This window comes from Triticum aestivum, chromosome 1D, assembly GCF_018294505.1.
Source record: "Triticum aestivum cultivar Chinese Spring chromosome 1D, IWGSC CS RefSeq v2.1, whole genome shotgun sequence".
Lineage (NCBI taxonomy): Eukaryota > Viridiplantae > Streptophyta > Magnoliopsida > Poales > Poaceae > Triticum > Triticum aestivum.
Genome location: NC_057796.1, coordinates 403,823,976 through 403,896,064, shown reverse-complemented (window position 1 = coordinate 403,896,064; position 72,089 = coordinate 403,823,976). Strand labels below are relative to the sequence as shown.

Sequence of the window (72,089 nt, the reverse complement as noted above, 5' to 3'; positions counted from 1 at the left end):
AGCATCAAGATCTATAGAGATAGATCAAGACGCTTGATAATTTTTTTCAATGAGTACATACCTTGACAAGATTTTGAAGTAGTTCAAAACTGAACAGTCAAAGAAAGAGTTTCTTGCCTGTGTTACAAGGTGTGAAATTGAGTAAGACTCAAAGCCCGACCACGATAGAAGATAGAAAGAGAATGAAAGTCATTCCCTATTCCTCGGCCATAGGTTCTATAGAGTATGCCATGCTATGTACCAGACCTATTGTGTACCTCACCAGGAGTTTGGCAAGAGGATACAATAGTGATCTAGGAGTAGATCACTGGACAGCGGTCAAAATTATCCTTAGTGGAATAAGGAAATATTTCTCGGTTATGGAGGTGATAAAGAGTTCATCGTAAAGAGTTACGTTGATGCAAGCTTTAACACCGATCTGGATGACTCTAAGTCAAAATCTAGATACATATTGAAAGTGGGAGCTATTAGCTAGAGTAGCTCCATACAGAGCATTGTAGACATAGAAATTTGCAAAATACTTACGGATCTGAATGTGACAGACCCGTTGACTAAATTATCTCACAAGTAAAACATGATCACACCTTACTACTCTTTGGGTGTTAATCACATAGCGATGTGAAATAGATTACTGAATCTAGTAAACCCTTTGGGTGCTGGTCACATGTCGATGTGAACTATGGGTGATTAACCACATAAAGATGTGAACTATTGATGTTAAATCACATGGCGATGTGAACTAGACTATTGACTCTAGTGCAAGTGGGAGACTGGAGGAAATATGCCCTAGAGGCAATAATAAAGTTATTATTTATTTCCTTATATCATGATAAATGTTTATTATTAATGCTAGAATTGTATTAACCGGAAACATGATACATGTGTGAATACATAGACAAACAGAGTGTCACTAGTATGCCTCTACTTGACTAGCTCGTTGATCAAAGATGGTTATGTTTCCTAGCCATAGACATGAGTTGTCATTTGATTAACGGGATCACATCATTAGGAGAATGATGTGATTGACTTGACCCATTCCGTTAGCTTAGCACTTGACCGTTTAGTATGTTGCTACTGCTTTCTTCATGACTTATACATGTTCCTATGACTATGAGATTATGCAACTCCCGTTTACCGGAGGAACACTTTGTGTGCTACCAAACGTCACAACGTAACTGGGTGATTATAAAGGTGCTCTACACGTGTCTCCGAGGGTACTTGTTGGGTTGGCGTATTTCGAGATTAGGATTTGTCACTCCGATTGTCGGAGAGGTATCTCTGGGCCCTCTCAGTAATGCACATCACTTAAGCCTTGCAAGCATTGCAACTAATGAGTTTGTTGCGAGATGATGTATTACGGAACGAGTAAAGAGACTTGCCGGTAACGAGATTGAACTAGGTATTAACATACCGACGATCGAATCTCGGGCAAGTAACATACCGATGACAAAGGGAACAACGTATGTTGTTATGCGGTTTGACCGATAAAGATCTTCGTAGAATATGTGGGAGCCAATATGAGCATCCAGGTTCCGCTATTGGTTATTGACCGGAGACGTGTCTCGGTCATGTCTACATAGTTCTCGAACCCGTAGGGTCCGCACGCTTAATGTTTCGATGACAGTTATATTATGAGTTTATATGTTTTGATGTACCAAAGATAGTTCGGAGTCCCGGATGAGATCGGGGACATGACGAGGAGTCTCGAAATGGCTGAGACGTAAAGATCGATATATTGGACGACTATATTCGGACTTCGGAAAGGCTCCGAGTGATTCGGGTATTTATCGGAGTATCGGAGAGTTACGGGAATTCGCCGGGGAGAAGTATTGGCCTTATTGGGCCATACGGGAATAGAGGAGAGAGGCCAAAAGGAAGGAGGCGCGCACCCCCCCTCTGGTCCGAATTGGACAAGGGGTGCAACCCCCTTTTCCTTCTCCCTCTCCCCCTCTTTCCTTCTCTCCTACTCCAACAGGGAAAGGAGGAGTCCTACTCCACCGGGAGTAGGACTCCCCCCTTGGCGCGCCCTCCTCCTTGGCTGGCCGCCTCCCCCGTTGCTCCTTTATATACGGGGGTAGGGGGCACCCCATAGACACAACAATTGATCATTGATCTCTTAGCCGTGTGCGGTGCCCCCCTCCACCATATTCCACCTCGATAATATCGTAGCGGTGCTTAGGTGAAGCCCTGCGTCGGTAGAACATCATCAACGTCACCACGCCGTCGTGCTGACGTAACTCTCCCTCAACAGTCGGCTGGATTGGAGTTCGAGGGACGTCATCGGGCTGAACGTGTGCTGAACTCGGAGGTGCCGTGCGTTCGGTACTTGATCGGTCGGACCATGAAGACGTACGACTACATCAATTGCGTTGTGCTAACGCTTCCGCTTTCGGTCTACGAGGGTACGTAGACAACACTCTCCCCTCTCGTTGCTATGCATCACCATGATCTTGCATGTGCGTAGGAATTTTTTTGAAATTAGTACGTTCCCCAACACCTTGAGATTTGGGTCTTTTCAGCCAGCTTCTGCTCCTTCCCGACTCTGGACTGAGAGCGTGGAGTCCGATGATGTGTGGGAGCGCGTGCTGCCTGTACTGGATTTTGATGTTGCTGAGAGTCCCGCGCATGGGGAACCGGAGGGGATTAGGCTGCTGACGACAGCCGTGTTGACGGCTGCGCCTAGAGGAGGGGGCTCGGGCTAGGTGGCTTGGGCCCCTTCTTCTCCTCGAGCGGCGATGGCGGTGCTGAGGGGAGGGAGCTTGGGGCAGGCGGCCTCGGGTTCTTTTTCTCCACTTGCGGCGCCGGAGGCACCTAGGGGGTGGGGCCCAGGGCAGGTGGCCTCGGCTCCCACTTCTCCTCTTGCGGCGACGATGCCGCACCAGGCGACAAGGCTTAGGGTAAGGAGTCCGGACCAGGTGGTGTCCGCTCCCTCCTCTCCTCTCGCGGCGACGGCGGTGCTGAGTGGAGGGAGCCTGGGGCAGGCGGCCTCGGCTTCCTCTGCTCCTCTCGCGGCGACGGCGGCGCTGAGTGGAGGGAGTATGGGGCAGGTGGCCTCGGCTTCCTCTTCTCCTAGCGTGGCGACGGCGGTGCCGCGGGGAGGGGGCCCGGGGCAGGTGGCCTCGCCCCCTTCTTCTCCTCTTGCGGCAACGGAGCCGCTGCCGATGTCCAGGCCTAGGGGAGGGAGTTCGGGGCGGATAGCCTCGACCCCCCTCTCTTCTCCGGCGGCTAAGGTGGCCGGCCAGAGGGCCGGGACGGCAGGGCCATCCACCGCCCTTGAGTCCACGGACCATGGTTCGAGGGCACCCGTTTCTCGGGAGGAGGTCATTGCTTTTGGTGGGATTCCGGACCCGGTTTCTGCAGGGAGACGGATGAGCTGTCGTCTCCAGGAGCATCCGGAGGTTGACGACATACAGCAGCGGTGCGCCATGAGGGCGGCCAAGCTTTGTGGTATTGAGGCCACTACTGGTATGTCGGTCAACATATCTAATTCCATTTTGCACTATACTAATAATGAGATTATTAATAATGCAAGTCAATTAGGAGTTTCATTAGGCAGAAATGATAGTGAAATTTCTAGTTCCGTCAATCATATGCTTGATTTGGAGGCTGAACGCGCTTTAGAGATGATTCGTAATTTAGCTGCGGTCAGGCCTATGAATGATTCCGAGATAGATGCATTGGGGGTCAGGGTGCACGATAATTTTGTTGGAAATATGCCCTAGAGGCAATAATAAAATGGTTATTATTATATTTCCTTGTTCATGATAATTGTGTGTTGTTCATGCTATAATTGTGTTATCCGGAAATCGTAATACATGTGTGAATACATAGACCACAACATGTCCCTAGTGAGCCTCTAGTTGACTAGCTCGTTGATCAACAGATAGTCATGGTTTCCTGACTATGGACATTGGATGTCATTGATAACGGGATCACATCATTAGGAGAATGATGTGATGGACAAGACCCAATCCTAAGCATAGCACAAGATCGTGTAGTTCGTTTGCTAGAGCTTTTCCAAATGTCAAGTATCATTTCATTAGACCATGAGATTGTGCAACTCCCGGATACCATAGGAGTGCTTTGGGCGTGCCAAACGTCACAACGTAACTGGGTGGCTATAAAGGTGCACTACGGGTATCTCCGAAAGTGTCTGTTGGGTTGGCACGAATCAAGACTGGGATTTGTCACTCTGTATGACGGAGAGGTATCTCTGGGCCCACTCGGTAATGCATCATCATAATGAGCTCAATGTGACCAAGTGTTTGTTCACGGGATCATGCATTACGGTACGAGTAAAGTGACTTGCTGGTAACGAGATTGAACAAGGTATTGGGATACCGACGATCGAATCTCGGGCAAGTAACGTACCGATTGACAAAGGGAATTGTATACAGGATTGATTGAATCCTCGACATCGTGGTTCATCCGATGAGATCATCGTGGAACATGTGGGAGCCAACATGGGTATCCAGATCCCGCTGTTGGTTATTGACCGGAGAGTCGTCTCGGTCATGTCTGCATGTCTCCCGAACCCTAGGGTCTACACACTTAAGGTTTGGTGACGCTAGGGTTGTAGATATACTAGTATGCGGTAACCCGAAAGTTGTTCGGAGTCCCGGATGAGATCCCGGACGTCACGAGGAGTTCCGGAATGGTCCGGAGGTGAAGAATTATATATAGGAAGTCCAGTTTCGGCCACCGGGAAAGTTTCGGGGGTCACCGGTATTGTACCGGGACCACCGGAAGGGTCCCAGGGGTCCACCGGGTAGGGCCACCTATCCCGGAGGGCCCCATGGGCTGAAGTGGGGAAGGGAACCAGCCCCTGGTGGGCTGGTGCGCCCCCGTTGGGCCTCCCCTGCGCCTAGGGTTGGAAACCCTACGGGTGTGGGGCGCCCCACTTGACTTGGGGAGCAAGTCCCCCCCCCTGGCCGCCGCCCCCCCTTGAGATGGGATCTCAGGGGGCCGGCGCCCCCCTGGATCCCTATATAAAGAGGGGGGAAGGGAGGGCAGCCGCACCCAAGCCCTGGCGCCTCCTCTCCCTCCCGTGACACATCTCCCTCCTCCCGCAGCGCTTGGCGAAGCCCTGTTGGAATCCCGCTACTTCCACCACCACGCCGTCGTCCTGCTGGATCTCCATCAACCTCTCCTTCCCCCTTGCTGGATCAAGAAGGAGGAGACGTCGCTGCTCCGTACGTGTGTTGAACGCGGAGGTGCCGTCCGTTCGGCGTTCGGCGCTCGGTCATCGGTGATTTGGATCACGACGAGTACGACTCCATCAACCCCGTTCACTTGAATGCTTCCGCTCGCAATCTACAAGGGTATGTTGATGCACTCCTCTCTCTCGTTGCTAGATGACTCCATAGATTGATCTTGGTAATGCATAGAAAATTTTTAATTTCTGCTACGATCCCCAACAGTGGCATCATGAGCTAGGTCTATGCGTAGTTTCTGTGCACTAGTAGAACACAAACTTGTTGTGGGCGTAGATGTTGTCAATTTTCTTGCCACTACTAGTCTTATCTTGTTTCGGCGGCATCGTGGGATGAAGCGGCCCGGACCGACCTTACACGTACGCTTACGTGAGACAGGTTCCACCGACTGACATGCACTAGTTGCATAAGGTGGCTAGCGGGTGTCTGTCTCTCCCACTTTAGTCGAATCGGATTCGATGAAAAGGGTCCTTATGAAGGGTAAATAGAAATTGGCATATCACGTTGTGGTTTTGGCGTAGGTAAGAAACGTTCTTGCTAAGAAACCTATAGCAGCCACGTAAAAACTTGCAACAACAATTAGAGGACGTCTAAGTTGTTTTTGCAACATATGCCGTGTGATGTGATATGGCCAAAAGGATGTGATGAATGATGTATGTGATGTATGAGATTGATCATGTTCTTGTAATAGGAATCACGACTTGCATGTCGATGAGTATGACAACCGGCAGGAGCCATAGGAGTTGTCTTTATTTTTTTGTATGACCTGCGTGTCATTGAATAACGCCATGTAAATTACTTTACTTTATTGCTAAACACGTTAGCCATAGAAGTAGAAGTAATCGTTGGCGTGACAACTTCATGAAGACACGATGATGGAGATCATGATGATGGAGATCATGGTGTCATGCTGGTGATGAAGATGATCATGGTGCCCCGAAGATGGAGATCAAAGGAGCAAAATGATATTGGCCATATCATGTCACTATTTGATTGCATGTGATGTTTATCATGTTTTACATCTTATCTGCTTAGAACGACGGTAGCTTAAATAAGATGATCCCTCGCAATAATTTCAAGAAAGTGTTCCCCCTAACTGTGCACCGTTGCGAAGGTTCGTTGTTTCGAAGCACCACGTGATGATCGGGTGTGATAGATTCTAACGTTCGAATACAACATGTGTAAGCCAGATTTACACACGCAATACACTTAGGTTGACTTGATGAGCCTAGCATGTACAGACATGGCCTCGGAACACGGAACACCGAAAGGTCGAGCATGAGTCGTATAGAAGATACGATCAACATGAAGATGTTCACCGATGTTGACTAGTCCGTCTCACGTGATGATCGGACACGGCCTAGTTGACTCGGATCATGTTTCACTTAGATGACTAGAGGGATGTCTATCTGAGTGGGAGTTCATTGAATAATTTGATTAGATGAACTTAATTATCATGAACTTAGTCTAAAATCTTTACAATATGTCTTGTAGATCAAATGGCCCACGTTGCCCTCAACTTCAACGCGTTCCTAGAGAAAACCAAGCTGAAAGATGATGGCAGCAACTATACGGACTGGGTCCGGAACCTGAGGATCATCCTCATAGCTGCCAAGAAAGATTATGTCCTAGAAGCACCGCTAGGTGACGCACCCATCCCAGAGAACCAAGACGTTATGAACGCTTGGCAGCAGCGTTCTGATGATTACTCCCTCGTTCAGTGCGGCATGCTTTACAGCTTAGAACCGGGGCTCCAAAAGCGTTTTGAGCAACACGGAGCATATGAGATGTTCGAAGAGCTGAAAATGGTTTTCCAAGCTCATGCCCGGGTCGAGAGATATGAGGTCTCTGACAAGTTCTTCAGTTGTAAGATGGAGGAAAATAGTTCTGTCAGTGAGCACATACTCAAAATGTCTGGGTTACACAACCGCTTGTCTCAGCTGGGAGTTAATCTCCCGGATGACGCAGTCATTGACAGAATCCTTCAGTCGCTTCCACCGAGCTACAAGAGCTTTGTGATGAACTTCAATATGCAGGGGATGGAACAGACCATTCCTGAGGTATATTCAATGCTGAAATCAGCGGAGGTGGAGATCAAAAAGGAACATCAAGTGTTGATGGTGAATAAAACCACTAAGTTCAAGAAAGGCAAGGGTAAGAAGAACTTCAAGAAGGACGGCAAGGGAGTTGCCGCGCCCGGTAAGCCAGTTGCCGGGAAGAAGCCAAAGAATGGACCCATGCCTGAGACTGAGTGCTTTTATTGCAAGGGAAGTGGTCACTGGAAGCGGAACTGCCCCAAGTACTTAGCGGACAAGAAGGCCGGCAACACCAAAGGTATATGTGATATACATGTTATTGATGTGTATCTTACCAGCACTCGTAGTAGCTCCTGGTTATTTGATACCGGTGCGGTTGCTCATATTTGTAACTCAAAGCAGGAGCTGCGGAATAAACGGAGACTGCTGGCAAAGGACGAGGTGACGATGCGCGTCGGGAATGGTTCCAAGGTCGATGTGATCGCCGTCGGCACGCTACCTCTACATTTACCTACGGGATTAGTTTTAAACCTCAATAATTGTTATTTAGTGCCAGCTTTGAGCATGAACATTGTATCAGGATCTCGTTTAATTCGAGATGGCTACTCATTTAAATCCGAGAATAATGGTTGTTCTATTTATATGAGAGATATGTTTTATGGTCATGCCCCGCTGGTTAATGGTTTATTCTTAATGAATCTCGAACGTAGTGTTACACATATTCATAGTGTGAGTACCAAAAGATGTAAGGTTGATAATGATAGTTCCACATACTTGTGGCACTGCCATCTTGGTCACATTGGTGTGAAGCGCATGAAGAAGCTCCATGCTGATGGACTTTTAGAGTCTCTTGATTACGAATCATTTGACACGTGCGAACCATGCCTCATGGGTAAGATGACCAAGACTCCGTTCTCCGGAACAATGGAGCGAGCAACCAACTTATTAGAAATCATACATACTGATGTGTGCGGTCCAATGAGTGTTGAGGCTCGCGGAGGCTATCGTTATGTTCTCACTCTCACTGATGACTTGAGTAGATATGGGTATGTCTACCTAATGAAACACAAGTCTGAGACCTTTGAAAAGTTCAAGGAATTTCAGAGTGAGGTTGAGAATCAACGTGACAGGAAAATAAAGTTCTTACGATCAGATCATGGAGGGGAATATTTGAGTCACGAATTTGGCACACACTTAAGGAAATGTGGAATAGTTTCACAACTCATGCCGCCTGGAACACCTCAGCAAAATGGTGTGTCCGAACATCGTAATCGCACTCTATTGGATATGGTGCGATCTATTATGTCTCTTACCGATCTACCGCTCTCATTTTGGGGCTATGCTTTACAGACTGCCGCATTCACTTTAAATAGGGCTCCGTCGAAATCCGTTGAGACGACACCGTATGAATTATGGTTTGGAAAGAAACCTAAGCTGTCGTTTCTTAAAGTTTGGGGATGCGATGCTTATGTCAAGAAACTTCAACCTGAAAAGCTCGAACCCAAGTTGGAAAAATGCGTCTTCATAGGATACCCTAAGGAAACCATTGGGTATACCTTCTACCTCAGATCCGAAGGCAAGATCTTCGTTGCCAAGAACGGGTCCTTTCTGGAGAAAGAGTTTCTCTCAAAAGAAGTAAGTGGGAGGAAAGTGGAACTTGATGAGATGACCCCTCTCGAACCGGAAAGTAGCGCAGCACAAGAAAATGTTTCTGTGGTGCCTGCACCGACTAGAGAGGAAGTTAATGATGATGATCATGATCAAGTTACCACTGAACTTCGTAGGTCCACAAGGACACGTTCCGCACTAGAGTGGTATGGCAACCCTGTCTTGGAAATCATGTTGTTGGACAACGGTGAACCTTCGAACTATGAAGAAGCAATGGCGGGTCCAGATTCCAACAAATGGCTTGAAGCCATGCAATCCGAGATAGGATCCATGTATGAAAACAAAGTGTGGACTTTGACAGACTTGCCCGATGATCGGCGAGCGATAGAAAATAAATGGATCTTTAAGAAGAAGACGGACGCGGATGGAAATGTTACCATCTATAAAGCTCGACTTTTCGCTAAGGGTTATCGACAAGTTCAAGGAGTTGACTACGATGAGACCTTCTCACACGTAGCGAAGCTGAAGTCCGTCCGAATCATGTTAGCAATTGCCGCATTCTACGATTATGAAATATGGCAAATGGACGTCAAAACGGCATTCCTTAACGGCTTCCTTAGGGAAGAATTGTATATGATGCAGCCGGAAGGTTTTGTCGATCCTAAGAATGCTGACAAAGTATGCAAGCTCCAACGCTCAATCTATGGGTTGGTGCAGGCATCTCGGAGTTGGAACATTCGCTTTGATGAGATGATCAAAGCGTTTGGGTTTACACAGACTTATGGAGAAGCCTGTGTTTACAAGAAAGTGAGTGGGAGCTCTGTAGCATTTCTCATATTATATGTGGATGACATACTATTGATGGGAAATGATATAGAATTCTTGGAAAGTGTTTTTCAATGAAGGACCTTGGAGAAGCTGCTTACATATTAGGCATCAAGATCTATAGAGATAGATCGAGACGCCTCATAGGTCTTTCACAAAGCACATACCTTGACAAGATATTGAAGAAGTTCAATATGGATCAGTCCAAGAAGGGGTTCTTGCCTGTATTGCAAGGTGTGAGATTGAGCACGGCTCAATGCCCGACCACGGCAGAAGATAGAGAAAAGATGAGTGTTGTCCCCTATGCCTCGGCCATAGGGTCTATTATGTATGCCATGCTGTGTACCAGACCTGATGTAAACCTTGCCGTGAGTTTGGTAGGAAGGTACCAAAGTAATCCCGGCATGGAACACTGGACAGCGGTCAAGAACATCCTGAAGTACCTGAAAAGGACTAAGGATATGTTTCTCGTTTATGGAGGTGACGAAGAGCTCGTCGTAAAGGGTTACGTTGATGCTAGCTTCGACACAGATCTGGATGACTCTAAGTCACAAACCGCATACGTGTATATATTGAATGGTGGGGCAGTAAGCTGGTGCAGTTGCAAGCAAAGCGTTGTGGCGGGATCTACATGTGAAGCGGAATACATGGCGGCCTCAGAGGCAGCACAAGAAGCAATCTGGGTGAAGGAGTTCATTACCGACCTAGGAGTTATTCCTAATGCGTCGGGCCCGATGACTCTCTTCTGTGACAACACTGGAGCTATTGCCCTTGACAAGGAGCCCAGGTTTCACAGGAAGACCAGGCATATCAAGCGTCGCTTCAACTCCATTCGTGAAAGTGTTCAAAATGGAGACATAGATATTTGTAAAGTACATACGGACCTGAATGTAGCAGATCCGTTGACTAAACCTCTCCCTAGAGCAAAACATGATCAACACCAGAACTCTATGGGTGTTCGATTCATCACAACGTAACTAGATTATTGAATCTAGTGCAAGTGGGAGACTGTTGGAAATATGCCCTAGAGGCAATAATAAAATGGTTATTATTATATTTCCTTGTTCATGATAATTGTCTATTGTTCATGCTATAATTGTGTTATCCGGAAATCGTAATACATGTGCGAATACATAGACCACAACATGTCCCTAGTGAGCCTCAAGTTGACTAGCTCGTTGATCAACAGATAGTCATGGTTTCCTAACTATGGACATTGGATGTCATTGATAACGGGATCACATCATTACGAGAATGATGTGATGGACAAGACCCAATCCTAAGCATAGCACAAGATCGTGTAGTTCATTTGCTAGAGCTTTTCCAAATGTCAAGTATCATTTCCTTAGACCATGAGATTGTGCAACTCCCGGATACCATAGGAGTGCTTTGGGTGTGCCAAACGTCACAACGTAACTGGGTGGCTATAAAGGTGCACTACGGGTATCTCCGAAAGTGTCTGTTGGGTTGGCACGGATCGAGACTGGGATTTGTCACTCCGTATGACGGAGAGGTATCTCTGGGCCCACTCGGTAATGCATCATCATAATGAGCTCAATGTGACCAAGTGTTTGGTCACGGGATCATGCATTACAGTACGAGTAAAGTGACTTGCCCGTAACGAGATTGAACAAGGTATTGGGATACCGACGATCGAATCTCGGGCAAGTAACGTACCGATTGACAAAGGGAATTGTATACAGGATTGATTGAATCCTCGACATCGTGGTTCATCCGATGAGATCATCGTGGAACATGTGGGAGCCAACATGGGTATCCAGATCCCGCTGTTGGTTATTGACCGGAGAGTCGTCTCGGTCATGTCTACATGTCTCCTGAACCCGTAGGGTCTACACACTTAAGGTTCGGTGACGCTAGGGTTGTAGAGATACTAGTATGCGGTAACCCAAAAGTTGTTTGGAGTCCCGGATGAGATCCCGGACTTCACGAGGAGTTCCGGAATGCTCCGGAGGTGAACAATTATATATAGGAAGTCCAGTTTCGGCCACCGGGAAAGTTTCGGGGGTCACCGGTATTGTACCGGGACCACCGGGAAAGTTTCGGGGGTCACCGGTATTGTACCGGGACCACCGGAAGGGTCCCGGGGGTCCACCGGGTAGGGCCACCTATCCCGAATGGCCCCATGGGCTGAAGTGGGGAAGGGAACCAGCCCCTGGTGGGCTGGTGGGCCTCCCCTGCGCCTAGGGTTGGAAACCCTAGGGGTGGGGGGCGCCCCACTTGACTTGGGGAGCAAGTCCCCCCCCTTCGCCGCCGCCCCCCCCCCTTGAGATGGGATCTCAGGGGGCCGGCGCCCCCCCTGCACCCCTATATAAAGAGGGGGGAAGGGAGGGCAGCCGCACCCAAGCCCTGGCGCCTCCCTCTCCCTCCCGTGACACATCTCCCTCCTCCCGCAGCGCTTGGCGAAGCCCTGTTGGAATCCCGCTACTTCCACCACCACGCCGTTGTGCTGCTGGATCTCCATCAACCTCTCCTGCCCCCTTGCTGGATCAAGAAGTGAAGGAAATATGCCCTAGAGGAAATCATAAAGTTATTATTTATTTCCTTATATCATGATAAATGTTTATTATTCATGCTAGAATTGTATTAACCGGAAACATAATACATGTGTGAATACATAGACAAACAGAGTGTCACTAGTATGCCCCTACTTCACTAGCTCGTTGATCAAAGATGGTTATGTTTCCTAGCCATAGACATGAGTTGTTATTTGATTAACGGGATCACATCATTAGGAGAATGATGTGATTGACTTGACCCATTCCGTTAGCTTAGCACTCGATCGTTTAGTATGTTGCTATTGCTTTCTTCATGACTTATACATGTTCCTATGACTATGAGATTATGCAACTCCCGTTTACCGGAGGAACACTTTGTGTGCTACCAAACGTCACAACATAACTGGGTGATTATAAAGGTGCTCTACAGGTGTCTCCAAAGGTACTTGTTGGGTTGGCGTATTTCGAGATTAGGATTTGTCACTCCGATTGTCGGAGAGGTATCTCTGGGCCCACTCAGTAATACACATCACTATAAGCCTTGCAAGCATTGTGACTAATGAGTTAGTTGCGGGATGATGTATTACGGAACGAGTAAAGAGACTTGCCGGTAACGAGATTGAACTAGGTATCGAGATACCGACGATCGAATCGCGGGCAAGTAACATACCGATGACAAAGGGAACAACGTATGTTGTTATGCGGTCTGACCGATAAAGATCTTCGTAGAATATGTGGGAACCAATATGAGCATCCAGGTTCCACTATTGGTTATTGACCGGAGAGGCGTCTCAGTCATGTATACATAGTTCTCGAACCCGTAGGGTCCGCACGCTTAACGTTACGATGACAGTTATATTATGAGTTTATATGTTTTGATGTACCGAAGGTTGTTCGGAGTCCCGGATGTGATCACCGACATGACGAGGAGTATCGAAATGGTCGAGACATAAAGATTGATATATTGGAAGCCTATGTTTGGACATCGGAAGTGTTCCGGGTGAAATCGGGATTTTTCCGGAGTACCGGGAGGTTACCGGAACCCCCCGGTAACTTAATGGGCCTTAGTGGGCCTAGGCGGAAGAGAGGAGAGGAGGCCAGGGCAGGGCCGCGCGCCCCCCCCCCCCCCCCCCAGTCTGAATAGGACAAGGAGAGGGGGGCGGCGCCCCCCCTTCCTTCCTCCCCTCCACCTCTTCCCCCTTTCTCTCCTAGTCCAACATGGAAAAGGGGGGAGTCCTACTCCCGGTAGGAGTAGGACTCCTCCTGGCGCGCCTCTCCTCTAGGCCGGCCGAACCCCCCTTGCTCCTTTATATACGGGGGCAGGGGGCACCTCTAAACACACAATTGATCAACGATCTTTTAGCCGTGTGCGGTGCCCCCCTCCACCATATTACACCTCGATAATATCGTAGCGGTGCTTAGGCGAAGCCCTACGTCGGTAGAACATCATCATCGTCACCATGTCGTCGTGCTGACGAAACTCTCCCTCAAGACTCGGCTAGATCGAAGTTCGAGGGACATCATCGAGCTGAACGTGTGCTGAACTCGGAGGTGCCGTGCGTTCAGTACTTGATCGGTCGGATCGTGAAGACGTACGACTACATCAACTGCGTTGTGTTAACGCTTACGCTTTCGGTCTACGAGGGTACGTGGACAACACTCTCCCCTCTCGTTGCTATGCATCACCATGATCTTGCGTGTGCATAGGAAACTTTTTGAAATTACTATGTTCCCCAACAGTTGTATGAGAGCCTGGTTTTATGCGTTGATGTTATATGCACGAGTAGAACACAAGTGAGTTGTGGGCGATATAAGTCATACTGCTTACCAGCATGTCATATTTTGGTTCAGCGGTATTGTGAGATGAAGCGGCCCGGACCGACATTACGCGTACGCTTACGCGAGACTGGTTTCACCGTTGCGAGCACTCGTTGCTTAACGGTGACTGGCGGGTGTCTGTCTCTCTCACTTTAGTTGAACCGAGTGTGGCTACGCCCGGTCCTTGCGAAGGTTAAAACAGCACCAACTTGACAAACTATCGTTGTGGTTTTGATGCGTAGGTAAGAACGGTTCTTGCTAAGCCCGTAGCAGCCACGTAAAACTTGCAACAACAAAGTAGAGGACGTCTAACTTGTTTTTGCAAGGCATGTTGTGATGTGATATGGTCAAGACATGATGCTATATTTTATTGTATGAGATGATCATGTTTTTTAACCAAGTTATCGGCAACTGGCAGGAGCCATATGGTTGTCGCTTTATTGTATGCAATGCAATCGCCATGTAATTGTTTTACTTTATCACTAAGCGGTAGCGATAGTCGTAAAAGCAATAGTTGGCGAGACGACAACGATGCTACGATGGAGATCAAGGTGTCGCGCCGGTGACGATGGTGATCATGACGGTGCTTCGGAGATGGAGATCACAAGCACAAGATAATGATGGCCATATCATATCAGTTATATTGATTGCATGTGATGTTTATCTTTTATGCATCTTATCTTGCTTTGATTGATGGTAGTATTATAAGATGATCTCTCACTAAAATTTCAAGATAAAAGTGTTCTCCCTGAGTATGCACCGTTGCGAAAGTTCTTCGTGCTGAGACACCACGTGATGATCGGGTGTGATAGGCTCTACGTTCAAATACAACGGGTGCAAAACAGTTGCACATGTGGAATACTCTGGTTAAACTTGACGAGCCTAGCATATGCAGATATGGCCTCGGAACACTGAGACCGAAAGGTCGAGCGTGAATCATATAGTAGATATGATCAACATAGTGATGTTCACCATTGAAAACTACTCCATTTCACGTGATGATCGGTTATGGTTTAGTTGATTTGGATCACGTAATCACTTAGATGATTAGAGAGATGTCTATCTAAGTGGGAGTTCTTAAGTAATATGATTAATAGAACTTAAATTTATCATGAACTTAGTACCTGATAGTATCTTGCTTGTCTATGTTAATTGTAGATAGATGGCCCGTGCTGTTGTTCCGTTGAATTTTAATGCGTTCCTTGAGAAAGCAAAGTTGAAAGATGATGGTAGCAATTACACGGACTAGGTCCGTAACTTGAGGATTATCCTCATTGCCGCACAGAAGAATTACGTCCTGGAAGCACCGCTGGGTGCCAGGCCTGCTGCAAGAGCAACACCAGAAATTATGAACGTCTGGCAGAGCAAAGCTGATGACTACTCGATAGTTCAGTGTGCCATGCTTTACGGCTTAGAACCGGGTCTTCAACGACGTTTTGAATGTCATGGAGCATATGAGATGTTCCAGGAGTTGAAGTTAATATTTCAAGCAAATGCCCGGATTGAGAGATATGAAGTCTCCAATAAGTTCTACAGCTGCAAGATGGAAGAGAATAGTTCTGTCAGTGAGCATACACTCAAAATGTCTGGGTATAATAATCACTTGATTCAACTGGGAGTTAATCTTCCGGATGATAGCGTCATTGACAGAATTCTTCAATCACTGCCACCAAGCTACAAGAGCTTCGTGATGAACTATAACATGCAAGGGATGAATAAGACAATTCCCGAGCTCTTCGTGAAGGAAATATGCCCTAGAGGCAAAAATAAAGTTATTATTTATTTCCTTATATCATGATAAATGTTTATTATTCATGCTAGAATTGTATTAACCGGAAACTTGATACATGTGCGAATACATAGAAAACAGAGTGTCACTAGTATGCCTCTACTTGACTAGCTCATTGATCAAAGATGGTTATGTTTCCTAGCCATAGACATGAGTTTTCATTTGATTAACGGGATCACATCATTAGGAGAATGATGTGATTGACCTGACCCATTCCGTTAGCTTAGAACTCGATCGTTTAGTATGTTGCTATTGCTTTCTTCATGACTTATACATGTTCCTATGACTATGAGATTATGCAACTCCCGTTTACCGGAGGAACACTTTGTGTGCTACCAAACGTCACAACGTAACTGGGTGATTATAAAGGTGCTCTACAGGTGTCTCCGAAGGTACTTGTTGGGTTGGCGTATTTCGAGATTAGGATATGTCACTCCGATTGTCGAAGAGGTATCTCTGGGCCCTCTCGGTAATGCACATCACTTAAGCCTTCCAAGCATTGCAACTAATGAGTTTGTTGCGAGATGATGTATTACGGAACGAGTAAAGAGACTTGCCGGTAACGAGATTGAACTAGGTATTAAGATACCGACGATCGAATCTCGGGCAAGTAACATACCCATGACAAAGGGAACAACGTATGTTGTTATGCGGTTTGACCGATAAAGATCTTCGTAGAATATGTGGGAGCCAATATGGGCATCCAGGTCCCGCTATTGGTTATTGATCGGAGACGTGTCTCGGTCATGTCTACATAGTTCTCGAACCCGTAGGGTCCGCACGCTTAACGTTACGATGACAGTTTTATTATGAGTTTATGAGTTTTGATGTACCGAAGGAGTTCGGAGTCCCGGATGAGATCGGGGACATGACGAGGAGTCTTGAAATGGTCGAGATGGAAAGATCGATATATTGGACGACTATATTCGGACATCGGAAAGGTTCCGAGTGATTCGGGTATTTTTCGGAGTACCGGAGAGTTATGGGAATTCGTATTGGGCCTTAATGGGCCATACGGGAAAGGAGAGAAAGGCCTCAAAAGGTGGCCGCGCCCCTCCCCATGGTCTGGTCCGAATTGGACTAGGGAAGGGGGGCGCCCCCTTCCTTTCTGCTCCTTTTCCCTTCCCTTTTTCCTACTCCATGTGGGAGGAGGAATCCTACTAGGACTAGGGAGTCCTAGTAGGACTCCACCCTTCTGGCGTGCCCCAGGGGCTAGCCGGCCTCCCCTCCTCCATCCTTTATATACGGGGGCAGGGGGCACCCCATAGACACAACAATTGATCTATTGATCTCTTAGCCGTGTGCGGTGCCCCCCTCCACCATATTACACCTCAATAATATCGTAGCGGTGCTTAGGCGAAGCCCTGCGTCGGTAGAACATCATCATCGTCACCACGCCATCGTGCTGACGAAACTCTCCCTCAACACTCGGCTGGATCGGAGTTCGAGGGACGTCATCGAGCTGAACGGGTGCTGAACTCGGAGGTGCCGTACGTTCGGTACTTGATCGGTCGGATCGTGAAGACGTACGACTACATCAACCGCGTTGTATTAACGCTTCCGCTTTCGGTCTACGAGGGTACGTGGAAAACACTCTCCCCTCTCGTTGCTATGCATCACCATGATCTTGCGTGTGCGTAGGAAATTTTTGAAATTACTACGTTCCCCAACAGTGGCATCCGAGCCTGGTTTTATGCGTAGATGTCATATGCATGAGTAGAACACAAGTGAGTTGTGGGCGATATAAGTCATACTGCTTACCAGCATGTCATACTTTGGTTCAGCGGTATTGTGAGATGAAGCGGCCCGGACCGACATTACGCGTACGCTTACGCGAGACTGGTTTCACCGTTACGAGCACTCATTGCTTAAAGGTGACCGGCGGGTGTCTGCCTCTCTCACTTTAGTTGAATCGAGTGTGGCTACGCCTGGTCCTTGCGAAGGTTAAAACAGCACCAACTTGACAAACTATCGTTGTGGTTTTGATGCGTAGTTAAGAACGGTTCTTGCTCAGCCCGTAGCAGCCACGTAAAACTTGCAACAACAAAGTAGAGGACGTCTAACTTGTTTTTGCAGGGCATGTTGTGATGTGATATGGTCAAGGCATGATGCTATATTTTATTGTATGAGATGATCATGTTTTGTAACCGAGTTATCGGCAACTGGTAGGAGCCATATGGTTGTCGCATTATTGTATGCAATGCAATCGCCATGTAATTGCTTTACTTTATCACTAAGCTGTAGCGATAGTCGTAGAAGCAATAGTTCGCGAGACGACAACGATGCTACGATGAAGATCAAGGTGTCGCGCCGGTGACGATGGGGATCATGACGGTGCTTCGGAGATGGAGATCACAAGCACAAGATGATGATGGCCATATCATATCACTTATATTGATTGCATGTGATGTTTATCTTTTATACATCTTATCTTGCTTTGATTGACGGTAGCATTATAAGATGATCCCTCACTAAATTATCAAAGTATAAGTGTTCTCCCTGAGTATGCACCGTTGCGAAAGTTCTTCGTGCTGAGACACCACGTGATGATCGGGTGTGATAGGCTCTACGTTCAAATACAACGGGTGCAAAACAGTTGCACCCGCGGAATACTCAGGTTAAACTTGACGAGCCTAGCATATAACAGATATGGCCTCGGAACATGGAGACCGAAAGGTCGAGCGTGAATCATATAGTAGATATGATCAACATAATGATGTTCACCGTTGAAACTACTCCAACTCACGTGATGATCGGACATGGTTTAGTTGATATGGATCACGTGATCACTTAGAGGATTAGAGGGATGTCTATCTAAGTGGGATTCTTAAGTAATATGATTAATTGAACTTAAATTTATCATGAACTTAGTCCTGATAGTATTTTGCAAATTATGTTGTAGATCAATAGCTCGCGTTGTTGCTTCCCTGTGTTTATTTTTTATATGTTCCTAGAGAAAAATTATGTTGAAAGATGTTAGTAGAAAAGATGCGGATTGGATCCGTGATCTGAGGATTATCCTCATTGCTGCACAGAAGAAGTATGTCCTTGATGCACCGCTAGGTGACAGACCTATTGCAGGAGCAGATGCAGACGTTATGAACGTTTAGACAAAAGCTCGGTATGATGACTACTTGATATTTTAGTGCACCATGCTTTACGGCTTAGAACTGGGACTTCAAAAATGTTTTGAACACCACAGAGCATATAAGATGTTCTAAGAGTTGAAATTGGTATTTCATACTCATGCCCGTGTCGAGACGTATGAGACCTCTGACAGTACTTTGCCTACAAAATGGAGGAGAATTGCTCAGCTAGTGAGCATGTGCTCAGAATGTCTGAGTACTACAATCACTTGAATCAAGTGGGAGTTAATCTTCCAGATAAGATAGTGATTGACAGAGTTCTCTAGTCACTATCATCAAGTTACTAGAACTTTGTGATGAACTATAATATGCAAGGGATAACGGAAATGATTCCCAAGCTCTTCGCGATGCTGAAATCGACGAAGGTAGAAATCAAGAAAAACATCAAGTGTTGATGGTTGACAAGACCACTAGTTTCAAGAAAAGGGCAAAGGGAAGAAGGGGAACTTCAAGAAGAACGGCAAGCGAGTTGCTGCTCAAGTGAAGAAGCCCAAGTCTGGATCTAAGCCTGAGACTGAGTGCTTCTACTGCAAAGGAACTGGTCACTGGAAGCGGAACTGCCCCTCGGTATAAGAAGAATGGCAAAGTGAACAAAGGTATATTTGATATACAGATTATTGATGTGTATTTTACTAGTGTTCGTAGCAACCCCTCGGTATTTGATACTGGTTCAGTTGCTAAAGAGTAGTAACTCAAAACGGGAGTTGCATAATGAACAGAAACTAGTTAAGGATGAAGTGACGATGTGTATTGGAAGTGGTTCCAAGATTGATATGATCATCATCGCACACTCCCTATACTTTCGGGATTAGTGTTGAACCTAAATAAGTGTTATTTGGTGTTTGCGTTGAGCATGAATATGATTTGATCATGTTTATTGCAATACGGTTATTCATTTAAGTTAGAGAATAATTGTTGTTCTGTTTACATGAATAAAACCTTATATGGTTACACACCCAATGAAAATGGTTCGTTGGATCTCGATCATAGTGATACACATATTCATAATATTGAAGCCAAAAGATGCAAAGTTAATAATGATAGTGCAACTTATCTGTGGCACTGCCGTTTAGGTCATATTGGTGTAAAGCGCATGAAGAAACTCCATGCTGATGGGCTTTTGGAATCACTTGATTATGAATCACTTGATGCTTGCGAACCTTGCCTTATGGGCAAGATGACTAAGACTCCGTTCTCCGGAACAATGGAGCGAGCTACTGACTTATTCAGAAATAATACATACTGATGTGTGCGATCCGATGAGTATTGAGGCTCGCGGCGGGTATCGTTATTTTCTGACCTTCACGGATGATTTGAGCAGATATGGGTATATCTACTTAATGAAACAGAAGTCTGAAACATTTGAAAAGTTCATATAATTTCAAAGTGAAGTGGAAAATCATTGTAACAAGAAAATAAAGTTTCTACGATCTGATCGTGGAGAAGAGTATTTGAGTTACGAGTTTGGCCTTCAGTTAAAACAATGTGAAATAGTTTCACTACTCACGCCACCTGGAACACCATAGTGTAATGGTGTGTCCGAACATCGTAACCATACTTTATTAGATATGGTGCGATATATGATGTCTCTTACCGATCTACCACTATCATTTTGGGGTTATGCATTAGAGACAGCTGCATTCACGTTAAATAGAGTACCATCTAAATCCGTTGAGACGACATCTTATGAACTGTGGTTTGGCAAGAAACCAAAGTTGTCGTTTCTTCAAGTTTGGGGTTGCGATGCTTATGTGAAAAATTTCATCCTGATAAGCTCAAACCCAAATCGGAGAAATGTGTCTTCATAGGATACCCAAAGGAGACAGTTGGGTACACCTTCTATCACAGATCCGAAGGCAAGACATTCTTTGCTAAGAATGGATCCTTTCTAGAGAAGGAGTTTCTCTCGAAAGAAGTGAGTGGGAGGAAAGTAGAATTTGATGAGGTAATTGTACCTGCTCCCTTATTGGAAAGTAGTTCATCGCAGAAACCAGTTTCCGTGACGCCTATACCAATTAGTGAGGAAGTTAATAATGATGATCATGGAACTTTAGATCAAGTTATTACTGAACCTCGTAGGTCAACCAGAGTAAGATCCGCACCAGAGTGGTACGGTAATCCTGTTCTGGAGGTTATGTTACTAGACCATGACGAACCTACGAACTATGAAGAAGCGATGGTGAGCCCAGATTCCGCAAAATGGCTTGAGGCCATGAAATCTGAGATGAAATCCATGTATGAGAACAAAGTATGGACTTTGATTGACTTGCCCAATGATCGGCGAGCCATTGAGATTAAATGGATCTTCAAGAGGAAGACGGACGCTGATAGTAGTGTTACTATCTACAAAGCTAGAATTGTCGCAAAAGGTTTTCGACAAGTTTAAGGTGTTGACTACGATGAGAGTTTCTCACTCGTATCTATGCTTAAGTCTGTCCGAATCATGTTAGCAATTGCCGCATTTTATGAAAGCTGGCAAATGGATAAACAAAACTGCATTCCTTAATGGATTTATTAAAGAAGAGTTGTATATGATGCAACCAGAAGGTTTTGTCAATCCTAAAGGTGCTAACAAAATATGCAAGCTCCAGCGATCCATCTATGGACTGGTGCAAGCATCTCCGAGTTGGAATATACACTTTGATAAGTTGATCAAAGGATATAGTTTTATACAGACTTGCGGTGAAGCCTGTATTTACAAGAAAGTGAGTGGGAGCACTACAACATTTCCGATAAGTATATGTGAATGACATATTGTTGATTGGTAATAATATAGAATTATTCTGCAAAGCATAAAGGAGTGTTTGAAAGGAGTTTTTCAAAGAAAGACCTCGGTGAAGCTGCTTACATATTGAGCATCAAGATCTATAGAGATAGATCAAGACGCTTGATAAGTTTTTTCAATGAGTACATACCTTAACAAGATTTTGAAGTGGTTCAAAATGGAACAGTCAAAGAAAGAGTTTCTTGCCTGTGTTACAAGTGAAATTGAGTAAGACTCAAAGCCCGACCACGGCAGAAGATAGAAAAAGAATGAAAATCATTCCCTATGCCTCGGCCATAGGTTCTATAAAGTATGCCATGCTGTGTACCAGATCTATTGTATACCCTACACTGATTTTAGCAAGGGAGTACAATAGTGATCTAGGAGTAGATCACTGGACAGTGGTCAAAATTATCCTTAGTGGAATAAGGATATGTTTCTCGATTATGGAAGTGACAAAAGGTTCGTCGTAAAGGGTTACATCGATGCAAGTTTTGACACTAATCTAGATGAATCTAAGTCTCGGTCTAGATACATATTGAAAGTGGGAGCAATTAGCTAGAGTAGCTCCGTGCAGAGCATTGTAGACATAGAAATTTGCAAAATACTTACGGATCTGAATGTGACAGACCCGTTGACTAAAATTATCTCACAAGCAAAACATGATCACACCTTAGTACTCTTTGGGTGTTAATCACATAGCGATGTGAACTAGATTACTGACTCTAGTAACCCTTTGGGTGTTGGTCACATGACGATGTGAACTATGGGTGTTAATCACATGGTGATGTGAACTATTGATGTTAAATCACATGGCGATGTGAACTAGATTATTGACTCTAGTGCAAGTGGGAGACTGAAGGAATTATGCTCTAGAGGCAATAATAAAGTTATTATTTATTTCCTTATATCATGATAAATGTTTATTATTCATGCTAGAATTATATTAACCAGAAACTTGATACATGTGTGAATACATAGACAAACAGAGTGTAACTAGTATGCCTCTACTTGACTAGCTCGTTGATCAAAGATGGTTATGTTTCCTAGCCATAGACATGAGAGTTGTCATTTGATTAACGGGATCACATCATTAGGAGAATGATGTGATTGACTTGACCCATTCCGTTAGCTTAGCACTCGATCGTTTAGTATGTTGCTATTGCTTTCTTCATGACTTATACATGTTCCTATGACTATGAGATTATGCAACTCTCGTTTACCGGAGGAACACTTTGTGTGCTACCAAACGTCACAACGTAACTGGGTGATTATAAAGGTGCTCTACACGTGTCTCCGAGGGTACTTGTTGGGTTGGCGTATTTCGAGATTAGGATTTGTCACTCCGATTGTCGGAGAGGTATCTCTGGGCCCTCTCAGTAATGCACATCACTTAAGCCTTGCAAGCATTGCAACTAATGAGTTTGTTGCGAGATGATGTATTACGGAACGAGTAAAGAGACTTGCCGGTAACGAGATTGAACTAGGTATTAACATACCGACGATCGAATCTCGGGCAAGTAACATACCGATGACAAAGGGAACAACGTATGTTGTTATGCGGTTTGACCGATAAAGATCTTCGTAGAATATGTGGGAGCCAATATGAGCATCCAGGTTCCGCTATTGGTTATTGACCGGAGACGTGTCTCGGTCATGTCTACATAGTTCTCGAACCCGTAGGGTCCGCACGCTTAACGTTACGATGATGACAGTTTTATTATGAGTTTATGAGTTTTGATGTACCGAAGGAGTTCGGAGTCCCGGATGAGATCGGGGACATGACGAGGAGTCTCGAAATGGTCGAGACGTAAAGATCGATATATTGGACGACTATATTCGGACATCGGAAAGGTTCCGAGTGATTCGGGTACTTTTCGGAGTACCGGAGAGTTACGGGAATTCGTATTGGGCCTTAATGGGCCATACGGGAAAGGAGAGAAAGGCCTCAAAAGGTGGCCGCGCCCCTCCCCATGGTCTGGTCCGAATTGGACTAGGGAAGGGGGGCGCCCCCTTCCTTTCTTCTCCTTTTCCCTTCCCTTTTTCCTATTCCATGTGGGAGGAGGAATCCTACTAGGACTAGGGAGTCCTAGTAGGACTCCACCCTTCTGGCGCGCCCCAGGGGCTAGTTGGCCTCCCCTCCTCCATCCTTTATATACGGGGGCAGGGGGGCACCCCATAGACACAACAATTGATCTATTGATCTCTTAGCCGTGTGCGGTGCCCCTCTCCATCATATGACACCTCAATAATATCGTAGCGGTGCTTAGGCGAAGCCCTGCGTCGGTAGAACATCATCATCGTCACCACGCCGTCGTGCTGACGAAACTCTCCCTCAACACTCGGCTGGATCGGAGTTCTAGGGACGTCATCGAGCTAAACGTGTGCTGAACTCGGAGGTGCCGTACGTTCGGTACTTGATCGGTCGGATCATGAAGACGTTCGACTACATCAACCACGTTGTGTTAACGCTTCCGCTTTCGGTCTACGAGGGTACGTGGACAACACTCTCCCCTCTCGTTGCTATGCATCACCATGATCTTGCGTGTGCGTAGGAAATTTTTGAAATTACTACGTTCCCCAACACTTCGCAATGCTAAAGGCCGCGGAGGTAGAAATCAAAAAGACCACTAGTTTCAAGAAAAGGGCAAAGGGAAGAAGAAGGGGAACTTCAAGAAGAACAGCAAGCAAGTTGCTGTTCAGGAGAAGAAACCCAAGTCTGGACCTAAGCCTAAGACTGAGTGCTTCTACTGCAAGCAGACTGGTCACTGGAAGTGGAACTGCCCCAAATATTTGGCGGATAAGAAGGATGGCAAGGTGAACAAAGGTATATGTGATATACATGTTATTGATGTGTACCTTACTAATGCTCGCAGTAGCACCTGGGTATTTGATACTGGTTCTGTTGCTAATATTTGCAACTCGAAACAGGGGCTACGGATTAAGCGAAGATTGGTTAAGGACGAGGTGACGATGCGCGTGGGAAATGGTTCCAAAGTTGATGTGATCGCCGTCGGCACGCTACCTCTACATCTACCTTCGGGATTAGTATTAGACCTAAATAATTTTTATTTGGTGCCAGCGTTGAGCATGAACATTATATCTGGATCTTGTTTGATGCGAGACGGTTATTCATTTAAATCAGAGAATAATGGTTGTTATATTTATATGAGTAATATCTTTTATGGTCATGCACTCTTGAAGAGTGGTCTATTTTTAATGAATCTCGGTAGTAGTGGCACACATATTCATAATGTAGAAGCCAAAAGATGCAGAGTTGATAATGATAGTGCAACTTATTTGTGGCACTGCCGTTTAGGTCATATCAGTGTAAAGCGCATGAAGAAACTCCATAATGATGGACTTTTGGAATCACTTGATTATGAATCACTTGGTACTTGCGAACCGTGTCTCATGGGTAAGATGACTAAAACACCGTTCTCCGGTACTATGGAGAGAGCAACTAATTTGTTGGAAATCATACATACAGATGTATGTGGTCCGATGAATATTGAGGCTCGTGGCGGATATCGTTATTTTCTCACCTTCATAGATGATTTGAGCAGATATGGGTATATCTACTTAATGAAACATAAGTCTGAAACATTTGAAAAGTTCAAAGAATTTCAGAGCGAAGTTGAAAATCATCGTAACAAGAAAATAAAGTTTCTACGATCAGATCGTGGAGGAGAATATTTGAGTTATGAGTTTGGCCTACATTTGAAACAATGTGGAATAGTTTCGCAACTCACACCACCCGGAACACCACAACGTAATGGTGTGTCCGAACGTCGTAATCGTACTCTACTAGATATGGTGCGATCTATGATGTCTCTTACTGATTTACCGCTATCGTTTTGGGGTTATGCTTTAGAGACGGCTGCATTCACTCTAAATAGGGCACCATCAAAATCCGTTGAAACGACACCTTATGAACTATGGTTTGGCAAGAAACCAAAGTTGTCGTATCTTAAAGTTTGGGGTTGCGATGCTTATGTGAAGAAACTTCAACCTGATAAGCTCGAACCTAAATCGGAGAAATGTGTCTTCATAGGATACCCAAAGGAGACTGTTGGGTACACCTTCTATCACAGATCCGAAGGCAAGACATTCGTTGCTAAGAATGGATCCTTTCTAGAGAAGGAGTTTCTCTCGAAATAAGTGAGTGGGAGGAAAGTAGAACTTGATGAGGTAACTGTACCTGCTCCCTTATTGGAAAGTAGATCATCACAGAAATCAGTTTCTGCGACACCTACACCAATTAGTGAGGAAGTTAATGATAATGATCATGAAACTTCAGATCTATTACTGAACCTCGTAGGTCAACCAGATTAAGATCCACAACAGAGTGGTACGGTAATCCTGTTCTGGAGGTTATGTTACTAGACCATGACGAACCTACGAACTACGAAGAAGCGATGGTGAGCCCAGATTCCGCAAAATGGCTTGAGGCCATGAAATCCGAGATGGGATCCATGTATGAGAACAAAGTATGGACTTTGGTTGACTTGCCCGATGATCGGCAAGCCATTGAAAACAAATGGATCTTCAAGAAGACTGACGCTGACGGTAATGTTACTGTCTATAAAGCTCGACTTGTTGCGAAAGGTTTTCGACAAGTTCAAGGGATTGACTACGATGAGACCTTCTCACCCGTAGCGATGCTTAAGTCTGTCCGAATCATGTTAGCGATTGCCGCATTTTATGATTATGAAATTTGGCAAATGGATGTCAAAACTGCATTCCTGAATGGATTTCTGGAAGAAGAGTTGTATATGATGCAACCGGAAGGTTTTGTCGATCCAAAGGGAGCTAACAAAGTGTGCAAGCTCCAGCGATCCATTTATGGACTGGTGCAAGCCTCTCGGAGTTGGAATAAACGCTTTGATAGTGTGATCAAAGCATTTGGTTTTATACAAACTTTTGGAGAAGCCTGTATTTACAAGAAAGTGAGTGGGAGCTCAGTAGCATTTCTGATATTATATGTGGATGACATATTGCTAATTGGAAATGATATAGAATTTCTGGATAGCATAAAGGGATACTTGAATAAGAGTTTTCAATGAAAGACCTCGGTGAAGCTGCATATATATTAGGCATCAAGATCTATAGAGATAGATCAAGACGCTTAATTGGACTTTCACAAAGCACATACCTTGACAAAGTTTTGAAGAAGTTCAAAATGGATCAAGCAAAGAAAGGGTTCTTGCCTGTACTACAAGGTGTGAGATTGAGTAAGACTCAATGCCCGACCACTGCAGAAGATAGAGAGAAGATGAAAGATGTTCCCTATGCTTCAGCCATAGGCTCTATCATGTATGCAATGTTGTGTACCAGACCTGATGTGTGCCTTGCTATAAGTTTAGCAGGGAGGTACCAAAGTAATCCAGGAGTGGATCACTGGACAGCGGTCAAGAACATCCTGAAATACCTGAAAAGGACTAAGGATATGTTTCTCGTTTATGGAGGTGACAAAGAGCTCATCGTAAATGGTTACGTTGATGCAAGCTTTGACACTGATCCGGACGATTCTAAATCGCAAACCGGATACGTGTTCACATTGAACGGTGGAGCTGTCAGTTGGTGCAGTTCTAAGCAAAGTGTCGTGGCGGGATCTACGTGTGAAGCAGAGTACATAGCTGCTTCGGAAGCAGCAAATGAAGGAGTCTAGATGAAGGAGTTCATATCCGATCTAGGTGTCATACCTAGTGCATCGGGACCAATGAAAATCTTTTGTGACAATACTGGTGCAATTGCCTTAGCAAAGGAATCCAGATTTCAGAAGAGAACCAAGCACATCAAAAGACGCTTCAATTCCATCCGGGATTTAGTCCAGGTGGGAGACATAGAAATTTGCAAAATACATACGGATCTGAATGTTGCAGACCCGTTGACTAAGCCTCTTCCACGAGCAAAACATGATCAGCACCAAGACTCCATGGGTGTAAGAATCATTACTGTGTAATCTAGATTATTGACTCTAGTGCAAGTGGGAGACTGAAGGAAATATGCCCTAGAGGCAATAATAAAGTTATTATTTATTTCCTTATATCATGATAAATGTTTATTATTCATGCTAGAATTGTATTAACCGGAAACATAATACATGTGTGAATACATAGACAAACAGAGTGTCACTAGTATGCCTCTACTTGACTAGCTCGTTGATCAAAGATGGTTATGTTTCCTAGCCATAGACATGAGTTGTTATTTGATTAATGGGATCACATCATTAGGAGAATGATGTGATTGACTTGACCCATTCCGTTAGCTTAGCACTCGATCGTTTAGTATGTTGCTATTGCTTTCTTCATGACTTATACATATTCCTATGACTATGAGATTATGCAACTCCCGTTTACCGGAGGAACACTTTGTGTGCTACCAAACGTCACAACGTAACTGGGTGATTATAAAGGTGCTCTATAGGTGTCTCCAAAGGTACTTGTTGGGTTGGCGTATTTCGAGATTAGGATTTGTCCCTCCGATTGTCAGAGAGGTATCTCTGCGCCCACTCAGTAATACACATCACTATAAGCCTTGCAAGCATTGTGACTAATGAGTTAGTTGCAGGATGATGTATTACGAAACGAGTAAAGAGACTTGCCAGTAACGAGATTGAACTAGGTATCGAGATACCGACGATCGAATCTCGGGCAAGTAACATACCGATGACAAAGGGAACAACGTATGTTGTTATGCGGTCTGACCGATAAAGATCTTCGTAGAATATGTGGGAACCAATATGAGCATCCAGGTTCCGCTATTGGTTATTGACTGGAGAGGTGTCTCGGTCATGTCTACATAGTTCTCGAACCCGTAGGGTCCGCACGCTTAACGTTACGATGACAGTTATATTATGAGTTTATATGTTTTGATGTACCGAAGGTTGTTCGGAGTCCCGGATGTGATCACGGACATGACGAGGAGTCTCGAAATGGTCGAGACATAAAGATTGATATATTGGAAGCCTATGTTTGGACATCGGAAGTGTTCCGGGTGAAATCGGGATTTTTCCGGAGTACCGGGAGGTTACCGGAACCCCCCGGTAACTTAATGGGCCTTAGTGGGCCTAGGTGGAAGAGAGGAGAGGAGGCCAGGGCAGGGCCGCGCGCCCCTCCCCCCCCCCAGTCCGAATAGGACAAGGAGAGGGGGGCAGCGCCCCCCTTCCTTTCTCCCCTCCACCTCTTCCCCCTTTCTCTCCTAGTCCAACATGGAAAAGGGGGGGAGTCCTACTCCCGGTAGGAGTAGGACTCCTCCTGGAGCGCCTCTCCTCTAGGCCGGCCGAACCCCCCCCCCCCTTGCTCCTTTATATAACGGGGCAGGGGCACCTCTAAACACACAATTGATCAACGATCTTTTAGCCGTGTGCGGTGCCCCCCTCCACCATATTACACCTCGATAATATCGTAGCGGTGCTTAGGCGAAGCCCTGCGTCGGTAGAACATCATCATCGTCACCACGCCGTCGTGCTGACAAAACTCTCCCTCAACACTCGGCTGGATCGGAGTTCGAGGGACGTCATCGAGCTGAACGTGTGCTGAACTCGGAGGTGTCGTGCGTTCGGTACTTGATCGGTCGGATCGTGAAGACGTATGACTACATCAACCGCGTTGTGTTAACGCTTCCGCTTTCGGTCTACGAGGGTATGTGGACAACACTCTCCCCTCTCGTTGCTATGCATCACCATGATCTTGCGTGTGCGTAGGAATTTTTTTGAAATTACTACGTTCCCCAACAAGAAGGAGGAGACGTCGCTGCTCCGTACGTGTGTTGAACGCGGAGGTGCCGTCCGTTCGGCGCTCGGTCATCGGTGATTTGGATCACGACGAGTACGACTCCATCAACCACGTTCACTTGAACGCTTCCGCTCGCGATCTACAAGGGTATGTAGATGCACTCCTCTCTCTCGTTGCTAGATCGATGACTCCATAGATTGATCTTGGTGATGCGTAGAAAAATTTTAATTTCTGCTACGATCCCCAACAGATTTTTGTACGGATCTTGCACCATCCTGTCCTGGGTCTGAGGCAGAGGAGGATGTCGTTGATGAGATAGTAGTAACGTCCACGGAGCCTCGTTGTGAGGACTGGGTGGAGGATCAAACTAAACCTAGACGCAAGTGGAAGCGGAAGGTCTATCCTTTGTCGGCGGTGCGTAGGAGTGCTAGGATCCAAACTAAAAAATTTCATGATGAAATATGAAAGGAATCTTTTGGAATAGCAGAGGTCTTACGGACTTGGCTAAGAGAAGGTTCCTGGCGGATGCATCTATCGAACATAGGTTGGGTTTTATTGCGCTTTCGGAAACTGGTAGAGAAAAAATTTCTCCGCGGTTTCTTAGTACCCTATCGGGTGGTGTAGATTTTGATTGGCATTGCTTGCCTCCGAGAGGAAGGTCGGGTGGGATCTTACTTGGAGTCAAATGCGATTCTATGGAAGTACGGAGCGTAGTAATGGGTGACTTTCCAGTTAAGTTCCGGGATAAGTCCAAGGTTGATGGGTTCAATTGGGCTCTGGTGGCGGTTTATGGTGCCGCACAGCCCGAACACAAACCAGACTTTTTGGCAGACCTTGTTCGAATTTGTGGTTCTGACCAACTCCCAGTTCTGGTTGGGGGTGATTTCAATATTATTAGAAGAAGAGATGAAAAGAACAATGACAATTTCGACGGTAGGTGGTCGTTCATGTTTAATACCATTATCGAAAGTTTGGATCTGCGAGAGATAGAGCTTTCAGGTAGAAAGTTTACCTGGGCTAATACTTTGCCCGTTCCGACGTTTGAGAAGTTGGATCGAGTCCTTGCGAGCGTTGACTGGGAACAGAAATTTCCCTTGGTTACAGTCCAGGCGCTTTCGCGCGGTATTTCTGACCACACGCCTCTGCTCGTGGATTCTGGGGAGGCCACTCGCTTGGGGAACAAAAATACTTTCTCGTTCGAAATGGCTTGGTTTGAACGAGAAGGCTTCTTGGATCTGGTAGCCAGGGAATGGGCTAAGGATGCAGGAGGTAGGACTGCGGTCGAGCGTTCGCAGAATAAGTTGCGACACTTGCGAAGTTTCTTGCGTGGGTGGGCTAAGAATCTTAGTTGGATGTATAAGGTTGAAAAGGAGAGGCTCCTTACTCTTATTCAGTCCCTGGACCTCAAAGCTGAGTCCACAATTCTTCCTGCCTTGGAGCTTCATGCAAAGCTTGAGGCGGAGATGAGATTGAAGGAGCTTCTCCGTGAGGAGGAATTGAAGTGGGCTTTGCGGGCTAAGGTTCGCAAAGTCGTCCAGGGGGACGCAAATACTCAATTCTTTCACATGATCACTAATGGTAAGCATAGAAAGAAGAGAATCTTTCAGCTTGAACAAGACGAAGGGACGATTCTAGGACAAGAAAACCTAAACTTTATATTACCGAATACTATAAGCAGTTGTTCGGGCCTCCGAAGGATAGTTGTGTATCCCTGGATGAGTCTAGGATTGAGGATGTGCCTCAACTTGCTGCTGATGAGAATGGTATTTTGACCGCCCCATTTATGGAGAAGGAGGTGTTTGATGCTATTTCCCAGATGAAGAATAATAAAGCTCCTGGGCCGGATGGTTTTCCGGCAGAGTTTTAGAAAAAATGCTGGCACATTATTAAGGGGATTTGTTACCGATGTTCCATGATTTATTCTCTGGACAGCTTCAGCTATTTCACCTGAATTTTGGAACAATAACTCTGCTTCCTAAGAAAACGGAGGCCGTGAGGATTGAGCAGTTCAGGTCGATCTACCTCCTCAATGTTAGTTTCAAAATTTTCACCAAGGTTGGGACTAATAGGCTCACGCAGATTGCACATTCTGTGGTGCAACATTCCCAAACTGCTTTCATGCCGGACAGGAACATCCTAGAAGGGGTTGTGGTCCTTCATGAAACGCTCCATGAAATTCACTCGAAAAAACTAGATGGACTCGTTTTTAAGGTGGATTTCGAGAAAGCGTATGATAAAGTCAAATGGCCTTTCCTTCAACAGGCCTTGCGTATGAAAGGTTTTGATGAAGCCTGGCGACGTCAGGTCGAGTCATTTACGCAAAAAGGGAGTGTTGGAATTAAAGTGAATGACAACATAGGTCATTATTTCCAGACACATAAGGGCCTGAGACAAGGAGATCTGATGTCCCCTATTTTGTTCAACATTGTAGTTGATATGTTGGCAATTTTGATAGGAAGGGCTAAGGACGCTGGTCAGGTGGGTGGCTTGGTACCTCATCTAGTTGATGGAGGTGTCTCCATCCTTCAGTACGCCGATGATACGATCATCTTTATGGAGCATGACTTGGCCAAAGCAAGAAATATGAAGCTGGTGTTATGCTTATTTAAACAATTGACCGGGTTAAAGATTAACTTTCACAAAAGCGAATTGTTCTGCTTTGGTAGAGCCAATGACGAACAAGAGGCATATAGGCAATTGTTTGGGTGCAAATTGGGGACTTTACCTTTTACGTACTTAGGTATACCAATCCACCATCGTAAGCTGACAAACAGAGAATGGAAATGCATCGAGGACCGATTTGAAAGGAAACTGAGTTGCTGGAAGGGCAAGCTCATGTCATACGGAGGCCGATTAATTTTGATTAACTCGGTTCTCACGAGTATGCCTATGTTTCTTTTGTCGTTTTTCGAAGTCCTAGTTGGAGTTAGGAAAAGACTGGACTTTTATCGATCCCGATTTTTCTGGTAGAGCGATGAATTAAAAAGAAAATACCGCCTCGCCAAATGGGATATCATATGTCGACCAAAGGACCAAGGGGGTCTTGGTATTGAGAATCTTGAGGTCAAGAACAGATGTCTTCTTAGCAAGTGCCTGTGGAAGCTATCGATTGAGACGGATGCCACTTGGGCGCAGATCCTCCGTAGCAAGTATCCCCACTCCAAAACTTTGTCACAGGTGACAGCAAGGCCAACTGATTCACCTTTTTGGAAAGGGCTTATGAAAGTCAAATTAACCTTGTTTAATAGGACAAATTTTATTATTGGCAAGGGTGCTAGTACATGATTTTGGGAGGATACTTGGCTCGGAGAGACCCCCCCCCCCCTTGCCATTCAATACCTGTCTCTGTATCGTGTTGTTCAACGACGTGAGGCGTTCGTTGCAACAGTACTTCAATCCAACCCCCTTAATATTCGGGAAGAATGGCTCCATCTAGTAAGTAGACTGATGGAGGTTCAGCTAACTCAACAACCGGATAAATTGCGTTGGAAGCTTACTAGGTCTGGAAAGTTTACTGTCAAATCAATGTATGTTGATGTTATCAATTCAAGCTCGATTCCTAGTTCCAAACATGTTTGGGCTGTTAAAGTCCCTTTGAAAATCAAAGTGTTTATGTGGTTTGTCCATAAACAAGTAATATTAACCAAGGACAATTTGGCAAAACGTAATTGGCCGGGATCTACTAGGTGTAGTTTCTGTGATCGGGATGAAACCATCAAACACCTCTTTCTTGATTGCCCGTTAGCAAAAGTCTTATGGCGGACAGTCCATATTGCATTTAACATTACTCCACCGAGTTCTGTCAACATGTTATTTGGAACGTGGCTTAACGGGATTGAGTCCCAAACAGCGAGACATATTCGAGTAGGAGTTTGTGCTTTATTGTGGGCAGTCTGAAACTGCAGAAATGATTTGGTCTTTAACAGAACAACAAATATTCATTTTTTGCAGGTTATCTTCTGAGCCACTGCCTTGATCGGTATGTGGTCGCTACTCACTCTGACGGAGGCCAGGGAGCGTTTGGTTACTGGGTCTACCCGCTGGGAGATGGTAGCACGGGATATCTTCAACCGGTTTGGATGGCGGTCATGTAGGATAGGCAATTAGTTTACCTATCTCTCTTATGCCAGCCGGTTGTGGCTTTTCATGGCCAGTTTGTTTTTGGTCTTTTTGGCTCTTTGTGAGCTCTCTTTTGTTTTCGTTTTGAGACTATAAGACCTTGTTGAACCTATCTATCTTTTTAATAAGTTGGCCGTATGCATCGTTCTGATGCAGAGGCCGGGGAGTCCCCTTTTTTAAAAAAAAAACCGACAAAAGTAAATACCGTCTGTTTTTTTTTTTTGGAATTTAATAGTTTAGCTCATATCAAATAGCGCTCGTATGGCTTGGGAGACACAAGTCATCCCTCACCTTGGTGGTAAGGTGCTTGTTGTTAGTTCAGGGGATCGCAGTATCAAATCTCTATATTTCCCAAAAAAATAGCAGAAAGCCGGAGGGGTGGTTCGAAACCGTGAGCTTGTGAAGGAAAGAAGGACAAGCTAACCACTCGAACAGATACATGGTTGTCTAAAAAGGCTTAAAAAATATTTTATTTTGAAGAGAAAAAAATCTAATTCAAAATTCATTTGAAAAATTCAGGCAAAACAAATCCGAAAATTCCGATATTTTTCGAAAACCCTTCTTTCCTGTTCCTACCGAGAAAAAATGAAATCAAGAAAAAAAAACCTTTGGTCAGGAGTGAGACCACCCACCTTCCCACCCGGTCCCCCCTTGTTCATTAATTACTACGAACGCTCGCCACGCCCCCTGACTTGCCGTCCAAATCCCGCGTCTGCTCCTCAAATCCTCGTCCCGCTCCTCCCGCCCACGCTCCAGGGCCGCCATTCACCACACTGCTTCGCCGTCGCCGCCTCGCACGAGATCGTCGTCGAAGGAGCCGCCGGGCCTGACGATTGCGATGGGGAGCGGGAGCGCGAGCGCGAGGGGAGATGTGGAGTTGAGGGAGATAGCACCGCCATCGGGATGCGCCGCCGCCGTGGCCGGCGGGCGGCCGTCATCGATTCACCGCGCAGGTTCGCGTCCCCCTTCCCTTTATTGCTCCCGGCAGACAATCGATCCTATTGCTCCCGTCGCATGGCCATGACGCCCGAATCGAGGACTCGCAACCCCTCCAGCGCGACCATACCGCCCTCGCTCGCAGCCGGGCTTGCCCAGAAGCGGTGGGTAGGTGGGGAAAAAATTCCGTAGATCCGGTATGCAGAGCCGCGCCTGTGCATGCCGGCGCCCCATGCGCAACACGTGATGGCTGATGCAATCTTACGGGCTAAGGCAATCGCCCGCCGCTCCTCGTGATGCCTCATCTCGGCTGGGACCTCGGCTCCAACGCGCACGCGATCCCATCGGCCCTCCCAGGCGAGAGTCCGGCTCCGCAGTCAGCCGCTCGCGACCGCGATCCCATCTATTGCAGTTCGCGAGCGAGCATGATCGCCATGGGCCCATGGCCAGCGACGCGCAGTCTCCTTCTGCCGCGCCTCCTCGTGCCCGCAAGTCGTCACGCCGCAGCGGACGGTCCGTCCGGCTGCTTGGCCAGGTGATGGACCTCATGTTCGCCGGCGCGGATATGTTCTCGTGAGCAGATGATAGTCATGCTAGTCGACAAATCGTGACACCTTTTCTTTGCTCAGCATTCGACTGGTAGTGCTGGCTTTCAATTCTATTTTTGTTCTTCTCTACCACTTTCCCCCTGGCTATTTCCTTAGCTATCGTACAGTATTTCTTCTTCCCCAACTATAATGAAAACTGCAGCGTTGCAGCGGGAATTAGTAGCACAAAATTTATTGATAATACGGTTAAGAACATATGAAATTGATATGCAAAATTATCATCGTTATGAATAACAATGACTCCTGACGATAATATTTTATCAGGTTTTTTGAGAATATAGCACATCTATAATATTTTGTAGAACAAAACTTGTACACCATTATTTTCCAAAAGAATCATCATCAAGCAAAAAAAGTATATTAGGCAGATAATCAAAGCTACTGATTCCCTTTCAGTCACCTTCATTAGATCTCAATGTTTTAATAGACTATATCACTTTACTGTTTCACACTTCTCTCCCCTACTTATCTGCAAATGAGAAACAACCACTATGATTAGAGAGGAATGATAATCTTCAGCAATATATGCTATATATTAGTTATTCTTGGAAAAAGAAGCTAGCCTGCCATTTCAGTAAATACTCAATAGTATACTGGTAAGTGCCAATGGAAAATATATTAAAATGTTGTTCGAATCATCACACTACAAAGTTCCATATATCAAATCATCAAAAGACCTTGAGAAAGGCTCTTTGTTCTATACTTAAACTGGTGTGAGATGAAGCAGTGCAATATGAGGCAAGAAAATTGGTAGTTTTTTTCCTAGTTGAACGGCGATTTCTTCGATTATGCAATACCCAAATTACAACCTACAAAAAAACGACAGACTCGAGAATATGTATAGCTCCCAAGCAGCAACAATCGACGGCAGCCCTGAGGGGACGACATGATGTACTCCCGAGCGCGTCAATGGGACCGCGCGGCAGTGGTAGCGCCTTCCATCGGTGTGGCGGCTTGAGTTCGGGAGGGAGCAAGCAATGTGCCATAGTCGATTTAGCCTACTTTTCCTCCCCCGGCGATCTCCCTGCACCACACACGTCCAGGACCTGCACGAAATCCTTGGCCAGACCACCGTGGCTAGCGGCCGTGAGGCCACCATCTTTGAGCTAGGCCGTGTTGCTACATATTGCAACATTCTCAAACTAACGCTTCTATATACAACTTATTGGTAAGACCTTTTTTTTACCGGAATCAAAGAGGACAAACCGTAGGTGCAAAGTTCAGCAAGAGACGTTGGGTGAAGGACCTCATCTCACCTAATTGATCTGCAAACAGCACAAATTTGTGGAATACTATCCCTCTTGAGTTTTGATTCCTTCACCTTCTCCATCCAGCCAACAACGGTGTTTCGGATATGCTTTGGTTTCACTTCGATATTGCAGCGCTACTACCTGTTCCATGCATCTTTATGCAAGTTGAACATTATAGAGGTGCTAGAGTTGAATGCCCATGGTATAGAGGGGGCTTCGGTAGGCTAGTAACTATGGCATACCCGGCCCGAGAATGGAGGAGGGGTGGGAAAAAAGCCAGTGTAGAGAATTTGGCCCGACCCTCGTCTTGGAATTAGGGAGTCACGATGGGATGTGGAATGCAGAAGACAACCTGTGCCAGGCAATAAAATGTTGTGCACATTAGTAATAGATGATCGGTTACAGAATTATGTCGGCTGGTCATCTTCCTTGCCGATCGATTCATTTGCACCCTATGGTGAGAGGAGATGTATGGTGCTGCACGTTCGAAAGAGCGAATCAAACTGATGGGAATTAACAATTGCAGTAACTGCAGACGAAGATCTCATTTATAATAAAAATATAACAAAAAGATATGTTGATGTGGCAATTGCATAGGTGAAAATTTGTGATGACATGGCAGCTTGCATGGACTGGATGGCATGTATAATGATGTGGCATAGTTGCATGTGGAGAGAATTAGAGTACTGGGGATTAAATTTTTAGGTACATAGGATGCAGAGCTCCTGCAGTTCCAGTCATAAAAAACTAACTAAAAGTACTTCAGTACAAACCCCTTAAAAATATTAGAAAATGGTATTTTTGTCCATCATCTTTTTTGATCATGTTGGAGTTTTTGGGCAGCTGTTGGAGACATTTTTTGCCCTCCAAAAGCCAAAAATGGCAGTACAGCCCTATAAAGGGCAGGTGTTGAAGATGCTCTAAAGAGATGAACATGGCGACACCGCTCAATAACGTCCATGAGGACGCCGAGGGTATGCATGATGCGACTGGAGCCACATGGTTTGAGGAAACAATGAAACTTAGACGGGCCTTTTGAGGAAGAAGCACTTCAAGATTTATCTCATTTTTCACCAATGCAGAAGGACTAAACTGTTCTTTTTAACGCTCTTTCTCTCGCTCTCCCTCTCCCTCCCCCCCCCCCCCCCCCCTCCGCTAAACCACTGATAGTTGCAAGTGCAAGATGGCTTGAGATTATGGACAATTGTGGGGTAGCATTAGATTGTGCGATGCACTCGAGGGCCGAGTTTTTATTACTAGTTAGGTCTAGCGAGTTGGCGCATGTAGCTCTGGCGGAGGCTGTTGCGGCCAAAGTTGCGTCGGTTGGCACAAAAGTTGTGGCTTCCAGGGTTAATGTCATGTTGCCCAAGGCGGAAGAGAATGTAGCAGGGGTTGCAGACCCTTCCTCTGCTCGCCGTGTTAGGATGGTGAGGCGTGTGATCAAGGTTGTGAGCTCAAAGGGAGTTCGCATCAAGAATTTGTATCTTATAATGCGCTACCTATTGTATAACATGCATGGTTTCGGCCACTGGTAGGAGGACACAATTGAAAGAATACATGAGTAGAGAGAATATCCACATGGTGGCGTTGCAAGAATGACCAAGTATGCGTTTAGTGCCTTATATTTGAAATCAATTGACCCACTGGAACGTTTTGACTGGCCCTTGGTAGCATCAATTGGGCATTCAGGATGATCAAGTCTCGAACCGCTCTCGATGGGATTCGAGGAGCTTAATCCATGGCAGTTCATTTGGATATATTGGTGACGGAGGTCCTTTGCACATCCTAGCCTTTGATTGCTTTTCGTCACAAACTTTCTCCTCTGAGATCGCAAGCTGGACTACTTTGTGCTCGAGGCTTCGTAGTGTTAGCCTTACCAATGAAACGGACATCGTGTCATGGCACCTCGTCAATTCTCGGCCAAATCCCAGTACGCCAAACTTCAGAAGGGCCCTTCACAGGACATGGCTATGGGGCTTTGGAAAGCCAGCTTGCCTCTTAAAGTTAAAATTTCTTGTGGCAAATGTTTAGGAATAGGCTTCCGACCTCCGATAACATGGACAAATGTAACAAGCCCTCTAACGGGAATTGTGCAATCTGCGCAATACAGGAGGATGCTAACCACATATTCTTGAGATGTCCCTTAGCACGCTCCACAAGGAGTGCAGTTAGGTAAGCTGCGGACATGAGCTGGAACCCTTTTTTGGGCACAGAGCTGCTTACGATCCTAACTGCTTTGTGTGGCTTTGCTAAATGCGTGATGTGGTGCCATGTCGGGGTTCTTCTATGGGCCATTGGCATATTCATAACAAAATTACTATCAAGGTCATTTTTTTCGGCTCAGGCTGCTGATCTTTTTAAATGCCTTTTGTTATTGCAGCAATGGGTGTCGTTGGGGAAGCGCCTGGACTCTGGGCACATGCAGCCGGCGACGAACAATCTCCGTCACATTCATAGCATTGCTAGATATCCTATCGTTGTTACTTAGAGCAGTTGTGACTTCTCGTGTATCCAAGCCTATGTGCTCTTGTAGGGTGTTCCGGCTCTGTAAATATCCTAGATGTTTTATGTTTGGTTGAACTCCCTTGGTTTCGTGCCTTTATGACGAACCTTCTGTACTCTGCCTGTTGTGGGCTTTCTCAATTTGGAACTGAATGTTGCATGTGTTTTTGTTTAGAAAAAAGAAGAACAAAGCCTTCTCGCCGTTTCCAATCGTGACCGGTGTGGCTGAGGCAAAGAGCACCCTTCCAGTCTGATTGCAAGGTGGTTCCATCCTGGTTCACACATTTAGAATGTTCTAGTAGGGCATGTGTATAATACTATATTAGCCCATGCCGCACTTTTTCACCATATCAGACACCCCGAATCTATCACAATTTTCAGAGGTTCACACTCTCTGCACCCTTCCTTTTCTTGCTTCTGGCTGGCAAAGGCAAACGACATCTCTATCGCTTTTGGACGACAAACAATGTACCCAGTGTGTTGTCAAGTTGTCTTCTCATACACTAGTTAAACGGGTTGTCTTCCTTTTCTCTTCTCCTGATTCCTCCAAACCATGGTCGCACGAGCCGCCATGGCAGTGCCAAGTAAGGATTCAATTATGAAGTGTCCTAGTCATTCAATGTGACCTACTACCTTCTCTTCATCATTCATTAGCATGCACATAGTTTTCATTAAGAGGGAGTGCCCTGATTTCCATTAATTAATATAAATCAAACCTACATTGTCCACCTCACGCACCCATCCAAAACCAACAATTTTAACCAGGAGCACTTACAAAGAGCAAAGCAAAAGCAAATAGGGGGGAACACAAAGCAAGCAACATTGTTTGGGACTTGCACAAAGAAAACAAGATCAAAAAAAGAACAACAACAACAAGCAAAGATCATATCCATCATCGCCTCGGCAGTTAGCCAGCCTTGGACTCCAAGTGTTCCAACTCCGGCGGCGCACTGTGGACATCAGTGACGATTTGCTCCTGTCATTTTGCACAATGCAGCAGTGCCAGTTTTAAGCCCTCCCTCACCTGCAACACTCTCCCTTCCTCAATTTTGTAGAAGATTTGAAACCTGACTACACTAAGGGCGCCGAACGTAGGTGATATTCCTAGCCTTCTAGATCCCCCAAGAACCCGAGCAACCCCTACTTTAGTTGTTTTCCTACTGCAGTCAGTCATGCCACCTAAACTTGAGCAGATCCCTCAGAAGCTATATTTAAGGGGGGGAAGGGGAGTTTTGAGCGATTAAACCCCAACTAGCAAATCCCCTAAACCTTTCGTGCATAAAAAATTTGACTTCTAACGCTAAAATATCTCCTCCACTCTATGCACAGATGGTGCCAAGGCATTGTGTCGTCTTGGATGCACGACGCCTTTCAATTGCGTCGATGGTGCATTATCTTGGTTTAGTCTACTAGGCGAGATGGCCTTTGACTTCTCCGTGGCACACAAGTACCGTCGTGTTGTCTCATCCTTGCATGACCTTTCAAATGTACCCTACGACATAGGTGGTGTTGCGGCGTTGTGCAGTCTCGGATGCACGACACCTTTCAATTGCGTCATCGGTACAATGTCATGGCTTGGTCTTGGTTGGCCAATGTCGTTTGATTACATTGGTGGTGCTTTTGTTGTGTCGTGTTATGTTTTCCCTCTTTCTCCCCGTGAATGTGTTGTTTTACTCTATCTCTTCTCCTCATGTTCCCATGTACTACCGGTTCATTTGAACCTATACTTGCAACATGCTACAAAGCACTATAGGATGGATACTAACCTTCCACACTCATGGCATGGTGACCAGCGCTGTGGTTGATTGTCCCTGCACTGGCTGTAAAACCCTCACCGTCTCCCGAAACCCTAGCCAACCTGGCCGTGCATCCGTTTTCCCAGCCGTCTTCCTCTAGGTCGAGCTCGCGGCCGCCGGTTGAGCCCTCCCCGTCCCCCATGCAGCCCCGTGCTTCCTTTCGTAGATCTTGTACGCCTCCCATACGATACAACCCCATGGCCCCACGCCATGTCCCGCATCCCCGTGCTACCCACCTGCGCCATTTTCGTGACTTCGGCATTGCCCGCCCCCCTGAGCCCCGCGGCCCCAGGTTGCCTCTACCAACACCGTCCTCTCCAACACAGTCGTCCACTCGGCTCGTCGTCATCCTCCCCACCACAGCTCCGATGCAGCCCCCACCCCGACACTGCCACCACCATCTCCGAAGTACCGCGGCGCCAGCGCCAACCGTGGGGAACTCATGATGGAGATCTGCCAACGTGAACTTGGTCGTCAGTTGTTGGGGATGTTTAACACTGCTGAGGAGGTGTCGCGATTCGTTTCTTTGGGCCAACACCGCAGCCACAACCGCACTTGCCCCTCCCACCATTTGGATTGTCTCACGGCGCGAGGAGATCGAGAGCCGGAAGGCCCAGGAGTAGTTGTACTCTGAGCTCTTGGATTCAGAGTTGATAGCCAAACTCATCGCGGAGGAGCCGGACCTCCTCGCGATAAACCAAGCTTTTTCGGGTCCGTGGAGACGAGCACACAGTAAAGCACGAGCTTGCCGAGCTCGACAGCCTCAAAGTCGAGAGCAATCCATTATTTTACGAGCTCGTTGAGATGCTAGCCGAGTCAGAGTCCAAGGACGACGTGCCATGCAGTTGGTCCACTACCAACGACAACGAGGCAGGCCCCTCCCACTTTCCAGGGGTAATCACCATGTGCTCATCGAACCTAGGCTTGGATGACGACTTCGGTATCTATCTTCGGCACTTGGACTAGCTAGTATGTAGTTCTATAGGTTTAATACCGAGGCTTGGACTAGTTCAATGCCTAGTTATGTTATGTATGATGTAAATGTAGTAAGCATGGGTTATTTAATTATGGTATGTATGGTGCTATTGTGATAGCGTTGTCAAATTATGAAATTAACTAGTTTAAATGGTTTATGCAGAAGGTGCATCATCAGGTGTTAATGCAAGTAACACTGGGCAGCAACTGCCTTCCTGCAGAAAAGGCAAGGGTCCCGGGAAACATGCCAAGTTGAAAGGCAACGACGGGGCTACTGGGTTGGGGAGAGTTCAGACACCAGTTGGCGTATTTGAAGATGAATGTATTTTCTGCCATTCATTCAGAACCAGTGAGCCGGTAATATGCTGCATATCATTACATTATCAACTAAAAAATGTCCGTTGAAGTCTTCTTATTTGTACTGGCACTAAAAGAATGTTCACTTTTCCTATGTCAGTGTCATGGTCCGATGGTACTGTATCACGATAGAAGGATTATGCCCAATGACAAGGGAAACCCTACCAACGCCGTCTATGTCCACGAGAAATGCATCGTTTGGTAAGTTTATTTAATTTATACACCATGGTTAACTCTTCATATTTAATTTATTTAGAAAATCATCATACACAGTGTTCATCCATCCATTTCATTCTTTACCCATGTTTGTGAAGGGCCCCAAGAGTGCAATCCAGTGGCAGTACTTTTAAGAACGTGGAGAATGAAATCAATCGTGCTTCAAGATGGGAATGCAGCAGATGCAACCTCCGGGGAGCAGCGCTTGGTTGTTATTACGGCCACTGCCGCAAAACTTATCATGTCGCATGTGCAATGATGATACCAGAATGCCGCTGGGATGTTGTAAGCTTTTGAGTATACCTTGTCCTTGATCCATTTATAAACAGTACTCATGTTCTGACATGTCTAGTTTTGATTTTGAAGGAGGGTCTCCATGTTTGGTGCCCCAATCATGCACCACATGATGATATGAGCTCACCAACGATGGAGAGTGACATCGTGCTTCAAGTAGATCAGCTGAACACCTCAAGTTCTTCCTTGTCTCAGGGGTACACATTGGTGGAGGTTACTGAGCAGATCTTCAATCATTCTTCATTAATATTCTAATATAATTTGCACGGTACTTCATCATTGCAGCCAATGTTCAGATAAAGAAAGAATTTCTTCCAATTACCGGAGAGAACAAAACCTACAAAATCAGTCTAGCACCCTGGTGGATCAATGGGTTTTGCTTGGTATATCTTTAAGTGCATCAGAAGAGGTAGCACAGACTGTACTAGTATACTAGCGAACAATACTTTCCTTTTAGAGCATTTGGATATATCTGAACAATACTAGCAAACATGTTTACGGACAAGCTTAAGTAATGCCTCAATCCTACTTTATCGTCAAATTTAAATTATATATAATCTGATAGTTTTCGAAATAAATTTTGTTCCATACCAAGCTGTGATAAAATTGTTTGTGTTTGTCATGCAGGATTCCTTGAAGGAATTTGCGTCCTTGACCAATTCAACCTTGGTTGAGGATTGGGACAAAAATGTGACTCATGTTATTGTGGGCAGAAACACAGATACCGCATGTGTGAGATCATATGCGGTCCTGATGGCGATACTGTATGGGAAATGGATTGTCAGAGCCGGATGTTAGTGTTAACCCATCTTACGCCCCCTTGTTTTTATTATATTGATGATATTTTACTATCTCCAAGCTCATGCTACATACTTCTTAACGCGGCAAGCTGCTGGTCTATTTGCACTTCCATTTATCCGCGATGATTTAAAACTTATCCTAGATCAGCAGAGAATATTATTTATCCCTGCACTGAAGCAGTTCGTGTCATATATCTGTCTTAGGGATTGTGGATTTCTTGGTGCAACGAATTCCACACCCGGAAACTCCTTACGAGATGACATTCTATGGGGGTTTGCACACATCAATTTCTGGACCAACGAAAGGAAGAGCTAGAGCTGCTGAAGGGGTATGTAAACATTTCTCTACAGATTCACTATAGATTTAAAGATATGTAGGGAAAACTGATTGCAATTTGTCTTATGCATATGTTCAGGGAATTTGTTAAAAAGAAAATGGATTTTTTTCCTACTGCAACTAACTGTAAAAATGTTTATTTTTTGAAAAAGAGGTTGAAACCCTTTGCCTGTGCATCAATATGTTGCACACAGGACAGAACCATCTTTATTGGAGTTGATGCAAGGCAACGAGGCCAACGTGGCGCGCAGCCGTTGGTCAGCACTTGACGGCGGCCGCCGTTAGGCGGCCGTCGGCATAGATCCTATCCCGACGGCCTACCGGGCTACGCCGACGGATATGTTGCCGACGGATATGTTGCCGACGGCCCTATGCCAACGGGGGCCGTCGGCATAGGCCTGTCCTGACGGGCCGTCGGCATAGGGGTCGATTCCGGTAGTGCAAATACATCAACAAAAAAAGTACATAACATGACAACTACGATAAAGGCTGTTTGACACATCAAAAGCTTAATAAGTGCATCTTTTAGTGTAGGTGTTGTGTGGATTTTTTTTAGAATCATTTTAAATTGAGAATTGGTCAGTATATTCCAAGAGCCTTTTTTAAAAAGTTGCTGAAATGCTAAACAGATTTCCTTAGTTTGATCGCATCCACATCCAACAAAGCAATTATCTTTTGCAGTGGTATTATACAAATTCTCTTTGAAGTGGCATTTCCCCTAGAGGGGTGTTTTGGAGTGCCATACACCATAGTGTGTTTATTTTATGATGCACTTCTTCTTTTTTTGTGGCAAAGAGGAGTTTTATTCCAAAATTATAGGATTACAATCTACTGGCAAGAGATCCTCGATACATGGAGGGCCTCTCTGAAGTAAAATCATGGATCTTATGAATGCACCTCAATCAATCATTGTCTAACAATAACAATATTGGGAACACCTTCTACAGCCAAATGATGATAAACCTTGATGTTTGCAGGCACCAAAACTGTTCTCAGGACTGAATTTCTGCTTCAGCGCCTACCTGCACGTAGAAGACTTAGAGGACTTCCAGAATCTCATAGCAGCTGGTGGAGGGCAACCGATGGAGGGAGTCAGCCCAGACTCGTTACCTGAGATTAGGAACAGATTTCCAGGGAAGGTGTACTTCATCTACCACGGCGGACCTCCAAGGGACTCAACTCGGTATTTCAATTGTATCCTAAAGAAGCAGATAGAGGAGTGCGTCGAGTATGGGAAATCGGGAGCACAGGTGATCAGCCACCTGATGCTGTACGATGCTATCCTGTCCTATGACGCGCGGATCCTGGAACCTGGACGGTCTTTTCACGAATATATGTGAGTGAAGGGCGCGCTTCGGATGATGGCTTTTTGCTCGTGTTACTGGAGTTTTTTACTTTGGGTTCATTCCCCCTCATATGAGTTGTGAGGACTGGGGGATGTCGAAACTTGACAAATATCGCATAATCTACTCACCCATTAGACTATAGGGTGATGTCATTGTTGTTGTTTTGGTGCTGGATTTACTTGTTTACCGGCCTCTCTTCTAGTGCTTGCGCTGGACGGGTGTTTGGCGGTATTGAACGCGCTTGTTGTGCAACTGTTATATTATTTGTCATTGACTGAAACATTCAGCAACAGCATATATTTGAACTGTGAAGTCTTAAACCATCGAGGCGTGGCCTGCTGCCGTCTTCTACTTTTTTTTTTGTTCCTTGCATCTTTCTTTCGTGTTTCGTTGCTCAATTTGACGATCTAGGGCTCTTTCTCTGTTTTGTTGACGACCAAAGCAAAGAGAAACCTGATTGAAGTCTGAGGGAAAGAAAACTACATATATATATACTGCAACCATCCCTAGAGAAATTTCCATTGCGCCTGTCCAGCTCACTCCTTTGACTTTCAGGAGTGATGCAAGAAACTGGCAGCCAGATCATTTAAAATCCAGTTATTTCTTTCTCCAAATTAGCCACGCCAAACCACCATTAATTATTAGCACGGAGGTGTTTTTGCCGTTGATGTGTACATTGCATCTCCGTTCAACCGATCGACGACTCGCCTGCTTGTGTGCTAGCTGGAGCCTGGAGGCACACATGCATTATGCATACTCCAACAGAAGCAAATCAAATACTACTACTTGCTTAGTCAACCACCGGCCGGTTCACAAAGAGCACGCATGCCAGAGACATTCCGCTGCCTAGTGACCTCTCGTAGCTCATGTTAGGTTGATCTCTCTCCCGTTCGAGCCCAACGGGTCGAACGGGCCCTTGACTCACGCCCTGATCGGGGGCGCCCAACCAAACCATGGTTGGTGGGCCCCTGTGACCCGCGCTATATAAACAGAGGTGGGGGCCGGGGCGCTATTCACGAGGTTAATCGCTGCCGCAATCCCCACCTACAATCCCTACCGATCTAGGGTTAGCGCGGTGCTCACGGGAAGCTCCACCACCTCACCCACTCTCTGCCATCGCCGTGCGCCCCAGCACCACGATGGCCTCCAGCTCGAGTTCATCTACTGCTGCACAAGGTAGGTTCACCGGATCTACTAGCCTACTCCGATCCAAAGTCCTATCAATGGTATCAGCCAGATCGGGCTAGTTGTTTTCGGTAGAAAGAAATCACAGCAATAGTTTTTCCTTCTCCCAAAGAACCCTAGAAGGGCAAAGAAAGCTCAAAGAAAAGTTGTGCCGCCGTCATGGCCGCACTTGTTCCTCTCGATCCGGACGCGCATCGGCAAGCCGAGGCGTCGGACGAAGAACTCACCCCACAGGGGCAAAGAGCACCACCACCGATCCATTCGACGGCGGCGCGCTCACCGCAATGGGAACGCGCGACCGGCGAAGGGGTCGGCAGGGGCGCAACCGCTCCATCCATCTAGGTCGCCGTTGGGCGTCAGCTGCCTCTCTTTCTCTCGGGAGGTGGTGGTTGGAGAGGAATGAAACAGAAGAAAAGGGAAAGAAGAGGAGGAGCGCGCGGCGCGCTGGCTTCCGCCGCCGCCGCCGGCGGCCGGACAGGGCGGTCGGGGCGCAGCCCCGTGCTCACGCCGCGGGAGCGAGTCCAGAAGAAAGAAACAGAAAGGGGGAAGGGAAAGGAGAGGCTCGCGCGGCACGGTGCTGAACGCCGTCGCCGGCGGCCGGCGCTCTCGCGCGGCGGCGCTCGGCGCCGTTGCCGGCGAAGTCCCGTGCGGGACAGAGGCGAGCGGCGCGTGCGAGGCGAGAGGAAGAAACAGAAATGGGCTAGGGTTTTTCGGATCGACCGTGGGGGCTGTTTTTGTTCACGTGAGATCGACGCTGGATCGTTGGATCGTGTTCGACGGCCAGGATTGAAACCCTAGCCCCGCCCTGGGCTTTTTGGGCCGAAAGCGCTGGCCAGCTGAGCTGCTGGGCCGGCAGCCGCGCGCGCGAGCCGAACAGGCCTTGAGAGGCTGGGCCGGCTTCGGCCAGGACAGGCGCGCACAGCGCGCGAGCAGGCCGTGGGCCGGGCGAGAGGGCAGGCCGTTGATGTGCTGCTCGTTTTCTTTTTGTTTTCTGTTTATTTTGTTATTTGTCCAGTTTTGGGCAAATTCCAAATAGTGTTTTCTATGCAAAATTTTTCCAACGAAAATTTTTGTTTAGTAAATAGCAAAGTAAACAGAAAAATTTCATGAGAACGAAAATTTTCAGAAAAGGAAATGTTCATGAATTTTATAAAGAAAATAATAAAGTTCATGAATTTTTTTATCTTGTCAAAGAAAATTTTCTGTAAAGAATTAAAAGTTCATGAATTTTTATTCATGTTTTTCCGCTGCGTAAATAATTAATGCTCTTTTACAAAGAAAATAAAAGTTTAGAAAGAATTAAGGTTTTAAGAGCATGTTAAAGTGATTATTAAAATGAATATGATTATGTTATTTTTATGACCAACGTTGTTAATAACATGATCATGTTTTATTATTGAAGTTTAAAGGTGCATTTATTTCTAATTTTTGCCCAACGGTAATATAGATTTAATTGCATAGACAGTTGTATGTTTAATTTGACCAACGTTAGATTAATACATATGATTGTTATATTGATGTCACTTAAATTGTAATTTCAGGAGGCTTTCATTTGATGAGTTGCCTAAAAGAAGTTCCGACACTCAGAGGTGACAACCACACTGAGTGGAGGAAGAAAGTTGAACTGGCGTTTGTTTGTGCTGATCTTGACTGGGTTGTGGAGAAACCACAGCTGGTCAGACCCACAGAGCCAGTAAGAGAGGCTACTGACGATGATGCTGCATGGGCTAAAAAGAAAGGGGACTATGCTCCTTTGGAGCAGTCCTACCTTATAGATAATCAAAAGTGGGTCAATGCAAATAAAAAAATGCATGGCCTTTATAAAGAACACCATTGAGAGCGCCATTGTGGGCTCCATTGCAGAGTGCACTTCCGCAGGGGAGTTGCTCTCAAAGATAAAGAGCCAGTTCACTGGCTCTTCAAAGATATATGCCACCCAGGTGTTAGAGCAACTGGTGACAGAAAAATACACAGGTGGTAGTCATGGCATAAGAGAGCACATCCTCAGGATGAGCAATATGGCTGCAAAGCTCAAACCCATGGATGCGGATCTGGAGATCAAACCAGCGCTCCTGGTCCACCTTGTCATGGCTTCATTGCCGAAGGAGTTTGAAGCTTTTGTTGTGAACTATAATATGTCACCTGGAACATGGGACGTAGAAAAGACAATAGCAATGTGTGTTCAAGAAGAGGAGAGACTAAAAGCCTCACATGGTGGTACACTCAACTATGTGCATGGTCACAAAAGAAAGAATTACAATCTAAACAACAAAAGTTCTCCTTCAAAGCCACAAGGAAAAGTTTCCTATCAGCATCAGCGTCAGCAACAGCCTTTCTCAGTGGACAAAGACACTTGTCTCCACTGTAAGAAGACCGGGCATTACAAGAAAGACTGTCCTGTTTGGCTAAAGTCGATCATGGAAAAAAAGAGGGATTCCATTCGACGCGGACTACGCTAAGAAGCGAAAGACGCATTGAAGTGGCGAACGGAGTCGAAGCAGAAGTTGAAGCTGTCGGTGATATCTCCTTGGAGTTAGTTGATGGATTCAATCTTCTACTTAGAGATGTTTTATTTGTTCCATCATGTCATAGAAACTTAATAAGTGTTTCTTGCTTGGACAAAGATAATTATGAGTGTTATTTTGGACATGGCAAGTGTGCCATTTGGTTAAATAATGCTTATGTGGGTGATGCTTTACTACATGATGAGCTTTATTTGTTATCACTTCGTGAAAAAGTTTATTCCGTTTGCAATGTGAAAGAACATGTTTCTACGTCGAATAAAGAACAAAAGAAAAGGAAAAGAACATTTGACTCATCGAAATTATGGCACTGTCGCTTGGGCCATATTTCGAAGGGGAGAATAGAAAGTTTAGTCAAAAGTGAAATTCTTCCTCCATTAGAATTTTCAGACTTAGAACAATGCATAGATTGCATTAAAGGAAAATACGTAAAACAAATCAAAAAAGGTGCAATCCATAGCACAGGCACACTAGAAATCATTCACACTGATATTTGTGGACCATTTCCAGTGAAAAGTGTGGATGGATATGACTCGTTCATAACATTCACAGATGATTACTCTCGCTATGGTTATATTTATCCAATCAAAGAAATATCGGAAGCATTGGATAAATTTAAAATATTCAAAGCTGAAGTTGAAAATCAGCACGATAAAAGAATAAAGATAGTAAGGTCCGACCGTGGGGGAGAGTACTACGGTCGACACACTCCATATGGCCAAGTCCCTGGACCTTTTGCGAAGTTCTTGCAGGAGACTGGCATAGTAGCCCAGTATTCAATGCCGGGCGAGCCTCAGCAAAATGGAGTAGCTGAAAGGCGCAACCGTACCCTTATGGATATGGTGCGCAGCATGATGAGTTATTCCAACTTGTCATTGGGATTATGGATGGAGGCGCTTAAAACCGCCATTCACATTCTCAATAGAGTACCAAGCAAGTCGGTGCCTAAAACACCGTACGAGCTATGGACAGGAAGGATGCCCTCCCTACAACACTTCAGGGTGTGGGGGTGCCCTGCTGAGGCCAAAATGTTTAATCCAAATATTGCAAAGTTAGATCCCAAAACAGTAAGTTGCCACTTCATTGGCTATCCAGACAGATCAAAAGGTTTTCGTTTCTACTGCCCTGACAGATATACAAAGTTTGTAGAAACGAGACATGCAGTCTTCTTAGAGGACAAAATGATGAGGGGGAGCTTGGTAGCTCGGAAAATTGATCTTGAGGAGAAGAGGGTGCATGCACCTAATCCGATGATTCAGGAGCCATTTTTCTCACTACCAGTTGCAACTCCACCCATGACAGCTATGGGGGAAGACCCGGAACCTGTCCGTCAGGAGCCGACTGAACCCGTTGTTGAGCATGAAAGGGAGGTGCAACAGCAAAATTTAGAAGAAGTGCCGGAAGTTGAGGCACAAAATGTGCCAGAAACTGAGGCCCTTAGAAGGTCTACAAGACCAAGAAAGTCAGCTATTTCTACTGACTTTAAAGTTTATAACACAGAAATGGTTCATATGGAAAAAGATCCCACCTCATATGAAGAAGCCATGAGAAGCCCTCATTCATCGAAGTGGATGAAGGCAATGGAAGACGAGATGAAATCAATGAGTTCCAAAGATGTTTGGGACTTAGAGGAAATTCCCAAAGGAGCCAAAACAGTAGGCTGTAAATGGGTCTACAAAATTAAGTATGACTCTAAAGGGAATATAGAAAAGTATAAAGCACGACTCGTGGCAAAAGGATTTACACAAAGAGAAGGGATAGATTACAATGAGACATTTTCTCCAGTCTCATGTAAGGATTCCTTCAAAATCATAATGGCATTAGTTGCTCATTTTGATTTAGAGTTACATCAAATGGATGTTAAGACGGCATTTCTCAATGGTGATTTAAAAGAAAAGGTCTACATGAAACAACCCAAGGGTTTTATCATGGAAGGCAAGGAAAATATGGGATGCCGCCTGAAGAAATCCATTTATGGATTAAGACAAGCCTCTCGGCAGTGGTATCTAAAGTTTAATCAAACGATTAAAAGTTTTGGATTTAAAGAAAATATTGAGGATAATTGCATTTATGCAATGTTTAAAAATGGGAAATATATTTTCCTAATCTTGTATGTGGATGATATCCTGCTTGCTAGTAGTGATGTTAGTCTACTACAAGAAACAAAGAAATACTTATCCTCAAATTTTGACATAACAGATCTTGGTGAAGCATCATATGTTTTGGGCATAGAAATTCACCGAGATAGGAACAATGGAGTCTTAGGACTATCTCAGCAAGCATATTTAGAAAAGGTTCTTAAAAAGTATAATATGCATGCGAGTAAAGCCACACCTGCTCCAATAGTCAAGGGCGATAGTTTTGGGAAATTTCAATGCCCCAAGAACCAGTATGAGATCGATCAACTAAAAGCAGTACCATATGCTTCGGCAGTTGGCAGCTTACAGTATGCACAAGTGTGCACTCGCCCTGACTTAGCTTTTATCACCGGGGTACTCGGTAGATATCAAGAGAATCCAGGCCTAGAGCACTGGAAGATGGTAAAGAAAGCATTGCGTTATGCACAAGGCACGAAGGACTACATGCTAATATACAGGAGAAGTGATTCCCTAGAGATAAAAGGGTATTCAGACGCAGATTTTGCGGGGGACAGAGATGATAGAAAATCCACGTCAGGATACATATTCACCCTCGCTGGGGGAGCTATTTCATGGAAAAGCTCCAAACAGTCGATAGTTGCATCATCCACGATGTATGCAGAATTCATAGTATGCTTCGAAGCCACGGGGCAGGCGATATGGCTAAAGAAATTTGTACCCGACTTGAAAGTGGTAGATTGTATTCACAAACCACTAAAGATGTACTGCGACAACCAGCCCGCGGTATTTTACGCTCACAACAACAAGTCGAGTAATGCTGCCAAAACAATAGAGATAAGGTATTATGTTGTGAAAGATAAAATCCAGGATCAAACTATAAGTCTCGAGCATATAAGGACAAAGGATATGCTTGCGGATCCGCTAACGAAAGGCTTACCACCCAATGTGTTCAAGGAACACTTAGCCGGCATGGGTTTAAGGGAAAGCCTTATGATTCCTGGATAGGCCCAAAAGGAACAGAATTTGTTTCTGAACATAAAGTATGTTGTAGCTGTATGATTCTAACGGCAATTAAGCCGTGACGATGAAACATGCTCTATGTACCAATATGTGATGAAACAGATAAACTAGAAAGTATAAAGTTAAAAGTAAAGTCGAGATCAAGGGGGAGAATGTTAAGTTGATCTCTCTCCCGTTCGAGCCCAACGGGTCGAACGGGCCCTTGACTCGCGCCCTGATCGGGGGCGCCCAACCAAACCATGGTTGGTGGGCCCCTGTGACCCGCGCTATATAAACAGAGGTGGGGGCCGGGGCGCTATTCACGAGGTTAATCGCTGCCGCAATCCCCACCTACAATCCCTACCGATTTAGGGTTAGCGCGGTGCTCACGGGAAGCTCCACCACCTCGCCCACTCTCTGCCATCGCCGTGCGCCCCAGCACCACGATGGCCTCCAGCTCGAGTTCATCTACTGCTGCACAAGGTAGGTTCACCGGATCTACTAGCCTACTCCGATCCAAAGTCCTATCAGCTCAATCCCGCTTGATGCTCATATAATCGCCAACTGTATTGCCTACTAGCAATTAGGTGGCAGTGCACTGTCGCACTGCAAATTAACCGCACTATTAGTACAAGATAAATTTGTAAAGAAGAGAGAAAAACCACTCAAAGAAGAAGAAACAAACACACAGCTATACATTAAGCTAATTCCAGCAGCCTCCATGTTCTATATCAGCTAGATCAGTGCACGCTGATCAATTATTACTCCATTAATTGACATGCATGTGTATGAACACATATCATCTAACTAACAATGTCAAGTTGCTATCTTATCAAGTGCACATACAAAGTACATTCCATCACCTCATCCCATCTGCTCCTATAGCCCACATCAAAATCACACGCTCTCTGGTTCACATCGGCTAAATTCACTAAGAGCTAGCTTGAGAAGACAGAAGACAGACAATGGCCTTAGCTTCTCGTAAGCTTTCTGTTGCGCTGGCATGTGTACTGCACTACTGCTGCTGTTGGTGCCGGCGGCGTGCCATGGCCTGGAGGTGGGTTGCTACAAAGAATACATGCCCCCGCGTGGTGGCCATCGTGAGGGACGAGGTCAAGAAGTTCGTCTACAAGAATGTCCTCGCGCACAAAGTGTTGTTCACGTCGGACACCACCCTTCTTACAACGCTGGCGACGACGCAGATGGTGCGCGACAGTACCAACATCCCCAGGCAGTGGGAGCAGAAGTTTAACAAGGCCACGGTCAAGATGGGAGCCATCGAAGTGAAGACCGGCTACCAAGGCAAAATCAGGAGGAAGTGCAGGGTTGTCGACCACTGATCAATCCATGAATCATCAAGGTGTCGCGTCAATTTGTTTGTGCGCTTTAGGTTTTGCACTGTCTGAGGTCACCTACTTGTGATTTTTGTTAAAATGTTATGCATGTAATTGGTTGTTTTGACTGTGTCCAAATTCTTTGGCTGCTTATTGGTGTTGCAGTTTGTTGTATTATATATTCTTAAAGTATTAGATAAAGGATCTAAACTGGACATCTTAGATTGATTCTCATCTTTCAGGGTCTCTTTTAGTCGTAAGATTATTAATAGAAGTGCAGAAATAGGAAAAATATGAATGCAGCTGCAAAACAAAGTACTGGAAAATGCACAAATTCTGGAAACTTAAGGGCATGATTGGTTGCTCGGATAACACCTAGGCCATGGGGGACTAAATTTGGCCTGTTTGAATACCCGTGCGGTCGGCTGGGCCTGCATAGCACGCTTCTCAAAACAGCCCAGAACTTGCTCTCGAGGAACCGTTGAATCAACCATTTCCAGCGAGTTAGGCATGAGCGAACGCAGCGAGGGCGCGCAGCTGCACACGTGTGGATGAGCAGGAGACGTTGCGGTTTTCCGTGAAGGCCCGCTATAAATCCCCTCATCGCTCACTCTCCCTTCACTAGTAGAAAAAGGGCCTATTGTCCCGGTTGGTAAGGGCCTTTTGTCCCGGTTTTTGAACCGGGACTAAAGGGTCGTTATTAATGCCCTAACCCTTTAGTCCCGGTTCTTACACAAATCGGGACAGATGGGCCTCCACGTGGCCGGTGCGGCGAGCCCAGGCAGGAGGGCCTTTGGTCCCGGTTGGTGGCACTAACCGGGACCAATAGGCATCCACGCGTCAGCATTTCAGGGGCTGGGGTTTTTGTTTTTTTTAAAGGGGGGGTTGGGGGTAGGTGTTTCATATATTGTGTTAGCTAGCTAATTAATAAAGAGAAGTGTCTTCTCTTATCTCCGTGCTTGGTCGACGCTACGTACTATATACGTATGGAGAGGACTAGACACGCTAGCTAGTAATCAAATGAAGAAAACAGAAGATCGTCATGAACATATGCATACAGAGAGAAGTGATATCGAGCACCTCTCCTTCTCCGAGAGATTGGTCGAACAACAAGTTCTCGTATATCTATCCGACACTACCGGCTACATATATATACAATAATTATCTCTTACAATATAATATCCTAATTAAATTATAAAAACACAGGATCCACATAGTATTCTCCGTTTTCAGCGATCACGTGGTCAAGGAAGAATGCCTCCAATTCCTCTTTAATTGCTCGCATACGATCTGGTGCTAGGAGTTCATCTTGCATCCGAAAAATCTAATTTGAAGAAGGGGGTCAATACATATATATATGAATAAATGAAACTCAACACAAATGATGGTAATAAAATAAAATTGTGAATATTATTGCTTACGCACTTCATATTGTTCGTCAGAGTAGCCCCGCTCACAGGTCGTGTAGCGGATGGACTCGCAAACATAGTATCCACAGTAATTATTCACGGGTTCCTGCCACAACCACTTTACAAGAAATAGAGGTCAATCAAACTGATAAGCAAGCATGCTAAATGGTATTGATGAAACTAGCGCTTGAATCACTAGAAGATGCGCGGAACATGCTACTATAGTACTTACTTTCGGGTGTTTAAATTGCAGCTTCTTCGGCAGTCCCGGAGCCTTTTTGGTGAATTTTCTCCAAACCCTGCCAGACAAAAAAAACAATTACTAGATATCAGGAAATGAACAAAGTTGCTGATATGGTGGATAATGATCGATTTAACTTACTTCTCGAGCATTTGAGTCATGTCCGCATAGTCCTGGGGATCTTTTCGGCTCGAGTCTAAGACGGTTACTACTCCCTGCTCAAGCTTAATCTCTAAGAGAATATAGTGGAAACTGCGCACGCATGCATAAGTCATCAATTACATTACTATAACCTGGACTAATAAGGGAAACCGAATATGCACAAGACAGTAACACTCACTTGAAGTTGTAAGAAAAGAGTATTATATCTTTGTTTTCATTTATTACCAACGATCGTAGCAAGTTGGCCTCGGTATTTTCGGCATGATATTTAACCTCAGTTGCATCTATGAGATTTGTGTTAATGAACCCAATATCACCGATTTGTCTTTTCTTCAATTCGGTGATTTTCAATCTGCATAATATAGTGAGGATAATTATAAATACATGCAATGAAAGAGCTGACCTATATAGAGAGACTTAACAACAGAAGTAGTACTACTTACAGACAGTAGCAAGTGATCATTGATTTATCGAGGGCCTTTTGATTGAAAAACTGGAATAACTCTTCAAATGGAACATTCAACAGTTCAATTCCAACGAGGTCATGCTCCGGTTTAACTCTCAGCGTCAAAGTATTCGTCCCCCCAGACTCTCTGCAGGTTTTCATGTACCAATCATGTAATCTTCGCATCATCGTTGTTAGAGGTCTTTCATCTTTGACGAGAGGCTTCCCGTAATGGTATTTGTGTTCGTCCACCTCCAAGATATCATAATGTACATCGTCGGGCAGGTAATCTCCAAGATTGCTATAACCAGGCACCATCCTCGGATCATTGGCGACGATGTCGCTATACACCTTGAGCGGGGCGGCACGATTGGTTTGCTTGTTCGCCGAGCTGGGCAATTTTTTTCCCAGCTCATCGTTCTTTTAACCTTTGATCACTGACAGTACTTCCCGACCGCTCCGCTTCGGCAAATGTCTTTGCAATAATGCGCTCATAGTTGCCTTTCGGCGGAGACTTTGGTGGTTTTGTCAGGGCAGCCAGAGTGCGCTTCGCTTTCACCGGATCTACCTTCTCCTCCAGAGGTGGATGTTTATTTGCTTTCACCCCTTCAAAGAAGTTCGTCACTTCGGCTCGCACGATCTTCATGGTTTCCTCCTTGGTCCTCTCGTATGGTAACTTCTCTGGAGTCTTCAGAGAAGGACCGAATCTGTATTGCCTCCCACCTCTGGCTGTACTGCTAGACGCCGGCAGAGCAGACGGAGTGGTTGTGGTTGTCTTCTTTCCTTGCTTACGAGGCGGAGGAGAAGGACTATGACGCGCCGGAGCAGCCGGAGCGGCGGCGGGTCTCTTCCGCCCTTGCTGACGAGGCGGAGAAGGAGGAGGTTGGCTGCTCTGGCGCGCCGGCGCAGGCGGAGAAGGAGGCGGAGTGCCGCCACGCGCTGGAGAAGGAGGCTGAGTGCCCTGATCACTCGCCGGGAGGAGGCGGAGGAGGAGGCGGAGTGCCGCCACGCGCCGGAGAAGAAGGTTGAGTGCCCTGATCACTCACCGGAGGAGGAGGCGGAGTGCCCTTACTCGCCAGAGGCGTCCAGTTCGGAAGGTTGATGAGCTCCTTCCGCCATAGGCATGGAGTCTTCAGAGCAGAACCTAGCCGAGTCTCCCCTTCACCGGTAGGGTGGTCAAGCTGGAGGTTCTCAAATCCCTCCGTTATTTCATCCACCATCACCCTAGCATATCCTTCTGAAATCGGCCGGCAGTGGTAGGTTGCGCCGGGTTCAGGAGGTAAAACAGAGCCAACAGCCGCCTTGACTTTGAAGTTCTGCCATTGCGTCATAAGGTGGCAATGTTGAGACTCCGTGATAGCATCCACGGGGTAGCTAGCAGGAGCCGTCAAGACATGCTCCGGCTGAAGCAGCTCGGTGGAAGCCACGCTGCTTCTCCGCTGAGATGGCGGGGTAGCTTCGGGGGTAGTTTCGGCATGTCGATTGCCGTCTCGTTCCTCTAGCGCTTGAACCCTTTCATGCAGCTTCTGAATTTGGGTCTGCTCCACTTTTTTCCTCCTCTCCGGGCTTTTGTAACCGCCTGCGTCCGGAAAACCAGCCTTCCACGGAACGGAGCCTGGCGTGCCTTGTGTCCGTCCAGGGTGCTCAGGATTCCCGAGGGCCATTGTGAGCTCGTCGTTCTCTCTGTCTAGAACGAACGTCCCTTCCTGCGTTGCATCGATATGGTGCTGAAGCCTCTTGACTGGTATTCTCAAAAGCTCGTCCGTGCAAACGCACCTCCCTAATACAGGGTCCAATTTTCCGCCAGCCCCGAAGAACCAAGTCCGGCAACGGTCTGGCCAGTTCATTGTCTGTGGTTCGATCCCTTTATCAAGCAGATCATTCTCAGCCTTGGCCCACTTAGGCCGGGCTTTGAGGTAGCCACATAACCCCGTGCGATGGTGAAGTTTCTTCTTCGCAGCATTCTTTTTGTTTGTCGCTGACATCTTCTTACTCTTTTCCGATGTCTTGTGGGCCACAAATGCGGGCCAGTGATCTCTGATCTTCTCATACCGGCCGATGAATTTTGGTGTCCCTTCTTTGTCGACAAACGTTTTCAGCTCATTCTTCCACCTCCTGAATAGGTCTGCCATCTTCTTAAGAGCATGAGACTTGATTAATTGTTCTTTAACTGGCTTCTCCGAATCCTCCTCTGGCGGTAGGGTGAAATTTTCCTTTAGCTCAGTCCAAAGATCATCTTTCTGCATATCATTGACATAAGACACCTCAGGGTCTTCCTTCTTAGGCTTATACCATTGGTGGATGCTGATCGGCATCTTGTCCCTAACAAGAACCCCGCAGTGAGCAGCAAATGCATCCTTTGTCCGGATGGGTTCAATCGGTTGGCCGTCGCGCGCGATTGCTGTGATCTGAAACCTTTCATCCGAGCGCAACTTTCTCTTCGGGCCTCGTCTCTTTACCGAAGTTGTGCTCGATCCGGAGGGCTAGAAAAAAGAAGAAAGACGAGAGTTAATTAATATGTGTACATACCAAAACAATGAATGCATCAATTAGCTAGTCAGCACAGGCTTAACTAATATATTTACCTGGCCGGACTCTATTCGGTCACCGTAGCCGTCACCACGGGCTCCTTCTTGCACCAGCATTGGGTCACCGGAGCCATCATAATCATGTCTTTCCTCCTCCACTCTTCGATCACCGTAGCCTGCTTCTTCACCCTGTTCAGACCATCATTGTCGTTAAGATACGACAAGATATCACCTCCGGCTAAGATTATGTCCCCCAACACCTCTTCTGCTTCCTCATCTCGTCCGTGCTCCATTGTTTCTGCAAATATTACAACATGGCAATTATTACACAAACATGACATCAGGTGGATATATTAGTGCAAACGTAGACCTAGCTTATTCCGGGTTTGGGGTGGCCTCGGCAACGCTTCAAGGGTAGGGGCGCGGCGGGAGGGGGTAGGAGACCGACATCATTTTTTTCTAGGGTTTGGGTGTCCTCGAGAGTTTTGGTCGAGCGAGAGGGCCGGGGGGTGCTCCCGTGGTATAAGTTATCACGGTCGAAGTTATCCGGGAGGGGGTTATATCGACAACGACGACATACATACATGGGAAAATAATGTTATCGGGGAGGGGGTACGTCGAACCCCCCCCCCCCTCGTGTTGAAGTTATCGGGACACGGGGTATATCGACAATGACATATCCGATAAAAAATAAGAAGACGAAGAAGAAATAAAAAGAGGAGAAGAAGATATTAATAGAGGAGAAGATTGAAGAAAAAAAGAAAAAAAAAGGAGAAGAAGAAAGGAATAGAGGAGAAAATCGAAGAAAAAAAAAGAGGAAAAGAAGAAAGGAATAGAGGAGAAGAAGAAAAAATAGAATATCTATTTTTTTTCTTCTCCTCTATTCCTTTCTTCTTCTCCTCTTCTTTTTCTTCTTTTTTCCTCTTCTTTTTTATTTCTCCTCTTCTTCCTCTCCTCTTCTTCTCCTTTCTTCCTCTTCTTATTTTCGTTTTTCCTCTCCTTCTTTTTCTTCTTCTTCCTTTCCTAGCTAGATATATAAAACTTTTCTAAAAATGTAACTTTTGCATATATAAAACTTTTCCATGGATCATCATTTCTCATATATATCCATCTATAGCGACATGCATATATAAATGGAAAAAAATGCTATGAACAAAAATACATATATACTTGGTAAATATTCTAGGAACATCGTTTCTCATATATATCAATGCATACATCCATGGATCATCATTGCTCATATATCCATAGTCATATATAAAAACTTTCTGTATATGAACAGAAAACTTTCTATGAACAAAAAAACATTTTTGACATATTTAGCACATTCTAAATTTTTATAACTCTTTTACAACCACAAAAATTACTCCAACTTCATGACAGTACCCACACTCAGAGAACATATATAGATAAAACTTTTCTAAAAATCTAACTTTTGCATATATGTATTTTTAAAACATCATTACAATTGAAAAAATACATACATACATACAAAAACATGTAAAAAAAATACATACATACATATATGAACATACATAAAAAATACATATATCTAAAAAATACATCGGGGCAGGAGCGGCGCGCGGCGACGGCGTCGGGCAAGGGCGCGGCGACGGCGAGGGCGCGGGGCGACGGCGACAGGCGAGGGCGCGGGGCAGGGGCGGCGCGCGTCGAGGCAGGGACGGCGCGCGGCGACGACGTCGGGCGACGGCGAGGACGCGGGCGACGGCGACGATGGGCGCGGGCGACGGCGACGGCAAGGGCGGCGGGCGGTGTCGGGGCAGCCTGGCGGCGTCGATGTCGTCGAGGGGTCGTCAGGGGCAACTGCGAGATGAAGATAAAAATTTTCACAAGTGTTGGTTATATACCCAGAGCTTTGGTGGCCCAGTAGGTGGCATTTTTTTATTTTTTCCCATTTTTTGTTTTCTTTTTTGCTTTATTTATTTTATTTTGTTTCTACTTACAACAAAATACTTATTTATTTTATTTTATTTTGTTTCTAATTACTTATTTATTTTACTTTATGATAATTCTTTTTTTATTAAAGTTTCTATCAAAAAAAGTTCTTTATGAAAATTCTTTTTGCTTTTAATGATTTTGAACAGAAAATATTTCGATAATTTTAGTTGCATCAATTTTATATGATTTCAGTTTCAATAATACTATAGGTTTCTTATAATGTTTTGAACAGAAAATACTTTGTTAATTTTACTTTCATAAATTTTATTAAATTTTATTTTATTTTGTTTCTACTTATATATTTTAATAAAGTTTATATTTATTTTTTCCTAATTACTTATTTATTTTATTTGTTATTTTTCATGTACCATTTTTCATGCATTTACTAATTATTTTAAGATATAAGACCCTAAAATTGAAAAGCATTTCAAATGAACTCTGAAAAGGTTGAAAGTTGGCATGGTATCATCATTTCATCCACATAGCATGTGCAAAAAAGTTGAGAGGGTTACGGCAAAAACTAGATGCACTTCGTGTACAAAACGGACAATGGTATCATACTCGTCTGTTACAAAGTTGGCATGGTATCATCATAATAGTTGCGGGAGAAAGTCTTCACTTTTTCTTCGCTTGTGTCATTTGCTTATTGCGCCGTAACCATGGATAATTTTCATCGTTTATCAGGATGCTTGGGTCAGCCTTGACTTTGAAGGGAGGAATTTCATGAAACTTTTCATAATCTTCAGACATGTCTGTCTTGCCCTCCACTCCCACAATGTCCCTTTTTCCTGAAAAAACTATGTGGCGTTTTGGCTCATCGTATGATGTATTCGCTTCCTTATCTTATCTTTTTCTTGGTCTGGTAGACATGTCCTTCACATAGATAACCTATGCCACATCATTGGCTAGGACGAACGGTTCGTCAGTGTACCCAAGATTGTTCAGATCCACTGTTGTCATTCCGTACTGTGGGTCTACCTGTACCCCGCCTCCTGACAGATTGACCCATTTGCACTTAAACAAAGGGACCTTAAAATCATGTCCGTAGTCAAGTTCCCATATGTCCATTATGTAACCATAATATGTGTCCTTTCCCCTCTCGGTTGCTGCATCAAAGCGGACACCGCCGTTTTGGTTGGTGCTCTTTTGATCTTGGGCGATCGTGTAAAATGTATTCTCATTTATCTCGTATCCTTTGTAAGTCAATACAGTCGAAGATGGTCCCCTGGACAACGAGTACAACTCATCACAAACAGTGGTGTCACCTCTGAGACGTGTTTCCAACCAACTGCTGAAAGTCCTGATGTGTTCACATGTAATCCAGTCGTCACACTGCTCTGGGTGTTTGAAGCGCAGACTGTTCTTGTGTTCATCGACATACGGGTTACCAAGGTAGAGTTCAGTAGAACTGTGTAGTGTGCTTGAGACCAAGAATGCCCGTCCCTGCATATTATTGAGTCCGCTCCTAGCGTGCCTTTTCCAGTCAGTCTCCCCTCATACCGCGATTTAGGGAGACCTATCTTCTTAAGGCCAGGAATGAAGTCAACACAAAACCCAATGACATCCTCTGTTTGATGGCCCATGGAGATGCTTCCTTCTGGCCTAGCGCGGCTACGGACATATTTCTTTAGGACTCCCATGAACCTCTCAAAGGGGAACATATTGTGTAGAAATACGGGCCCCAGAATGACAATCTCGTCGACTAGATGAACTAGGACGTGCGTCATGATATTGAATAAGGATGGTGGGAACACCAGCTCGAAACTGACAAGACATTGCGCCACATCACTCCTTAGCCTTGGTATGATTTCTGGATCGATCACCTTCTGAGAGATTGCATTGAGGAATGCACATAGCTTCACAATGGCTAATCGGATGTTTTCTGGTAGAAGTCCCCCTCAATGCAACCGGAAGCAGTTGCGTCATAATCACGTGGCAGTCATGAGACTTTAGGTTCTGAAACTTTTTCTTTGGCATATTTATTATTCCCTTTATATTCGACGAGAAGCCAGTCGGGACCTTCATACTGAGCAGGCATTCAAAGAAGATTTCTTTCTCTTCTTTTGTAAGAGCGTAGCTGGCAGGACCTTCATACTGCTTCGGAGGCATGCCGTCTTTTTCGTGCAAACTTTTCAGGTCCTCCCGTGCCTCAGGTGTATCTTTTGTCTTCCCATACACGACCAAGAAGCCTAGCAGGTTCACGCAAAGGTTCTTCGTCACGTGCATCATGTCGATTGAAGAGCGGACCTCTAGGTCTTTCCAGTAGGGTAGGTCCCAAAATATAGATTTCTTCTTCCACATGGGTGCGTGTCCCTCAGCGTCATTCGGAACAGCTAGTCCGCCGGGACCCTTTCCAAAGATTACGTGTAAATCATTGACCATAGCAAGTACGTGATCACCGGTACGCATGGCGGGCTTCTTCCGGTGATCTGCCTCGCCTTTGAAATGCTTGCCTTTCTTTCGACATTGATGGTTGGTCGGAAGAAATCGACGATGGCCCAGGTACACATTCTTCCTGCATTTGTCCAGGTATATACTTTCAGTGTCATCTAAACAGTGCGTGCATGCGTGGTATCCCTTGTTTGTCTGTCCTGAAAGGTTACTGAGAGCGGGCCAATCGTCGATGGTTACAAACAGCAACGCGTGCAGGTTAAATTCCTCCTGTTTGTGCTCATCCCACGTACATACACCATTTCCATTCCACAGCTGTAAAAGTTCTTCAACTAAAGGCCTTAGGTACACATCAATGTCGTTGCCGGGTTGCTTAGGGCCTTGGATGAGAACTGGCATCATGATGAACTTTCGCTTCATGCACATCCAAGGAGGAAGGTTATACATACATAGAGTCACGGGCCAGGTGCTGTGATTGCTGCTCTGCTCCCCGAAAGGATTAATGCCATCCGCGCTTAAACCAAACCATACGTTCCTTGGGTCAGCTGCAAACTCAGCCCCGCGGATGGCATTAATCCCCGAAAGGATTAATGCCATCCGCGCTTAAACCAAACCATACGTTCCTTGGGTCAGCTGCAAACTCAGCCCAGTACTTTCTCTCGATTTTTCTCCACTGCGACCCATCAGCGGGTGCTCTCAACTTCCCGTCTTTCTTACCGTCCTCACTGTGCCATCGCATCAACTTGGCATGCTCTTCGTTTCTGAACAGACGTTTCAACCGTGGTATTATAGGAGCATACCACATCACCTTCGCAGGAACCCTCTTTCTGGGGGGCTCGCCGTCAACATCACCAGGGTCATCTCGTCTGATCTTATACCGCAATGCACCGCATACCGGGCATGCGTTCAGATCCTTGTACGCACCGCGGTAGAGGATGCAGTCATTAGGGCATGCATATATCTTCTGCACCTCCAATCCTAGAGGGCATACGACCTTCTTTGCTGCGTATGTGCTGTCGGGCAATTCGTTATCCTTTGAAAGCTTCTTCTTCAATACTTTCAATAGCTTCTCAAATCCTTTGTCAGGCACAGTATTCTCTGCCTTCCACTGCAGCAATTCCAGTACGGTACCGAGCTTTGTGTTGCCATCTTCGCAATTGGGGTACAACCCTTTTTTGTGATCCTCTAACATGCGATCGAACTTCAGCTTCTCCTTTTGACTTTCGCATTGCGTCCTTGCATCGACAATGACCCGGCGGAGATCATCATCATCGGGCACTGGTTCCTCTTGATCTTCAGCAGCTTCCCCCGTTGCAGCATCATTGGGCACATCGTCTGGTTCCTCTTGATCTTCAGCAGCTTCCCCCGTTGCAGCATCACCGTATTCAGGGGGCACATAGTTTTCATCGTCCTCTTCTTCTTCGCCGTCTTCCATCATAACCCCTATTTCTCCATGCCTCGTCCAAACATTATAGTGTGGCATGAAAACCTTGTAAAGCAGGTGGGTGTGAAGGATTTTCCGGTCAGAGTAAGACTTCGTATTCCCACATGTAGGGCATGGACAACACATAAAACCATTCTGCTTGTTTGCCTCGGCCACTTCGAGAAAATCATGCACGCCCTTAATGTACTCGGAGGTGTGTCTGTCACCGTACATCCATTGCCGGTTCATCTGCGTGCATTATATATAATTAAGTGTGTCATAAACCATTACAGAACATCATGAATAGATAATTAAGTGACCAAATTAATAGAAGTTCATCATCACATTAAAACCAAAGTACATACATAGTTCTCATCTAACAACATATAGCTCTCCAGAGCATCTAATTAATTAAACCATACATTGAAACTATGTAAAACATTTCAATGCGAAAACAAATGCGATCATAATCGCAACCAAGCTAACAATTGATCCAACGGCATAATGATACCAAGCCTCGGTATGAATGGCAAATTTTCTAATCTTTCTAATCTTCAAGCGCATTGCATCCATCTTGATCTTGTGATCATCGACGACATCCGCAACATGCAACTCCAATATCATCTTCTCCTCCTCAATTTTTTTTTCTTTCTTCCTTCAAGTAATTGTTTTCTTCTTCAACTAAATTTAACCTCTCGACAATAGGGTCGGTTGGAATTTCCGGTTCAACCACCTCCTAGATAAATAAAATCTATGTCACGTTGGTCGGCATAATTGTCATAAACAATAAATGAACCAAATGTTATAAAAAGATAATATATACCACATCCGAATCATAGACGGGACGAGGGCCGACGGGGGCGGATACCAAAACCATCGCACTATATAATAAGAAGGAATAATAAAAGTAACAAAATTAGACAAGTATCTACCTGAAGTAAGAATTTTTTTTCTTTCAGAAAGAAGATAAGAACAAGAGGCACACCACGGTGGTGCTGGCGACGAGATCGGCGCGGGCGATCGACGGCGGTGAAGACAGGGACGAGACGTGACGGACCGCTAAACCTAGACAAATATCGGGGAAAATGGAGCTCGGAGGTCGAGTTTTGAGAGGAGAAAGATTAACTAGTGTGGCTCAGACATTTCATCGAACACCTCAAATGCACCCAAATGCCCTCCCCTCGACGGCCAGAAAAAATAGAGCACTGTGGAGTGCTCTGCTGCGGCGATGGGGTATATATAGGCAGCTCATTTGTCCCGGTTCGTGGCTAGAACCGGTACTAAATCCGGGCCTTCTGTCCCGGTTCATGCCAAGAACCGGGACCAATGGTTGTGGGCCAGGAGCGAGGCCCATTAGTCCCGGTTCGTGCCTCGAACCGGGACAAATGGTTCCATACGAACCGGGACCAATGCCCACGAGGCCCCGGCCGGCCCCCTAGGCTCACGAACCGGGACGAATGCCCCCATGGGTCCCGGTTCGTGACTGAACCGGGACTAATGGGCTTGCCATGCCCGAACGAAAGCCCTGTTTTCTACTAGTGCTTGTCTCCACTATCACTCTCGCAACGAGCATCGGCGGCATGAAAAATTTGATGTCGAGCATCAGAGGCGTGAAAATCTGGACGGCGACACCAGCGATGACCATCCACAAGCGCTTTAGCTCCATTTCATCAATGGTGGTAAGCCCTTCCCCCTACCCGATTTGGTTTCGATTTGGTGCGATTTAGGATTTGATAGGGCTCGAGTTAGCTCTTGATTTGGGTGTCAACTTAGGGTTTTATTTAGGGTTAGATTTGGGGGGAGATCCGTTATATTTGGGGGAAGATCAATCTGATTTGGGCTTAGTTCGGTTCGATTTGGGGGGAGATCGGTGTGATATAGGCTTAGATGTGGTACTGTGTTGAGCAATGATCTTTATTGAGGTGCAGTCAGTGTCTTAGGGTGATCGTTGATACGAGGGTTGGTTCTAAACATTGTAGTTCTGATCCTTGTACCAGCTCTCCCCTTCTACATGACAACATGAAAAGTGAAGATCATCATCATTAACATGCATATTGTTATGATCCTACACATCACCACTCACATTCACATTGCTATGATCCTACACAACTCAGTGCACATCACCATTTACTTGAACAGTGGTCATATGTTCTTCATTGAAGTGCTCTGCCGACAGGTTGGCCTTTGGCAATGTTGTTGAGGGGAGCTGCTCCAAGGGCAAGGATGTAGCAGAAGGCAACACCTTCAAGAGGCGTCGAGGGAGGCCGACAAATGTTGGCTACTTCCATGACGAAGTTGGATTTACTTCCCATCCCTGATACCTTCATGGAGCACCTAGGCACCATCCCAACGGAGATCTCTCCAAGGACAAATAATGGCCGCTCTTGGATGACGAGGCTATGAAATGTTCACAAGGCTCTAGGATGTCAACAAGAGGGTGGCGATGGATGAAGGATGGCCCGGCTTCGCCATAGCTCACAAGTTAAAGATCGGGTACTTCTTCACCTTCAAGGTCCTTGCCCCGGATGTTTTCAAGGTCACCATGTTCGACTATTCATGTGTGGAGGTGGTGATCAAGTGCGGCCAGCACGGCCCAACACTTGCTAGGGTTCAGGAGTGAGGGCTTTGCACGTCTGAATCCAGGGTAGGTGTGCGTGGATGATTTGTACACGTGCACTTTGTGAACCTTCACACACTTCACCAGATGGGTGAGTTCACATGTAGTAGTACTGTCAGTCACCGGTGACAAGCAAATCACGAGCATCATTCCCAGACTATTAAAAACGAGGGGCACGATGTAAATCCAAAGTACCGGTAATTAACTCATAGATAAAGAGTACAGGTCTGAATTTTACGAAAGCTAAAAGACTCAAGTCAATTACAGCCAACAATACCAAATTGAACCTACTGGTTTACAGCCAACGGATTAATGAGGCGCATTTTCCTCGGCTACATGTCTAAAGCTACCATCAGGGCTGCCAGCCAACACAGAGAAGCTCCTTCTTCGGAACAGCACACAAGTCCTGCCCAGACGAAATAAAATTCAGCGCCACAAAGTAAATTAATCTTGACAAACAAACAAGAGTATTCAGATGAACTTACAGAATCATTTTGCACAAATGTACGCCACCTATATCCTATGATAATAACAGGTACTGATCCGGATGAAGAAAAACGACATTCTCTAATACAGAAGAAGTACAACAGCTGCAATAAAAAATTGGTAGCATGTCAGAAAAGCCGGGCCTACGTACATGGAACTATGAAACTGCGGCATTAGGGACATAATACATGAATGGGAGGCGGGAAATCCAAGTGCTGACCTTATAATCTAACATTTTGGCTGGCGGAAGGGAGGACAGGTCTCTTCTCTACAGATTCATATTGGAGCACAAAGTTGTCCTGCAATCAACGAGAAATGCTCAGATTACTTTCCCAGCTGTGCGATCAGGCTATAAAGACTATCAGTTCTTGTTCGGATGAAACCTTCTGAATTGTATCCCACAGGTTGGGATCAAAACAAATGTAGGATCCTCGTTCATACAGTGGAGTTTTCACAAGAGGCGCCACATTTGAAGCTCGTGTGAGCCACACACGATACTCTCTATGGTAAAACCACCCTTTGTTATATCTGGAAAATAGGTGGAATCAGAAATTTGAGTCATTTGACATTGACAAGCCAGGCCATTTCGATTCAAAATAGTGGGAAAATGAGAAAACAACTAAAGGTCAAAAAGTGATGAATAGACCAATAAATATTGTTATATGTAAGATAGGTCCAAGCATGATTGGAGTGTCAAGATTAGACAATGTGAAAAGAACTGGTATAGTGTGAGAAGAGGCCTATTCTCAATAATGAACAAGATGATGCAGCTCCAGCAGGAGGCGGAGGACGTGGACACAGAAGGAATAGATCCAGGGGGTCATAAAAATTGAGGGAGGTTGTACAACCAAGGATGGAGTGAAGGAAAAAGGGCATAAAGGACTTCTAGTTATATTTTTTTCAAGAAACTTCTTAGCTGTAATTCCATCAATAGCTGGCTACCCTATAAACTTGTTATTGTATACATTTGGTCAAACTTTATAAAGTGCGGCTTCAGTCAAAGCAAATATGCAGAATAAATAAAAACGGAGGGAGTACTACAAAAGAGCAAACACATGAAAACAGTTGACAAATGTAGGGTGTGTGAACAGCAGGCAAATGAAGGTCCACTAAAATAGTATTCTGCTGAGATACCAACAACTGTGCAGGTTTGTGCTTACAGTTCATTCGCGGCATATAACTGAGCAACATCCTTCGGCATACTGCACAAAGAGCAAAGTTAAATAATACATAGGCTAGTAAAACCAGACACACAGTTCATTCTATTCAATATACCTGTAGAAGATGTAGAATAGTGTCAAGGGGTGAAACTTTGGAAAATTGAATGGCTGCAGATGGAGAAAAAATATATGAAATGTCAGGGTTCAAGAGGCTATTGTAAACCAAATGGGAAGCAGCTTACCTGCAGTGGTGGAGGTTGCTCAGCAGAATAACAAGCAGGGATCTGATAATCAGGTTCTCCTTTAGCTGGTTCATTTGACCATGGAGAGCCAAATGTCTTCCAAAGACAATCTGGAGAGTTCAAATTCAGCCCTAGTGTAGTTAAATCAAGCCCTAAAGCAAGAGCTGTTGGTCCAGGCTCTTTTGATTTTATTAAGTTCAACAATCCAAGTAAACTATATGGGTCTGGCACAGTTTCTTTTCCCTGAGCAGACTTTTGACTCTGATCCTTAGATGGCTGTTGGCCCGAAGACGTCTGCGACCTAAGTGAATTCTGAGTCTGTGGTTGATGGTATTGCTGGATGAGTTGCTCATAAGACCCTGAATTAGAAGACGGACTTGGAGAATTTATCGGCCTTAGCCCAATATTATCAAGACCATTTTGAACCTAATGAACACAATCATAGTAGTTAACAATCCACAGTCAAAAGCTTAGCAGACACATGAAAAGGGTTAAAATGTGTGTATCCTAACTTCTAAGAGTGGTGTGGTCAGCCCCAAATATGTGCTGGCTACATGAAAAAAATGCTAGTATGCTTACCGAAGTAGTGCTCTGCTGCTGTTGTTGGCGGGGTGGATAGCTACCTCCCAAATTAAAGCCAGATGATCTACCCATCTGCAGAATCATATGTGAGAATTTAAGAATAAGAAGGTATGGCTGGCCTCGGATGAAATGATAGAACAACATGAACTCACAGGAAAATGTTGTGCCTGCATAATATTTGCATTCTCATGAAGGTGGTCCTTGTGATGCAAATCCATACCATAATCTGACGAATTGCCTTATATTCCAAAGAAACATACAATAAGGTAATATCCAGAAAATAAAAGCAGGCGGTTTGCCCAGAAGTAATCAGCAGAAAGGAACATGATAGGAATAACTGCCATGATATGAATTTAGCCGAACAACTTCGATAGAACACATTGCAATACATATAACGTGAATACAAATCTCTGATGAAAGTTTACTACCCCAGCTTGCGAGAGAAGGATAAACTTATGCCAGATGAAGAATTGAGAAGAAGATTGAACCATGATATGTGGTTAATAGAGAAGAAAATAGTGAAGGAATTGACAAGACATGAAGCATTATCTTTTCCAGATAACAGTAACAACAAGATAAAAAATACTACTACAAGGGAAAAGGCTAAAAGCTAACAAGAAACAGAGAGTTAATCTCATCAAGATTTATAGAGTTGTCCACTACGTGCATAGTGAGACTACCAATGGAGGAGACATACCTTTATATCCTGGTAAAGCTGGAAAATCTTCATTCTGAATGCTGAACTCCTGGTTTTGTTGCACAATGGCATTTACACTTACTCCTTGCTTTCGCAGTGACCCTTCAAATTACAAAGTATGAAAAGTTAGTTACCTGACATTATCAAAGCACTAAAGATTGCAGATTTTGTTAGTGTTGTAGCATTACCATATTGCCCTTGACCACCTCCAGCAGAATTAGGACGCCCAGTTAACTGGGGAAAATCATTTATGTCAAACGGAGAATTGTCACCAGAGTTTCCGTCATGTAGCATTCCAGAAGAACTAAAAGAATTGTTTCCTGCCTGAACTTGGTTCTGAGATAGCGTTCCTCCAGGTGTTGGATAAGAACTCCCAAGAATGTTCATGAACTGTGGCGACGCTGGTGAAAAAAAATTAAACAGACTCATTATTTTTTACAAAATAAAAAATCCATTAGGTCAGTTTGCCCCACACCCCTTACACCAAGAGAGAAGAAATTCCTAGCTCTTAATAAACCCAGTAGTTGTATATACAGTTTAGTTGCTTCCACTGGTAGTGGTATACGTATAATCTAGTGTGGGCAACCAAGGCAGACAACCTCAAGGTGGTGGCACTGCTTTATGAATGCAATAGGTGAAAACTTAGTTCCCCGTGTCAATTTCCAATCAAATTGAGCCACATTGAAGTTCAATCCATAACACTTCAGAGAGTTACGCTGTCATATGACTGAAATGTACCTTACAACACCACTTCCCTATACTTAAAAAAATGCAAAGCTTGCAGCTCAACGCATTGATAGAAAGCAAACAATTACAAGCCTAAGACAAGACTGAAACATCTGACAACTCAAGACAAGACCACAATCAATGCAAGACAGAAATTGCAACCGACACAACAAAACAACCCCAGCCTAGAAGCCATCCACACAAGCGCAGGGCGCGACGAATATACTGAAACCTCAGCCACAGGAAGAGAGAAACACACACCAGTTCACTATTCAGCCAGCAAGAAAGAAAAAAATGAGAATAGATATTCGCCGAAGAAGCACGAAAAGTTCGAAAGAACAAATAAAGATTAACAATTAACCATGTACCTTGATGCATACCACTCAGTCGATTGGATGGGATATTAAGAGCCCCACTTCCAGAGTTGCCGCTAGAATTGATACGGGATGAAATACCAGGCATGGACATTCCTGCTGAGCTTATGCTTCTGCCAATACTGCTGCCACCCACTATATTGCCCGCAGAATTTGTTATCCGTGGGCCTAAGTTCCCCAAAACTGAAGAAGCTGTCAACCCAGGAGCAGAATTTCGATTACCAACATTAGCCATGCTTGAGGATAAACCTTGTGCTGAACCACCAATAGCATTCATGCTACTACTAAATACAGCATTCCCCCCAACATTCATACCTCCTCTGTTGCTGATCCCAGAATGGCCATGAGAAATCTACAGAAGGGCAAGAAAATTAGTTAAGTGATAGAACACTCAGCATGATATTAACATGTTGTGGACTTAAAAAGAGGAGAACAAACCTGAGACATGGACACTGGAAGGTTATTTGAAGGAAACCGGCTACCAGAAATATTGCCCCCAGGTTGTTGAACACCTGGGGATGGAATACCTGACAATGAAGCATTCCTTGGCGATAGTGATGCAAGATTGAGATTTCCGTGGATATTATGCAAGCCTTCCAAGAAGTTCAAATGAGTTAGCTTTATGAGATACTTTCGAAGATGATTATTGGATTACACAAATATGTAAGATTTATACTAACCAGAGTGATGGAAATTAGGAAATGATCCAGACTGACCAGAAAAGGTTGATGTGAATGGCCTTCCTGTTGAATCCCCACCAATATTTGACTGCAAAAGGTAATGACAATAAACCAAAGGCCTTTTGAAAAACGTAGCTAGCCATTGTCATCACTACACAGAAGTGGACAATGAACCCTGATAACGATTAAAGCTATTCTGTCCACTTTTTGAGACAGAGGAACTTGGCAAGGAGTAATAAATAACATAAAGACAACACCATGTCTAAAAACAGACAGGTTAAATGAGTCGACATATTAGCTCAAGCAATATATGGAAGTGGAAGCCAAAATGAGGTGGAGTTAGGTGATTTACTGAATAGGAAAGGGAGAAAATGAGTAACCATATTAAGTAAGGAAAGATGGAAGCATACATTCAGTGATCCTGACATTGTGATGATGCCCAAAGAACGATCAAGGCAACAGGAAGTCAAAATACTATTCCGTTATTTCCCCAACTGAGTGATAATCGGTCCAATCTGGAGTCCAGGAAGAGATAATATATGTAAGTAATAAATATCGGGGGTCCTTCCAGAGGTGCAGGATGCTTATAGTAAACCAGAATGAAATAAGTACATAGCTAAACGCAACACATGACCTAAAGTTGAATCTCAAGATCAAAACACTAACTAGTCAGAAGATATTAGGGCTCTATATATACTACATTCTAAAAAACTGCAGTCATGCAGGACAAACTATCACACTGCACAATTTTACAAAATACAGTTAACAAGATGACACAATAAGGAGGGTAGAAAAAACATGAGAATCAATCTAGAAAACAAATGAGGCTGTGTGCAAT

The 72,089-nt window shown here is 45.2% G+C and overlaps 3 protein-coding genes and 1 non-coding gene across 7 annotated transcripts in view; 3 read left to right on the top strand and 1 right to left on the bottom strand.

Moving 5' to 3' along the window:
* The first annotated feature begins 40,287 nt into the window (after positions 1-40,287).
* Positions 40,288-45,221, top strand: LOC123182393 (BRCA1-associated RING domain protein 1-like). Its single transcript, XM_044594938.1, has 9 exons — positions 40,288-40,483; positions 41,804-41,997; positions 42,098-42,198; positions 42,312-42,498; positions 42,580-42,720; positions 43,135-43,300; positions 43,512-43,636; positions 43,839-43,901; positions 44,622-45,221. The coding sequence occupies exons 1-9, from the start codon at positions 40,288-40,290 to the stop codon at positions 44,982-44,984; spliced, it is 1,536 nt and encodes a 511-aa protein (XP_044450873.1). The 3' UTR covers positions 44,985-45,221.
* A 7,539-nt stretch (positions 45,222-52,760) lies between these two features.
* LOC123182395 (peroxidase 2-like) lies at positions 52,761-53,135 on the top strand. The gene has a single exon (XM_044594940.1). The coding sequence runs from the start codon at positions 52,761-52,763 to the stop codon at positions 53,133-53,135; it is 375 nt and encodes a 124-aa protein (XP_044450875.1).
* A 13,350-nt stretch (positions 53,136-66,485) lies between these two features.
* LOC123182392 (probable NOT transcription complex subunit VIP2) overlaps positions 66,486-72,089 on the bottom strand; it is an 8,727-nt gene continuing 3,123 nt past the window's right edge. The window contains exons 2-17 of one of the 4 annotated variants that reach the window (XM_044594937.1): positions 71,662-71,766; positions 71,288-71,339; positions 71,010-71,164; positions 70,887-70,923; positions 70,566-70,763; positions 69,660-69,872; positions 69,472-69,573; positions 68,927-69,012; positions 68,772-68,846; positions 68,193-68,618; positions 68,066-68,118; positions 67,951-67,992; positions 67,174-67,318; positions 67,011-67,089; positions 66,790-66,894; positions 66,486-66,710 (exon numbers count right to left, since the gene is read on the bottom strand). In XM_044594937.1, the coding sequence (XP_044450872.1) occupies positions 67,012-67,089; positions 67,174-67,318; positions 67,951-67,992; positions 68,066-68,118; positions 68,193-68,618; positions 68,772-68,846; positions 68,927-69,012; positions 69,472-69,573; positions 69,660-69,872; positions 70,566-70,763; positions 70,887-70,923; positions 71,010-71,164; positions 71,288-71,339; positions 71,662-71,679 (1,680 nt within the window). In that variant the 5' untranslated portion in view covers positions 71,680-71,766 and the 3' untranslated portion in view covers positions 66,486-66,710; positions 66,790-66,894; position 67,011. Of the gene's footprint in view, positions 66,711-66,789; positions 66,895-67,010; positions 67,090-67,173; positions 67,319-67,950; positions 67,993-68,065; positions 68,119-68,192; positions 68,619-68,771; positions 68,847-68,926; positions 69,013-69,471; positions 69,574-69,659; positions 69,873-70,565; positions 70,924-71,009; positions 71,165-71,251; positions 71,340-71,661; positions 71,767-72,089 lie in introns of all 4 variants that reach the window. The other 3 variants (XM_044594935.1, XM_044594934.1, XM_044594933.1) reach the window with 3 other exon arrangements.
* LOC123183898 (small nucleolar RNA snoR35) lies at positions 71,252-71,329 on the top strand. Its single transcript, XR_006492886.1, has one exon. It is a non-coding gene; the product is annotated as a small nucleolar RNA snoR35 (small nucleolar RNA).

Excerpts from the sequence above, each read along its gene's own strand:
- LOC123182393 (XM_044594938.1), top strand. The coding sequence starts at position 40,288 with ATGGCCTTTGACTTCTCCGTGGCACACAAGTACCGTCGTGTTGTCTCA. Across the intron at positions 40,484-41,803 it reads GTCGTTTGATTACATTGGTG|AAGGTGCATCATCAGGTGTT; the intron begins GTGCTTTTGTTG and ends TGGTTTATGCAG. Across the intron at positions 43,902-44,621 it reads AACGTGGCGCGCAGCCGTTG|GCACCAAAACTGTTCTCAGG; the intron begins GTCAGCACTTGA and ends TGATGTTTGCAG.
- LOC123182395 (XM_044594940.1), top strand. The coding sequence starts at position 52,761 with ATGGCCTTAGCTTCTCGTAAGCTTTCTGTTGCGCTGGCATGTGTACTG.